This window comes from Tupaia chinensis, unplaced genomic scaffold, assembly GCF_000334495.1.
Source record: "Tupaia chinensis unplaced genomic scaffold, TupChi_1.0 Scaffold000458_2, whole genome shotgun sequence".
Lineage (NCBI taxonomy): Eukaryota > Metazoa > Chordata > Mammalia > Scandentia > Tupaiidae > Tupaia > Tupaia belangeri.
Window position 1 is genome coordinate 1,555,456 of NW_006159967.1, and position 53,074 is coordinate 1,608,529.

Consider the following 53,074-nt stretch of genomic DNA (forward strand, 5'->3'; position numbering starts at 1 on the left):
AAGAGAAAATGGAAAGGCCTAATGGGATCAAGATCATGGTTAGGGATCTGGTCTTGGTTCTGTACTCTGTACATCTCAGCTCACATTAATAGGCTCTCCGTTCCTTACTCAGACAGAGGGGCTTAGAGTAGATGGGCTGAAAGAATGGGGCAACCAAGAACCACTGTTTGGAATACTCCTGATGATACTCTATCATCCTCGGGAGGAAACCCTACCTCCCGACTGGAGGTAGGCTTTCTTTACCTTGTGATTTTTGTTTTTACTCTCTTCAAATGCTGTGGTCTGGCAATAATGAATGACTCGAAGCTCCCAGAACATGCTATATTCACTCTTATTCCTGGGACTTTGAAGACACTGCTCCTGTGTCTTCATCACTTTCCTGTCCTTTTTCCTGCCTTTCAGTCCCTTTGATTCTTCCTTACTTTGAGGGGCTCAGCTAAGACTTTGCTTCTTGAAGTAGCCCTTCATATCCCCACCCCTTAGATTTGGTTAGATTCTATTTTCTTGCAAGCCACTACAAGGCTGCCTTTAACTCCATGTTGACATGATTCTAATGCCCTGTTTACCTGTCTGAGTTCTCTTTACTCCTAATAGTCTAAGTTTTCTGAAGGCAAGACACCTGATTTATTTCTATAGAATCTTCATGCTTACAGCTTTACTGTCCAATAGTGAACTGTGGTCACCAGTAGCCACTACTGAACACTTGAAATGTGATTTTTCTGCATAGTGATATAAAACACACATTGGATTTCAAAGACTTTGTACAGAAAAAAATGTAAAATATGAATTCTCATTCTTTTTTTTATGTTGACTACTTATTGAAATGATGTTTTAGGATATATTGTGTTAAATAAAGCATATGATTTTTAATTTCATCTGTTTCTCTTTATTTTTCCCCAGGTTTTTCTACAGGGCATGTAAGCTTGCCAGAGAGAGAGAGAGAGAGAGAGAGAGAGAGAGAGAATGAGAATGAGAGAGAATGAGGGGATAAAGTGAAAAATCATGCCCCAAGGGTGGATGGCCATGCCACAATCCCTTCTCTTCCATTCTCCTCCTGGAATTTTGGGCATGCATGCACACTACCAGGTCCAGGACTCAAATCGTGGTTGGCCGAGTCCAGGACCATCATGCTGTCTGCTAACCTCCATCTTTTTCTCTTTTAATGTGGCTGCTGGAAAATTTAAAACCACTCACATAAAGTTTGTATTTGTGGCTCACATTACATTTCTATTGGGCTGTACTGGTCTAAATGTGTTGCCTGGCACATTTGTTGAACAAATGAATTGGTAGATGGACTCCTGTGAAAGGGTAGGTGACTGACCATCTTCCCACCTCAGCCTCACTTCATGTTGCTTTGCTGCAGGTGTGATTCCATAGCCCTGTTGTGCTCAGTGCTTGAGGTGGGCATCTCAGAGTCGTCTGTGGGCCTGGATCTTCTAGGGGTGGAGAAACCTGGAATGGAACAGGTAAGTGCATAGACTCTGTCTTGCAGGCACATTGTGGACTTCCCTATATTTCCAGGAATAAAACATGAACATGGTAGGCTGAATGGTACTTGAAACAGGCTTGTTTTGAATAATTGCAACAGCCCATTATACCATCAGGAGGGTTCATTCTTAATAGCAGTGGGTGAAGACATTTTCCTTATGGGAAATTCCTCATTCTGTAATATCTTGATACTGTAATCAAACAAGATGTACTGATTAGCTTGCGAGATTTCTAAGGACATATATGCAACCTTGAAGAACAAAGAACTCTTTTCTTTAAAAGTAACTGTAACTTTCCTTTGTGTATAGAAGTTTGACTTTTTCCTCTTCCTGTACTTTGGGGGCTGATTGCTAACCAGGTTGGGAGGAGTTTAGTAGATGGTGCTTATCAGTCTCAGGAGTCTTTGATCTCTGATTTCTTGAGGACTTAGTGGTTGCCTGGAATAGCATGGGTGTAGTGGGAACACATCTCCTGGAGATGCTATAGCTCTGACTGGGCACAAAAATTCTCAAGTCTGGTTGACATTGTGAAAGTCGTATTTTCAGTACAAGGTAGATCTCAGTTCTTACAGGCATACTCAATATTTACATAAAGCTTTTATAATTGTTAGAGTGTTTTCACACACACTATCTCATTTGGTCCTTGTCTTCAGTGCCCCTTTTGACAAAACTCTTCTCAGAGTTGCCTACATATGCTATCTTTAATTTCTTTCTCCTTGCTTTCTATGAAGCCCTCTCAGTTATGCTTCCAGGCCTACTACGCTGTTGACATTGCTGTCATAAAAGGTCACCATGACCGACACACAGCTCGATTTCTGTTGCCAGTTCTCAGTCTTCTCATCTCACTTGACCCATTTGAGTCATTTGACATAGTTGACTGCTCTCTCCTCCTTGAAATTCTCATTCATCTGGCTGCAAGGACGTCACACTTGCCTGGCTTTCCTCTGACCTCACAGGCAGCTCCACTTCATCGCCTTGCCTGTTAGCTCCACATGTCCCTGAGGCTTCATCTTGGAGCTTTCCTGATTTCAGATCTTAGATTTCTTTTCTTTTTTATTTGTACTCACTTTATTGGCTATTTTGCTGAGTTTCATGGTTTTACATATCACCCATACACTATCAATTCCAGTATTTATCATAAGCCTAGATCTTTCCTCTTAATTCCAGTCACCTACACACCTTCTCCATGTGGATGTCTAAAAAGCATCTCCGACCTTCCCTGCACTTCCGCTCTAAACACACTCCTTGCAGTCTACTGCATTTCAGATAATGCCAACTTTATCCTTTCATCTGCTAAGAGTAAAGACCTCAGAACCAGCCTGAGTCCTCTCCTTTCTTTCATAGCCCACTGCAGATGTTTTCATCTCTAATGTCAACTTTTATCCAGAGTGCAACCATATCTCACTGTTTCCGCTTCTGTCCCCCTGGTCTGAACCTTCCTCATCTCCTACCTGGGTTATCTCAGAAGTCTCTACATTGGTTTCCCATTCTCGGTTTGATCTCTATAGGGTTGTCAAAGTGATCCTGTTAAAATATAAATCAGATAATGTCACTCTTCTACAAATGGCTCCCACTTACCCAGGGTAAAAGCCAAAATCCTTCCAATGACCTTAAAGGGCTGGTGCAATATGGCACTCCCTTGATCTAGACTATTCTGCCTCATTCCATGCTTCCTTGTGGCATCATTCAGTTCTGGGCAACATACTGCCTTGAGGTTTTACATCTATTTTTCCCTGGAATGCTTTCATTCAGAGAGCCTCATGCCTTTCTCCTTACCTCCTTTTCACTCAATATCTCCTTCCCATTGGAGCTTTCCAGATTCCACTTAAACCTTCCATCCCTTTCCCCTCTTTTCCCTATTTCTTTTTTCTACTTTATTTTTTTCTCCATGGTACTTATATCAATAGCATTTTACTTATTTATGTTATCTATTGTCTGTCCTAATCAAACTATCAGATCCTTGAAGAAAGGAACTTTAGTTTCTATTGCTATCTTTTCCAGCTCCTAGAACAGTGCCTGAATTATAGGACACATTCATTAAATATTTGTAAATATGAGACAGCTCCATGGTCTGGTGGTTAAGACAGCTAGATCATGGCCAGCCTCATAGTTCAAGTCCAGAACCTGAAAGGTTGAGAAATATGCTAGGCTATCCCAAAAGGAAGGAGAAAAGGAGAAGGCATTGTGGCATGACCATTCTCCATGGGAGATGCTTTCTCTTCTCCCTCTCTGTTTTTCTCTGGTGAACATTTATGCCCTCTAGAAAACAATTTGTAAATAAATGAATGGACAGTGTTATCAAATAAGTAATATTTGATTTTTTTCTACATGCTATGACTGAAGAAACTGGGACTACAATAAGACCAAAAGCAAAACCGAACTTCCACACATTCACTAGACACACACACATACAAAACAAAACTGAACCAAACCAAGCACAGGTATAGCATAACTAAAGTGTTTGACCTGCAGAGGGGGTGATGGATGCTGGCTCAAGAGGGAATGCAGACAATCACTGATAATTGTTTTTCTGATCACCAGAGTCTTATAACTAAGTAATAAACTTTGAAAATCTAGGTTAATGTTTTACAAATGTACATACTTTAAAATAATCATGTAAAATTTTCATTAAATATTAATTTTCACAGTGACATCAAAGCAATAGTCACTCTTACTCTAAGTATGGAAGTAAGATTTACATACACTAAGGAAATTTGAAGCAGTATAATATCATTACATAGCAACAGAAGTGCAAAATTCTTAGAAGTGAGATTAAGTTACAGAAGCCTCTAGGAACCTCTCAACACACCATTTCTGGGTCCTTGATATTCTAGCAATTAGTTGCCAGTTATTGCTTGATAAGTACAGGTAACAGCTCAAAGAGGACCTCTTGTACTCTGATGTTGTAAAGTTTAGTTTTAGGGAGTACAGATTAGCATATACAGTTTTTATGTCTCATTTGAGATTCTTCTTCCTTGGAAGACTTTCTCAATCCTCCAGAATTGAGTAGATACTCCTTGCTATATTTAGGGCCTGCTCTGTGGGCATGCAACCTGTGAGCCACACAGGGACCTACATTTAGAAGGGCCTCACGCTTGGTTTAATTCTTTGCTTTCATTGTCTTAAAATTCTTAATCACTGTTGAACAAGAGCCTCATATTTTCATTTTTCTCTGTATACCAAGTCATATCAATAAGTCATAGCTGGGTGAGGTAAGTACATTGAGGACCAGGGTGGGCAAGCTAAGAGCCAGATTCAGTTATGTTTATGTGACCACAGTTGAAGTTGAGTTATTCAGTAGCTTTGTGAAATTTATAAGCATAAATATCCTGCACATGTTTGGTCATTGCTTCATTTAATGATTCATTAAATTTTGTTCCATTTAAGTAGCCATTTCAAAATTTGTTCCATTGTGTTCTGATTGTTTCCCAGAACTCATAAATCTAAGTTTAGTAACATAGCATGTTATCCTTGGTAATACATTATAACATTATGCTGCTCTTCTGATGAAATGAGGGAAAATGCAATATCCAAATTGCTACATTCTCTTTTTTTCTTAACAAAATTGGCTTCTGAAAAACAGATTTTTAGAATTTGAATTCTTCAGACAGTATGCATGCTAAAAGACTTAGAAAGGCTATATAACTCACCCACATAAAGGAAAGAGATTTGGTATGGCTGGTGGGAACTGTGGCCAACTGACGAGTAGATACCAGTTAAAGGGGCCTCTGTTCCCCAGCTCTAGCTCACTGAGATCTGGTATTGTGAAATCTTCCTTTCTCCTACCAAAGGAACCTCAAACATAGAAACTGATGTGAAATCTCTCTATTTTTAAAAATGTGGACTCAAATAAAACACCATGCTATCACTCTTGTAAAGGTAATTCTTGACATAATTCTTTCACTTTGTCCCAAATAGCAGTGACATATTTTTCATTTTTCTTATATAGTAAGCTTTTAAGATAAAAAATATCTCTGGCTTCATCTTGAGGTTCTTTAGAGAGAACTTCTGTAACATTTAACACTCGTGAAGAAATGTTAAGTTTGAAATCCAGTGACAGCAATCCACCAATTAGCTAACCTCCTCTGAGTGGGAAGAGACATTTGGTACAACTTCCGATGTTCTGGTAACCTCCAGAAGTTTTTCCATCACAGTTTATCATGCTGTGCAGGCACTCTACATAGTACTTTGTAATAGAAACATAATGTAAGCTATTATATAAATAAAATTTTCCTGGTAGCCACACTTAAAAAGAGACAAGTGAACTTAATTCTAATAAAATGTGTTATTTAACTCAATATATCTAATATATTACCATTCAATGTGTGATCAATATAAACATTACTGAGATATTTTACATTATTTTCTTTCATACTAAATATTTGAAATCCAGTGTATATTCTTTTTACTTATAACACATCTTAGATCAGTCTAGCCCTATTCCAAATGCTCAATAACCACATGTAGCTAATGCTACTATATTGTCAAGCTCAGGTCATGGTATGCTTTTGTACCCAAAGTCACTCAGCCAGGAAATTGGAAGATCTGATCATTTTGCTCAGTGTTTTGAACTCTCTGCCTTTCTCACTACCATGGCCTACCCCTAAGTATTAAGTGACGATTCTGACATCCAGCTTGGATTTAGCACTTGGATGGTGTCTTAGTTTGGGCTGCACTAACAAAGTGCTATTGACTGAGTGGCTTATTAACAACAGAAACTTATTTCTCACAGTTGTGGGTGCTAGAAATCTAAGATCAGAATGTCAAGATAGTCTGGTTCTAGTGAGGGCCCTTTTCCAGGCTACATACTCTCCATTTCTCTGTGTATCCTCACATGGTAGAAAGAAGGCAAGAAAGCTCTCTGGCGTCCTTTTTATAAGGGCACAAATCCCCTGAGGGCTCTACTCTTTTGACCTAATTACTCCTCAAGAGCCCCTTCTCCTACTGTCATCTCATTGGGGATTAGAGCTTCAGAATAGAATACATTTAGTCTATACCGTAAGGTTTGAGACTGCTTGGGTGGGAAAGCTAAGGTTTGAGACTGCTTGGGTGGGAAAGCGATGGAAATATAAAAGTAAAAGGCATGAGTAAATCTGAAAATGCTTCAGTAGTTCCAGTGGTCACACCTAGAATTTTCAGGTGACAATGTCCTGTAGATGTAGAATTAGCCTCTTTCTCACAGTGAGAGATGTAGGGTAGCTACATGTGGCTTCTCTTGCCACTCAGGAGATGGAAAGAGGAATTTAGGGGGTAGTCTTTGGTTCTAGGTCTTTGGGTAGATTCCATTTGGAGCATCCAGAGGTAAGCCAGAGGTCTTGTGTCTCCTGAATTCATCCACCCCAGTGATGGTAGTGAGGTGTGTGTTCAGAGGTTTTTGCCTTAGGACGCATGCACTCACTGGAGAGAGACAGAAACAGTGAGAAGGAAAGTGAGGAATCACTCCTCCATTGGGGGATGGCCACTCCACAATTCCTTCTCCTCCATTCTCCTCCCAGGAACCTGGGCACACACGCACATGTGCCCAGTGTGAATTTCAAACCATCAGGTCTGCTGGCCCCTTGAGATATATTTTAGACTGAGGGAAATACTTCTGAGCACTGTTTTGGCTCATTATTACAAACCTCCTCTGTGAAGCATGTAAAGTTTATCTTTTCCTAAAAAAATTGATATACGTCACCTTTCAACATTACTGGTATTATTATCTTTTAGCATTTTTCCAGAAGTTTGCACTGGCTTCAATTAGTTTTCTAGTTTACTATTAGGTTGTCAGGAAAGTCATTATGTGTTTTTCTATGCAAAAATGAGTCATGACTTTCACGACAACCCTAGTTTGGTTTTGCACTTTGTCTACATGGATGATTTTTGTGGCAAATTGAAAATTTAAGTATTTGTTTGCCAATTCTGTAATCTAAGGTTTGAATCTTTTAACCGATGACGGAGGAATAAATCTAGGTAGTTCCTAATGTAGGATATGCTTAGGGAATTAGAATACTGATTTGGATCAGGCTGAGGAGCAACCTTAGGCCTGCTGATTCAAAGAGGAGTTACTATGGGACCAGCAGTCGGCATAATTGCGATGTCGCTGGACTCGCATGTAGTCGACTGCAGTTCGAGTCCCGGACCTGGTGGCTTAAACTCATGCCCAGCACATGTGCATGCGTGCCCAAGATCCCAAGAGGAGAATGGAGGAGAAGGGATTGTGGCGTGGCCATCCTCCCCAGGGACTGCTTTTTCACTTTCTGTCTCTCTGTCTCTCTCTGTCTTGCTGGTGAGCACATGCACCCTACAGCAAAAACCTCTCCAAACAAACAAACAAGCAAACAAACAGACAAAAAACAAAGATGAGTTACTAGGGTTGGCTAGGCTGGCTACATGAAATTGTAGGGTCTGGGAATAATCATGACCCTGGGGAGAATTCAAGTTGGTGGAGTTCTTTTACTTGTGTAATTTGCCTTGCTTGGAACTCACTTCCTATTCCTTTTCCTCCAACATTTATTTTAAAATTTTGAATTTTCTCTAATAGTTATGTAAGATTTTACTTCACATTCTTATTAAATCAACCCATTCATTCATACATGCATACATTCATTCACTTCTTAAATATACTCCTCAGTGTGAAAACACTAATTTTTCAAAAACGAGGCTATAGTTACCATCCTCAACAATCTCACTGAGCAATTTCTTCATACTTAACTCTCCTGTTTGGGTCACTGTAGTCCATCCAGTCATGCTTCAGTATTCACGTAAGTGGTTTTGTGTTCTACGTATTCCCACTATAATCTCTGAAATGGCCTGCATTTCTGATGTGACTATACATACTCATTAGCAATATGCTTTCTTCTTTTTCTGACTTATCAGAGGGTCTGCTACTTTGCACAGAGTAGGCTCCTAGCATACACTGTTAACCGAGGAACTATTTTCAAAGTGAATGAATAGTGTCAGTTGATCATTATTTTTACGTGTGATTACTGATGGTGCTAATAGGGACATGAACGTTGTTGAGGACGTGGTCAACTGACATGAAAAGAGTCACTCCAATACAGCCTGTTGACAGTTTGCAGATGAAACACAGCCTGCAATCTCCTTGTATATACCAGGTACCTCCTAGAAAGTACTGCATTGGTTTGGTATTGGTTTTTGTTGACAGTATAATTAAATTAAGGCTCTATCTATATGGGTATCTTCGCTGTGTGTTGTACCTGTTCAAGAAGTACAGCTTTGCGGAGTTTCTCTAATGAAGTGCCTAAATGGTATTGTTCTTTCAAGCTGTCAGTGAGGCATGCACATTATTCAAGTGAATTTCAGTGACCTCCTCTACTCTAGAGGGAGCCCAGGGTCAGAACACATTTTTATAAATAATGCACTATTTGCTTTACAGCTCTGATCATCTTATCCTGTCTTTGAGGCTATCGAATAACAAGGAGGCTGTTGTTTGTTAGGACAAAGGTATTTGCAGGGGAACTGATCAAACTACTATTATTAATAATGTCCTTACTAAGGCATCACCAATGCTTTTGTGCATTTGAGACTACCAAATAGATTAAAGTTTTGTTCTGAAAACTACGGAGGCATACAGAACTAAAGCAGCTTATGAGCACAGTGGGGTGGTGGTTCTTTCCTAAGACACATTTGTGTCTGGGAGAATTGCTGTCCCAATTCAGCAGGAATGTAACCCCTTGGCAAGGGGTCTTCTAGAAGATTGGCCATAGAAGCCCTTAAAGGTAGTCATGACAACAGGCAACTGTTATCAATGAGTTATTTTATTTTTTTTCTCCTGACGAGGGCACTGGCATGCTCCTGGGAAAAAATGACAAGGAAGGCTCATTATAACCATAGTCAGAGGTTACTATTGGGTCGTTAGAAAATTCATGACGCATTTTTGCATAGAGAAACAGAAAAAATACATCGTGACTTTTCTAACAACCCAGTAGAAAATGAGAATAAATTTTACCCTTTACTACGGTGGGAGTCAGGAGGAAGAGCAGAATTGTGACGGATGGTAGAGACACACTCTCCTTAATTCATACCATTCAATTTCAGCATGATGGACTCAGTGTACCCGTTTTCATCTTCATATATGCCCCTTGCTTTCCCTGCACTAGCTGTACATCGGAGTGGCTAGAACACTTGGCCAGAGAGGTCAAGAATGAATTGCTTTTCAAGGGAACCCATGAACTTCACAGCTCACATTCTACTTCAATTGTAGGAATTGATAAAAATACAGGACATCTAGTTTAACCGGGATAGTAAATAAATGAAACATGATTACTTCAGTATAAGTATGCCCCAAATATGGCATACAGAAAATTCTAATACTAAACATTATTTGTTATTTATTTGAAATTCAAATTTCAAATATATGTCCTATATTTTTAGCTGCTAAATCTGGAAACCTTATGAGAGGTGGGGGATTCAAGATATACTTCTTACCCCCTAACAGCCAGCCATCGGCCACTGGTTGCTGAACAAAAGCAACTACAGATGGCCTTCAGAGCAGGTAATGTAGTTGGCACTGTTGTTTCCAGAAAGCTCTGAGGGAAATGCTCCTGTCCTGCCTGGTCATTCCTGACTGCCTTTAATCTTACTATTCACAGGAAATGGACATAATATTGGCTTGAGAAGATACATTTCTTGGGTGGTTTGATAGTTGTATTTCAATATGGAGGGTAGATGGAGGCAGATGAGCCCTAAAGATGGGGAGACGGGTCTAGCTGGGGTGTCTAATTAACCTTCTATTCCAGGGAGAGTGTGGACCCGGGATGTAGCCCCAGAGTGCCTTGGGTGCACTAAAAAGAGACAGACCTGCCCTTCTGTCCACCCTTTTCTTATTCTCTCTTCACTCTGTTTTCACTCCTTTCTATTTTTCCTACTCCCTTCACTGCCTGAGTATCTCTGAAGTGTGTACCATTCTGAGAGCTCGTGGAGACTGTGAGGTTAAAGTGTGAAGGAACCTTTTAAACCAAAGTTCTCCTGGTGTGGGATAGGGATTGAGCGAGGCATGGGCTTTCTTTCCCTGCTTTGAACTCAACAAGCTTACCTACTGATCCAGACTTTAAGAAATTAGCAAAATCTAAAAGACTGACATTTGTATAGCACTTCAAAACTTACGAACAATTTCTCATATGTTTAATTCTAACAATTTAGGAACTGTTGCAACCCTGGAGGAACTAAGTGACAAGCCCAAGTCCACTGACTAATGAACAAAAGAGCTGGGTTCAAATACTCAGGCCAACACCTTCTTCACTCCACAGGGAGGAAGGCAGGAGGTCCTAAAGGTGTGTGAAAACTTGGAGAGATGCAAATGGAGCTTGAAGTCCAGGGTCAGGAGAGCCAGGAGAGGGAAGGTGGCCTAAAGAATAAGCCTTGAGATCTTAAATGCCTGGCCCACTCACAAGAGGGTCAGGGGACCACAGAAGTTAGACAGTCGCTGGACAGGGAACCTGATCCCCAGGGTGAGGCGAGGGCTCCTATATCAGGTCTGAAGGAGGACTAGCCCAGGAGAGCAGGTGCTGGGTCACTTGGGCACCCCTTATGTGTTTGGTTCCTTCCCCCCTGTATCAAGCCCACAGTGGTGGATGCTTCATAATGCAGTCCCACCTGGATTTCCAGGGAACAAAGCATCCTGGGTCTCTCTTGAAGAGGTGGGGTTGTTGAAAGGACATTGTTTGGAAACAGACACTGCAAGGGATGGCTCAGGAACCTGTGCATAGGAACTGAATAGCGAAGCTTCAGACATCGCCGGAGATTCCGTCTTTAAAGCAAGTTCCCTAACTTTCTCTGGAAAGAGCATTCAGTAATACGGGGCTGAGGAGTGGTGAACAATAGGAAGTGGCTTCTAGGCAAGGCACTAGGATTTATTCTCTATTACTGAGGCCATAAGCTTTGTGTTATCCACAAAGACTACTTTTATCCCATTTCTTTCAAGGAAGTACTAAGTTGGAAACCAGATATAGGTACTGAAAAAAAGCACATTTGAGTTAATATTTGGCAGGAGATATCCAGATCTAAAGCAGCTTGCAGAGTGGGGCTCAACAGAGAGGTGTGGATGGTGACTCAAGTTCTTGGGTGTTCTGACCCTCCAGGGGTGGGTCATGAGCTCCTGGCAGCTTCCTCTTTCTCCGCAAACTGGCCATGGGGAAATCCCCCCTGGCCACTATAATAACCCCTGGGCTCTGGCAGAAGCCAGCAGCTCCAGTTAAGGAGAGAAGATGAGTCAGGGCCAACTTTCCCTGCTTCTCTTTCTTTTCCTCCTGAGCCCAGCTACAGGAGGCCTGGGGGATTTGGGTCCCCTGATCCCCAGCCCTACCTCCTTCCTAGGCTTAGATTCCAGCTCCAACTTCAGCTCTGGCTCTGTGGACAGCTCTGATGGCCACATCTCAGCAGGTGGTGCTTCCGTGTCTCAGGTGAGGAGGTCCCATAGTCTAAATTAACCACACTTGTTCCCTTCCTTTAGCTTTTTGGGGACCTGAATACAATTTCATGGATGACTAGACCTGGGCACTCTGAAAGATTTACAACTCCTTTTGTTAACTATCACTACCCTGGAAATGAATTAAAACCTACGTGAAATAATTAAATTGTTAGCAAGAGAGACACCATCTCCGTTCTCTGGGGTGGTGTGTGTGTGCGTGTGGGGGGAATGTAAGCTATAAAGGGCTTTTCAAACCTGCCTACACATTAGAATTGGTGGTGCGGGTGACTCTGAAAGTACAGATGCCTGGTTTCTATCCAGCACATATGTTTAAAACACAGATTTTTTTTTTTTTTAAAAAGCTTTTCCCAGGCGATTCTAATATGAAGTCCAGGATGGGAACTGTTAGGGAAGAGACCATGCTAGTAGGCTCCAATTGATTTGCTGCCCGGCAGGGACTCTGCAGCTCCCCCAAGGAATGAGAGCCACCATGATCTCCAGGTGGAGTCCCGGCAATTTCTCTGTACCTGGTTTGTTAAGGAGCTGAGTGACAGAAGTGACGGAGGAGTTATTGGTCTTTAGGAAAGGGCTACAGGGCATGGACGTTTCCACTGGGGGAGTGTTAATCCTATTCGATCTTCTTTATAGGGAATCTTTAAGGCCATTTCCAGACTCAAACAATAGCAGCAACAAACAAATAAAACAAAACCAAAATCTACACACTGCAAAGGGACTAATCCAGCTAGGCTAGGAGGGGTTTTCGGAAAGTTCATAAGGTGTTTTGCAAAAAAAGATCATGGACAACGAAGATTATATATTTAAAAACTATTCGTGGATTTTTATTTTTTTGCACCAAAATTAACTCATATTTTAATTTCATTTTCCCATGAACTTTTTGAAGTCCCTTTAGATATGGAATGCATAGTGAGCCCGATTCCTTGGGGGATGAATCCTGTTTGGATCTCTTTAAAGAAATGGGACTAGGCCTGATGGGAATGAGAAGCTGAGGGCCCAAAGCAGATACTCACTTCCTCTCTGGGCTATTCTTCAGGAGCCTGCTCTGCAAAACCTCCAGGCTATCCTTGCTAGGGTGTGATTTGGGGTGGGGCAGTCTATTTTTTTTTTTTTTTTTGGAGAAGTTTTTGCTATAGGGTGCGTGTGCTTGCTATAAAGACAGAGAGAGACAGAGACAGAAAGCGAGAAATCACCCCCCAGGGGGGATGGCCATGCCACAATCCCTTCTCCTCCATTCTCCTCTTGGGATCTTGAGCGTACATGCACACACACCCAGCGTGAGTTTAAGCCACCAGGTCTGGGACTCAAACCACAGTTGACTACATGGGAGTCCAGTGACATAGCCATTAAGCCAACTGCTGGTCCCGGAGTGGGGGAGTTTCTGCTGAACTGCTTCTGTATTTCTAGGATTTCTACTCAGAGGTCAGGTTGGTGCTTACAAGAGAATGTCTGAATGGAAGGGTAAATGAGAGAAGGCAAGGAAAGGGCTTTTGTTTGTTATTTTCAACATTTGGAAATATATAGGTAATGAAACTTTGGTAATTAAAAATAGTTTTGATAGTGCCCAGAGAGAAATAACAGCAACAATAGTCACTGTGTGCCTAATAAAAGCCAGAACTAGATTATATACATAGTATATGTTATCTTATCTAACTTTAGGAGGTAGGTAAAATTAATGGTCCTTTTTTTTTCCTTCTTCTTCTTTTTTTAACTTTAGGGTGCATGTCCTCACTGGGGAGAGAGAGATAGACATTGTGAGAGGGAATGCGATAAATCACCCCCAAAGGGGAATGGACACACCTCAATCCCTTCTCCTTCATTCTCTTATTGGGATCTTGGGCATGCATGTACACACGCCTGGCATGATTTTGAAGCCATCAGGTCCAGGACTTGAGCCTCAGTTGGCTATGTGAGAGTCCAGTAACAAAACCACTATGCTATCTTCTGATCCCAATGGTCCCATTTTTGAGATATGGAAACTGAGGCTTACTGAGGTAAGGCCATTGACTTTAAAGTCACTAACTCAGCAAGTCATATAGCTCGAAATTAGTATGCCCGTGCTTTTCTCTATTTCTCTATATTTAGATTTCTATATTTTCAGGGAGTGTAGAAGAAAATTACTTAGTTTTAAGAGAAGGTTTGGGGAATCATGACTGCACAAGGGTTCTTTGTAGCCAGAAATCAGGTATGTAATATCATTACATAACAATAAAATATTTCTCAGATAATTAAAATTAGTTAGCATTTTTTATGAGAGGTTTTTCACTATAGGGCGTGTGCGCTCGCCAGACAGACAGAGAGAGACAGAGAGACAGAAAGCGAGAAATCACCCCCCAGAGGGGATGGCCACACCGCAATCCCTTCTCCTCCATTCTCCTCTTGGGATCTTGGGCACGCACGCACATGCGCCCGGCGTGGGTTTTAAGCCACCGGGTCCAGGACGTGAACCGCGGTCGACTACGTGGGAGTCCAGCGACATAGCCATTACGCTAACTGCTGGTTCCCATTAGTTAGCATTTTTAAAAGTGAGGTAATAATAATATTTTATTAGGAAGCTTCATTACCAATCAGAAATCAGCATTTGAATATGATCATAAGCTAAAATAATAGAAAATATAATATAGGTTAAGAGAGAAATCTAAAATGTCTATTGTCTACTAAAGAGACACATATATAAAAGGAGATAAGAAATGGTAGTTAAATTGCACTTAGAGGTTTTAATTTCCTTCCTGGTTTACTTATCTCCCTCTGATGAGTCAGTATCACACTCCAACCTCTTTTTTTTATAGCGGACCAGGTGTCAGTTCTATTAGAAACCTAATATTCTGGAGCTGGCTGTCAGCTTGATGAGCTCTTTGGAAAGTGGTGGAAAACGTTTTTATAACTGTCATTGAGCAAGTTCCAAACATATCATTTTCTGTACTTTAAAAATGTTGAGTACCATTATTTTATGCCTTGAGTCTTTGTGGGCACTTAGACTTGGCTGCTAATTAGAGCCAATTGCAACCTTAAGTCACAAATGTGAGCTGCACCTTTTCTGTAGTGCTCAGAGCACTCTATAAACCTCAGATGTCAAGCCCCAATGAAGGGGCTGCTACAGGGTCTTTATCACAGAAAAGGACTAGGCTTAATGCTCTGTTCCACATAATGACTGTCATAGTCCGAACCACAATGAGTCATGTGCTTTTGTCATCAGGCTATGGGGCTGGTTAGGAAAAAAACAACAAAACAAAACACTAGGACTTTCATAATGATAGTGGGCCTGATTTCTGGGCAGGAATCAAGGCTTAATCATCTCCCTAGTGCCAATGCTTGGCATATTATAGACATCAGTAAATATTAATTCTACACATGCTGAGTGAGAACCTAGCAGAATTAGGTGACTTGTGGGGTATTCAGGTCCAATTTGCCCTCCACAAGGCCAAGGGGACAAGCACTTGCCTTTGTCTCCCATTCCCCATGTTACACTCATGTGGAGTTTAAGCATTCACCGCAGAGACAGACTCATCACCATTAGCTTCATTGTCTTTGAATGTGAGGAGCAGAAATATCTCTAATGGGAGACACTGATCAAACTTATGGACCATTTTGATGTCAGCTGAGCACACTGGGCTGATGATAAGCAGGATGGAAGATGGGAGTCCACAGCGCTGGGACAGAGATGTTCAATAGAAACTGGCAGAATGGCTGTCAGCAGAGCCCATAATTATTTGCCTGTCTTTCAGGTGAACTTCAGGACTAAAAGTTGTTAGCTGGTGGTTCCTAGTTGATTGTCTAGAAACTGCTTGATGATACCCACTGTTTCTTGAGTTGACAGAGCTCTTCAGAGAACTCTGTCTTGGTCCAACCTTGTCTTGTGCAGCTAATTAATCTCCCCTTGTCAAAACGCAATGCAAGAATTTTTTTTTTTTACTAGATAGTTATTATAATAAGCTGTTTCTTCAAAAGCCCATGATATGTCAGTCCTTCCTGTAAAAACCTTGGCATGCTTCAGCTGGAGTCATTTTTTTTTTTTTTTTGAGAGATTTTTGTTATAGGGTATGTGCACTCGCCAGAAAGACAGACAGAAAGTGAGAAATCATCCCCTGGGGGGATGGCCATGCCACAATCCCTTCTCCTCCATTCTCCTCTTGGGATCTTGGGCATGCATGCACATGCGCCTGGCGTGAGTTTAAGTGACCAGGTCCGGGACTAGAACTGCGGTTGACTACATGGGATTCAGCAATATAGCCATTATGCCAATTGCTGGTTCCCAGCTGGAGCCTTTCTGACTTTAGAGGTTTTGTAAAGCTGATTCCAAGAGAAGCTGGCTTTCAGACAGACTCCTAGTGTACCTTTTCCAGTCCTTACTCATGGCTAGCGAAGACTCTTCCCATCCACTACCATTCCCACTCTGCCCCATGGTCAGCATGAACCTGCTCATTCTGCCTCCTTCCTTCCCAGTTCCTGCAGGTGTGGAAATGTGACTGGAAATAAAAATTGAGGCCAATGTCAAGAATTGACCTGGCACAAAGAGTTTGAGTGCACACACATATATTTTATTTCTGTTCATCTTAAAGAAGCTTAGGTTAAATTAAACAACACCTTAGTTGTACAAGCTTTGTTTGGTCCCAAGGTCACTGATGGAATGGCTCCTGATTATACAAGGCCAGCTTGTGTAGGAGTCATGGAGGTTGGTAGACATGAATTACACAGAGCACACATTTGCAGCTGCAGCCAACTGACCTGAACTTTGAGATGCAGGGACTGAGCCCCTTCAACTCTGAACACCATCGCTCTCTCATTAGTGGTTTCATCAAGAGTCCCTTCAGGCTGGTATTCCACAGGTGAGCTTTGGACTGGCCTTCGGATGAGATCATTAAAAGGCACAGCTGGCTGCCAGGAGTTAACTCTGTAAGGCAATAGTAGTAATAAAAAAATGTTAATTGTGCTGGGATCCCCTTGGGGAAGTTCAAAGGGGACAAAAGAAAAACAGGATCTTTCAAACCTGTCATTTTAAAATATGCAGCGGCACCGAAGTGTGAGCCTGAATATCTTAAAGAAACATCAAATATTTTAAAATGACTTTTCTGCAAATGGTAAGCTGGAAAACTTTTATTTAAAAAATTTGTACAAAACCTTCAAACTCATACACGGTCCAGTTTTTAACGAACGGCTGGTTTTCTTCCATTTTAAAAGATGTTAATGATACAATTTCCCAGGTGAAGAAAAGATTTGAATTTGCTTTGCATATTTTCACTGTAGTCCACATCCTTGCTATCTTTCTCATTCTGATCAAGAGGAATTAGACTGGCATTGGGGTAAAGGTAAGGAAAAGAAAATGAGTAATAGAAGGAAAGAGAAAGTGATATTTACTGATTAACTACCAGGAGCCAAGGATTTGGCTTTCATTACTCAGTTAATCCTTAGAACAACCTGGTGAAGGTGGTTATCCCTGTTTCACAGACGAGAACTGGGACTTGAGGTTTCATAGCTAGTAATTGTTAGACTTGATATTCACACTTAAGACTCTCATCACTTCTTTAATCTCCTTTTTTTCTTTTTATTTATTTATTTATTTATTTATTTATTTATTTATTTATTTATTTAGCGTAGAGGCAGTCATCATTTCTTTAAGACTTTTCAAGAATGGAGAATTGCCCAAGATCCCAAGAGGAGAATGGAGGAGAAGGGATTGTGGTGTGACCATCCCCCCTGGGGGGTGATTTCTTGCTTTCTGTCTCTATGTCTCTCTCTGTCTGTCTGGCGAGCACATGCGCCCTATAGCAAAAAATAAAAAACCTCTCCAAAAAAAAAAAAAAGAATGGAGAATTGGTCCAGTCTAGATGACACAGTCCATAGGTTACTAAGACTGTAGTGCTGGGAATCACATGGCCAAGCTCAAGTATGGATCCTGGGTAGGACTAAAAATACATTGGGCACTCCTGGTGCCCCAGATCCTGAGGCACTGAGGGCTGTGGGAAGGGGATCACAATATGATGCAACCCTGTTGATGGTGTTTTCTCTTTGTCTCTCTCACTTGCTCTCGTACATATACATGTATACACTGACATTTAAAAAAAGAAAAAAGAGTGTAGAGTCTTCTTTTCAGTGAAGGCTGCTGACATAGTAGTTTAGTCCGACAGATGGAGATATGGTTAAATGCAATGTGTACTCACCACCTGTGAAAACATAGCGGTTTTCGCTTATTTCTAGAAGTCATTCATTTATGTATTGGATTCCACTTGCTTGCCTCTACGCATGCTTTTGACAAGCCAATTCCTGTCACTCCAGTTGCCCAAAAGCTCATTTTTCAGCTTAATACTGATTTTTTATTGCTGATTTTATTCAACTTATTTTTATTTACAGTCGTTTTCCAATTTTACCGGCTCCATGGATGACCGAGGAACCTGCCAGTGCTCTGTTTCCCTGCCAGACACCACCTTTCCTGTGGACAGAGTGGAACACCTGGAATTCACAGCTCAACTTCTCTCCAAGAAGTTTGAGAAAGAACTTTCTAAAGTAAGCATTTTCTTTTCAAACAAATATCTTGATGAGGACAAACAAACTGTTTTTAAATTATGGAATTTATAAGCAGTCATTCTTCATTGTGTCAAAGATAGTAGGTTTGTCTCATACAGGTGTTTTAGCAATTGTTTTACAGGATACCTAGAAAGTTCTTTATAACAGAGAAGCTGAGAACACAGAAAGAAATGGGATCAAAATTATTCAAACCATTGATGAACTCAGGGCAGTACTGTGGTACTCAGAGTCAGAAAGAAGCCTTCAGTTCTCACTGAGAACCCCCAACCTATATTTTTGTCTTGTTTTGTTGTTTTCTCCCTCTTGGTATTCTAGATCTTTCCCCCAGTTCTGCTTTCTTCTCTCCCATCCTCTTTTTTATTCTATCCTCCTTATTTTTTTCCTACTTCTGCTTCATTTCTGCTTTTCTTTATTCTTTTCCCTTTGCCTCAATCCTTTCACCTGTCCATTCCTTCTAATCTTTCTTTTATTTTGTTTCTTAATCCCTACCTTTGGAGGGGGAAGCAGTTTTTAGTCTTTTTTTTTTTTTTTTTACTTTTAGATGGTCTCTTTTCCTTACCCTTCTTTCATGTTTTCTTCTCCCCCATTCTTCCAAATCTGCTCCCTCTCCTCCTGCCATCCTTCCTTCTTCTCCTGCTGCCATCCTTCCTTCTTCTCCTCCTCTTTCAAAGGCTTTACAGTTTGCTCTCTCCTTGCTCTTTCCTGGTGGTTGTTTGCTATTGACTCAGCAGAAATATCGTATTTGTTACATCCAGCATTAAACCCAAACTGAAGAATTCCCTGGGAATTTGATCAAGACCAATAGGCCTCTCAGCCTTGGTAAAAACCTGACTCAAACCTCTGATTACCACTTTTTGATTACTAGCTGGAGGAAGTTATCATAAAGGGTTTGCCTTTCTCTGAGCTGGCTAGCACAATGGAACTTGGCATTCGAATTTTTTTTTTTTTTTGAGAGGTTTTTGCTATAGGGTGAGTGCACTCGCCAGAAAAACAGAGAGAGACAGAGAGACCGAAAGTGAGAAATCCCTTCTCCTCCATTCTCCTCTCAGGATCTTGGGCACACATGCACACGTGCCTGGGGTGAGTTTAAGCCACTGGGTGCAGGACTCAAACCATGGTTGACTACATAGGAGTTCAGTGACATGCCATTACTCCATCCTCTGGTCCCAGCACTCTAATTTTGAAGACTTTCACCTTTTTAGCCAAGTTAAAAATCAATTAGAAAATACACAGGTGAAGTCCAAGCTGGACTATAATCCCAGTATACGTTATTTAATGCAGCTTCATTAATTTACCAGAAACTGGGTTTACTGCAAGATGCAAAATAAGTTTTCCTGAGAAATTTAAGCTTAGCCACCTTAACATCCAACATAGTTATCCTTTCAGACAAAAATTATGGTGAGGCTGAGACCCTACTTTCAACCTGAATTGGTAGATAAATATTCTTTATTTAAATGAGTGTCCAGGAAAATGTGTTTGACTACTCGAGGAACCTAGCTTCTTAAGAAATAAAATGTCCTTGAATTAATCAGCAGAAAAGGCACAGCACTAAATTATAAATTCCAACCATTAATATTCATAGCCTTATTCCAGCATAATCAAGTACAGATAAGAAGTTATGCATAAAAACATAACAAGTAGAGGAAAATCCTAGGTAAAGATCTTTTCAGTTAGAATCATTTGCTTTGAAATAGTGGAAGCTACTGATTTGCATGTTGTCTTTGCTGGCAGGAGTGTGAAGGGCAGTTTGAAACCTCTTGCTGGTCTAAGGGAGAGTGTGTGACTTACTAGGTTATGAATATGGGACATTCAGTTCTGGAAAAGGGGAGGTGGCATCTGCTTTGCCAATAATTGGCAGGGAAGGAGTAACTGAGAAAACTTTATTTCTGAATGTAGTAGTAGCTGGTCCTCAAAAACACTGTGATTGAGGCTTCAGAAAGGAATGTACCTGCCAGCTGGAATTTGCATCAACAACTTGGTGTGACAGGTGACAATAACAACGATGAGATGATAGTTAGCCACTTCTGTCTGTGCTTTTCCAAGGGCTTCCAGTTCTCTTCTCTTCTCAACCAACTCCTTAAAGCACACAAGGCATGTGTTCCCACTCCCATTTTAGGAATGGAAAAATGTAGGTTCAGAAAGGGAAAGGGACTTGCTCACGGTCATTCTCTTGGCTGGGTAAGCAGGTCAGGAATTGGGGTCTTCGGAATCATCCCAACTCTCTTTCCCCTTGGCCATGCTGTTATCATCCTCCAGTGCAGAGCCAAGGAGGGCTGCAGTAGGTCAGTGATACCTTCAAATTCAAAGTTATCTCTTTAGCTGAGGGCTTTTGAATTTCCAGGTGAATTATTACAGCTGTCCCTAGGTTGCCTTGGAAATCACCATTTATCTAGGGGCCTGGGGAATGCCCATTTTGAACAGACCAGTAGAAATTGTTTCTGACTGCCTTACATTGATTCATTGTCTGCCAGTACACAGAGAAGATGGGGAGCTGCCTCTGCATAAAATGCTGAAAGCATTTGATACTTTTCTGTTGTTTACGAGATGTCCTCTTGTGACTAAGGAAGAGGATAGTGCAAAAGGCAGCTTAGGATTTTCTCTTTTTCTGGAGGCTTATGGTCTTTGGGGCAAGTTATTTAATATGACACATTTGCTAATAGATCCTCATGCATGAGAAGGTTGAGGCAGCCTGGGAGACATTTAGGCAACCCATAAACAAACAACATTGATTGAGCAATGCTTTGTGCAGTGAAATATAATAAATTAAAAGGTCAGATTGAAAAACACAGACATCCCTGTTTCTCTATTAAATTTTGTAATTTATAGGCCCTCTATTTGCTAGGCACTTAATGTATATTATCTATAATCTTTACAAAAATCTTGTAAACTCAATATCATTACTCCTAATTTATAGGAAGCTAAGGGTTAGAGAAATTAAGTGATTTGCCCTCTAAGAACTGAAATAAGATTTGAACCCATGTAGGTCTAGCTCAAAAATGCTTTATATACCTTATTGTTACTTCAGGTTCAATGAACCCTGCTAGATTTATTTCTAAAAATATATTGAAAATAACAGTAGGTTGCAAGTTAATTTACTTATTTCAAATAATCTGGCCACAGTTATGACCACAGATTTTAAGGACTGACAGAAATACGAACCAGATTAATTCCTGAGACAATAGCAGATGTACTATATCCTTACTTATTATAGGACATTTATTATAAGGAAACGTAACAATCTCCCAAAACAAACCCCCAAACAAACTTTTATTTTTTATCAACGATTTAGAAAGTGTATAATAAACAAAATAAAATGGTAAATCTGAATGTTATATCAGTGATTTAAAGTCAAACATAGGTAAGTCTTCTGATGTGCAAACTTGTAGTGATGAGGACCTTCAAGCTAAAGATGTCTGTTCAGAGATACAACCCTTGGGACTAGACCCATATTCTTGCTGGAGTGTTTAGCAGTGTTCCTGCCTCTAAATGCCAGTAACACCTACCCACTTCTTAGTTGTGATAACCGAAAATGTCTCCAGACTTTGCTGAATGCTCCCTGGGGACAAAATTACTACCATCACCACCTTCCCTCAATTTAGAACGACTGCTCTAAATGTTAAGTATTTTCCAGAAGAGGGAAAAATGCACTAAAAGCACAAAATGATGGGGAAGTGGGGGTAGACACCGCTCCAGGGAGCTGGGCTGCCTATACTGAGACTGTACCTTGCAGGAAGAGCTGGACTGTTCTTAGAATTGTCCATGCTCTCTCAACACTACAGATCCACATACATGAAAGGCTTATACTAATAATTTGCTTTAATTAGTAAAATTCACACTATGAGGTCTTTCTGGTCCATTCTCAAATTCTCTTTTACCTTTTGTGACTTCATGGGTGATCTCAGTTTACCTGCACACCACTGAGCTTTCCTTTAAATGTCAGCTAAAAGAACAGTCTATTTTTTTCCCCAAAAAATAGACCTTTAGAGACCTTTTGTTTTGTGACTGAAGTAGAGTAGTCACACCACATATTCTTACAGGTGGCAAACTCCTGGCTTCGCTTTGGTTTTCTCTGAGAATCTGGGAGAGCCACGTTTTATTTAGCAGAGATGACAGTTGAATCATTCATTTTTGTAAGAACAACAGCTGCGATGTGCCACCAAAATGTTCCAGAAAAGCTGAGGGTGTTTCATTTGTTCCAAGAGTTGGCAAGGCCAAATGCTAACAAGCATGTTCATATCTCAAACTTGCATTTCTTCAGTAAATTACCACTTTATTTATTTTTTATCATAGGCAAGATTTTATGCTCAATGTTTTAGAGATATTGAAACCTGGCCACCTTATGTCTGTGTGTGTACTTTTGAGGAAGACTTGTTTTATATATCTATAGCTATAGCTATACATACATACATACATACATACATACACATACACATTATAGATACAGATATCGCTATAGCTATAGACATATAAAACACTCTAGATATAGCTATAGCGATATCTGTATCTATAACATGTGTGTATATGTATGTATGTATGTATATGCATAGTATTAATCTCTGTATCCACCAAAATGTCACCAACCTTATCAACCTCCAAGTGACGGTACATCTGATGGCACTATCAGTTGCCCGAGGAGATACACTAGCAGTGCCAAGGGCTGCATTTTCAACTTTCATTAAAATCCTCTTTGCCTGAAGCCCTAGCCTTTTTAGGTCTGTGGCCTATGAGTCTACTGTAATTTGCACAGTGGGGTTAAGTAGGAGGGCTAAAATGACAGAAGTTAGGGCTGCCTTTGGTATTAGGAAGATTAAAGGCCAACATCTGGCTTTGAATTTATCCAGGCACTGTGGAATCAGCTACTTGACATTAGTGCAGTTTGGGGGAAAGTATCAGTTATGCTCATATGTGTAAAAAGAAGGTAAAACCACTAACTTTTAATGAGCAGATCCTTAAAAAAGCAATGGCATTTCTTTTAGAGATCAGATACAGAAAGAACCACCAACTGTGTTTATTGAAATATCCATTTGGAGATTCCAATTATATACTAAACCACCCAGGGAATTTTTGGAAGTATTTTAACTTAATGATCAGACATTCAAATGTATGCAACAAATGTGTAATTTAAAGGTCTGATTGCAATAATCAGTTCTTGGAATAAATGTCGGCGCACTTAATGAAATGTGCACTTTACAGTCGCATATACACTCACACATTGTATATTAAGTTGGATCTTTATGCTACTTTGTAAAAGACAGAGGGGCGCGAAAGTCATCGCATTAATGATCAAAGGAGGAATTCTAGGACTGCCCTTTGCCTAGTGATTAAGGGAGCCAGAATCCACATGACTGACCTTGGTTTGACTTCTAGTCCTGGTAGCATGAAACTCATACATGACACTTGTGTGTGTGTGCCCCAAATCCAGAAGGGGTGGAGAAATGAAGAAGAAATTGCAGCATGACCACTTCTCATTGGCAGGTGGTTTCTCCCTCTCTTTCTGTCTCTCTTTGGTGAGTGCACACACCTTCTGTCAATTAAAAAAATATATATATTTTTTGTATATTTGCCCCTTCTCTACAAAATGGTTCTAAATAACCACACTCTTGTGGGTGGGTGGTGGTTGTGATTTTAGTACTGAAGGAACACTTCACAATGTCTGGTGACACTTTGGTTGTCACAACTGGGAAGATGGGTGAATGCTACTGGCATCTAAAGGTCAGCAATACTGCTGAACACCCTATAATAGATAATATAGCCCCCCCCCAAAAAAGAATGATTCAATCCCAAATACCAGTAATACTGAGGCTGAAACCTTGTTTTAGAGTACATGCATTGAGGAAAAGAGGGTTGGCAAGAATCTCTGATTCAGACCAGGTTAGTTTGCGTGGGGCGGGGGAGGTGGTTAATGTCTTCCAACAGTAAAATGATGATTCAAATATACAACTTATTTTTAGTCATGTAAGTGAAAAATCCACCCCCACTCCCCAAAACATAGTAATAAGTTCTTTTAAGTTTGTGTTTGGATAGATTTTAAAAAGCTGTTTAAATATATATATTTTTTTTTTTGAGAGTTTTTTTTTTCGCTATAGGGCATGTGCGCTCGCTAGACAGACAGAGAGAGACATAGAGACAGAAAGCGAGAAATCACCCCCCAGGGGGGATGGTCACACCGCAATCCCTTCTCCTCCATTCTCCTCTCGGGATCTTGGGCACGCACGCACACGCACCTGGCGTGAGTTTTAAGCCACCGGGTCCGGGACGCGAACCGTGGTTGACTACATGGGAGTCCAGCGACATAGCCATTACACTAACTGCTGGTTCCCAAAAGCTGTTTAAATATATTTTTGATCAATTTTTGTACAAAAACAATGATTAGCAGGGATCAAATAGTCCTCAAGGGCTTGGTAGTGGAGAATTGTGTAACATTACTCTGGGGTTTGATTAGAGCTTTTTGATTCTTATTCAGGTGCAGGAATATGTCCAATTAATCAGTGTGTATGAAAAGAAACTCTCAAACCTAACTGTCCGAGTAGAGATCATGGAAAAGGATACCATTTCTTACACCGAACTGGACTTTGAGCTGATCAAGATAGAAGTGAAAGAGATGGAGAAACTGGTCATACAGCTGAAGGAGAGTTTTGTTGGAAGCACAGAGATTGTCGACCAACTGGAGGTGGAGGTAAGAACTGGCTTCTCAGTATGGAAGAGCCAGTAAGCAAGTGCTAGGACTAAGATATGAATCTCACTTCCAACTCTAATTCTATGCTCTCTCATGACAACAGGCATATCTCATGCTCTGTTTTGGATGGACACCTGACCTTAGCTAATAAGATAAGCACATTGGGAACATGTTGCCTGAGGGACAGGTAGCAAGTGTCATCTAATGGTCAGAGTCCTGTACTGGCCTTTCAACTTCTCTGACAAGGAGGTACCATAAATTTGAACAGTTGTTAATGGCCAATCAGGTCAGGTATTGCCTCTACTCTGAATTCATCGTCATGGCACTAAAAATTCACAGTTTACCTGATTGTAAACTTGTTAGATCTGTTTCTCCTCCTGAATGACCATTGAATCCTTAACCTCTCTTGAATCCTTGTTCATGTACTGGCAGCCTCCCGTAAGAAATGTCTAGTGATTATGCTCCAGTGAAGGCTTTTCAGATCTGTGGACAATGACCATCACATTAATGTTGTGGTTGGGTAATTTATATCGATGAGAATTTAGTAGCACAGCCATGACATGGGCTATAATTGAGAATCCTAGTTACATATTTTAGGATTTAAGTTTTCTCTGGCCCTCAACATTCATTAGAAACTTAATTATAATACAACATGAGTAAACACGAGTTTATAGGGGAAGGCTATTAGAAATGAACTTTAATGGACATTTGTGGATGCTTAGAATGAGCCTGTGCTCTATTATTAAGGCTGTTAAAATCTTTGCCATTTTCGTCTTGTCACACACATCTGCCTGAGATCTGACAGGCGTTCACGCTAAACCATAAAATGTATTCTTCCAAATGAAACCATTCAGGAAAGTCTCTGGTGTATTCTCTAGCAATGTTTCACTAAATGACAAATTCAGCCCTGGAATGTTTATGAAAGAAATTGCACAATAACATAAAGTCACTCTGAATTTTTATTTCCTTAGATAAGGAATATGACTCTCTTGGTAGAGAAGCTCGAGACACTAGACAAAAACAACGTCCTTGCCATTCGTCGGGAAATTGTGGCTCTGAAGAACAAGCTTAAGAAATGTGAGGCCTCTAAAGGTGAACACGTTCCTGTCGGCCCCCCTCCTCCCTCTCCAGGTAAGCAACAGGAGTTTCCACCATTGAGCCATGTCTCTTGAGTAGCTGTGAGTTGGGTGGGAAAGGGGTTTGAGATGGCAATAGTAAAGAAAGGATGGGATTTCTGTTTTTCTGAGTTTACTCCTTTTATGCTTTTTATCACCTCCCTTCTAAGCAGTTCTATGTACTGACATATTCTGGAGCTCACAGAGGAAGAACACAAACCACAAGCTGATTTAAAACAAAATCCACAAGTTACATGTATTCTTTTTGCATTTGCTAGCAGGAAGAACATCTCTATGGTGATAGAGGAGTTGATTTAAAACAGAAATCCACAAATTACATGTATTCTTTTTGCATTTGCTAGCAGGAAAAACATCTCTATGGTGATGGGCAGCTCTCAGGGGTTCCATGGGAAAGAAAAATCTCTAGAGTCTAAGTGTGGCATTCACTTCCCTGTGGATTGTAGGGGTCGAGTGCCTTATTTATCTGATGAGCTGGGTTTATGTCTTGAATCCTATTGCCCTTTATCTCTCCTTTCCTCTCTCTTCTGTCTCTTTAATTTTTCCTTTCTTGTTCCTTTAAATGCATGTTGAGCATCTGTTACTTGTGAGCCTTGAGATCAGTGAGATTAAAGGGCTGGCCTTGTAGATCATGGCACTTGGGGGTGTGTCACCACCCCTCCTAGGTTATAAGTTCGTTGATATCAGAGATGGATCTCAGTTTCTAATGAATCATCCTTGGGTTAAAGTACAGCATAGAGGTGGGTACTCTGTCAGTATTAGGTCATCGGGAAAGTCATGATGCAATTTTGCATAGAAAATTACATCATGACTTTCCCGATGACCCAGTACATCCATGAATGGAGGCAGTGGAGTATAGGACTCCAGAACATAGGTTTGAAATCTGAAAGACCCGAATTCTCCAGCTATGGGTCTGGAGAATTATAAACTCCTTATTTGTAAAATAGAAGATTACAAGGAGTCTTCAAAAAGTTTGTGGAAAATGGCTATAATGAAAAACTACATGGATTTTAATTTTTTTTTTTTTGCCCTCAAATAAACTCATACTTTACTTTCATTTTCCCATAAACTGTTTAAGTCCTTTCAATGTACATATTTTACATAGTTGCTGTAGGGACAAATAAAGCAATACTAGGGAGGTCAGAGTTCTGTGATCAGCACTTGTAGTCTGGCCCTGGGTACTATTAGTAATGACGATCATTAGAGTAGAAACCTTGCTGTGAACAACGCCATGTTAAATGCTTGTGTGTTGAAGTGCATCTGTCGGGGAGAACTAAAGGCAGCCTTTCAGCCACCATATTCATCCCTATTCTTTTTTTTTTTTTTTGGAGAGATTTTCACTGTAGGGCGCGTGTGCTCGCCAGACAGACAGAGAGAGACATAGAGACAGAAAGTGAGAAATCATCCCCCAGGGGGGATGGTCACGCCGCAATCCCTTCTCCTCCATTCTCCTCTCGGGATCTTGGGCACGCACGCACACACGCCCGGCGTGAGTTTTAAGCCACCGGGTCCAAGACGTGAACCGTGGTCGACTACGTGGGAGTCCAGCGACATAGCCATTACGCTAACTGCTGGTTCCCTCATCCCTATTCTTTAGACACATTGTTGTCACAGGGACTTCTCTCTTTAGGTTGTAAGCATTTCAGCATGAATGGGAACCGTATCTTTTCATCACACACTATAGCTTTTATCTTATTTCTTCATTGCTTTTAATTGCCAGAGGGTAGATGTACTCATGAGGGAGAGACGGAGACAGAGGCAGAGAGACAGAGAAAGAGAGAAAACACCCACCAATGGCTTGTAACCATACTACAATCCATTTTCCTCCATTTCTCCATCCTGTCAGGACTTTGGGCAGGCATACACATGCACTCAATGTGTTTTTCAAGGCTCTGGGACCAGGACTCGAAATGCATTCAGTCATATGTGCTCCAGCTCCCTTTAACAGGGACTAACTGCTACACAGTGATGTCAGCACAGCCTTTGTTATTTTTCTTAATTGCAATCTTTGCAACCTGTTTCCTTTTAGACCAATGCATTTCTAGACCCCTGTTCATGTAGAACTTCAATTAGGTAGAACTATAGGTATAAGTGTCTTGTTCTTGTTTAGGGGAATCTTTCCTCCCTCTATGGAAATCTGTCCTAGTATAACATACAGAGAGGTTTAGGACAAAGACCATGGTCTGTCTTTTGTGACAAAGGCTGAATTTTGTTTGGGATCAGTGTGTGAACGTGCGCTGGAAAGGAGAGTGGGTTCTGCTGGACCATGGAGGCTTCATCAGATAGGGGTTGGAACAATGACATCCTAATGATTTTCTGAGCAAGTGTCCTTCCTCCTCTCTAGCAAGCCTTTCTCATGGGATAGATTGTTTTTCTGGCACAATGCTTATGCATCCCTCAGAATGAGGACATTTTAGAGCAGGAAGGAACACTCAGGACCATCTAACTTAAGTCTCATAGAGAAAGGGACTTGGGTAGTGAAGATGCTGTCGACTCTAAGGCCATGCAGGTAGTTAATGACAGAGCAAAGGCTGAAATGCAAAGGTCTTCACTCCCTGGTCATCCCAGGACCTAGCGTGTCAGTCCTCAATAACACAAGGGTGATGGTGCTGGAGAGAATTCATTGCTTATTACCAAGGGAGAAAAACCAATGAATCTGTTGGATTACTTTTTTCCAGTATTTTTCCCTCAAGAACTTTCCCCTAGACCCTCACACTTAGATATTGTGCACCATCCCAGACCAGCTGTGCTGTTTGAGCAAATTGGACCCAGATTCCCACTCACTTTCCCGCAACCTTGGCTCTACCTGAATCGCTGCCAAGCCACTTGGCCCTGCTCCAGCTTTGTTCATATTATATTTATGATGTTTATATTAAACTGACTTTTTGTCATGTTTTTAAATCAATTTCTTTCACTGCTCTCTTTCTGTTTGGATTGGTTGATAATGCAGAATTGGAAAATCCCCAGGCACCACAAAGCTGTGAGCCTGTGGAGACTTTAATTAAAGTTTCTCACTATTATGGGACTTTAAAATCTGGCCTGTCTGCTTTTTCCACAAGTCTCAGCTATAAAGTAATTCTATGCTCTGGGCCCCTCCCTTGCATCTGTAGTTTGTAAACCCTGTGGTCAGCTTGAACTTAAAACTATTAGGTTGTCGGGAAAGTCAGGATGTAGTCTTCTATGTTTTTTCTATGCAAAAATTACTCATGGCTTTCCTTCCCAATGACCCAATATTACGGGGATTTGGGGTTCAATAAAATATACCTTCTATTTTTTTTTGTTTGTTTTTGCAGCAAATAATATCCCTTTCTGCTTCATTTTACAGAACTTTCTAATCTAAAATAATTGGTCTTCTACTCGTTAGCTTTTTCCTTGATACAAGGGACTCCAGCCACTCTCTGTTTGCTCTGAATCAAAACGACTGCATATGGGCAAAATGTGATGGGAATACTCAGGAGTTGATACCACTTGCTTGAGGATGCTAGGCTCTATGCTGTTTCATAGTAGGTGTGGAGCGAATGGTTAGTGGAGTGTAAAAGACATGGGTCAGGACCAGCAGTTGATGTCATTGCTATGTCACTGGACTCCCATGTAGTTGACCGCAGTTCGAGTCTTGGACCCGCTGACTCATGCCAGTTTTAAGTGTGTGCATGCCCAAGATCCTAAGAAGAGAATGGAAGAGAAGGGATTGTGGCATGGCTATCCCCCCTCCCCCGGGGGATCATTTCTCACTTTCTATCTCTCTGTTTCTCTCTGTCTTTCTGGTGAGCACCTGCACTCTATAGCAAAAAACCTCTCTTAAAAAACAAAAAAAAAGAGAGACATAGGTGACCTGACCTACTAAAATCTCAAGCTTAGAGAAGAGCTGAGTAGCATATATCCAATAATTCAGAGTCAATTTAGTCTTAATCATTTTATGATTATGATCATTTTAATGCCTAAGTCTTACAAGTCAATCATATTCTCCTCTTGGCTCAAAGTTCAGTTGCCCATGTGAGAGAGTACATGGATTGAGCCAAAATTAAGTTTTCTCTGTAGACATATAATTTTTGGCTTAAAAAAAAATACTCTACTATGATCATTTTAAAAAGCCAAATGGGGCCAGCAGTTAGCGTAATGGCTATGTCACTGGACTCCCATGTAGTCGACCATGGTTTATGTCCTGAACCCAGTGACTTAAAACTCACGCTGGGTGCATGTGCGTGCATGCCCGAGATCCTGAGAGGAGAATGGAGGAGAAGGGATTGTGGTGTGGCCATCCCCCCGGGGGGTGATTTCTCACCTTCTGTCTTTCTGTCTCTGTCTGTCTATCTGGTGAGCACTCGCATCCTATAGCAAAAACCTCTCCAAAAACAAACAAACAAACAAACAAACAAAAAACAAACAAAAAAACAAACAAAGAAAAACAAAAAAGCCAAGTTAAGGGCCAGCTAGGTGCTGTAGTAGTAGAGCCCACATGGCTGACTGCATGGTTTGAGTCCTGGACCTGGTGACTTGAAAACCACACTGAGCATGTGTGTATGTGTGCCCAAAATCCTCCAAGGAGAATGAAAGGGAAGGGATTGCAGTATAGTCATCCCCCCTTGGGGGTGGATTGCAAGTGCTTTCTCTCTCTCTCTTTCTCTCTCATCTCTGATAAATGTGTGTGTCTTATTGCAAACTAAAAACAAACCAAAAAAGAGCCAACTTAGAATATTTTAGTGTCATGATTATGGCTTCCCTAGATGTAATCAGAATACCGTGTCCATATTAATGAAATGCACAACGAAGTTTGCCAACCAAGGCTGTAGTTGTGCAGTGCGTTCCTTGCATTATGCTCTGTGGAGTAAACACCAGGATCTTTGAAAAATAATTCCTGGATTAAACTTTGTCTTGCTGTTATTACTCTTTAAAAAAGAAAGGAAAGGAAAAAAAAACAGATAAGTAGCAGGGTAGAGGTATAGCAATGTTTCATAAATAATGGTAAGCTAGGTTTAGTGATTTGTTTAGCCTTTCATTCCTTTATTCCACAAACATAATTTGGAGGGACTGTGTGGTTGACAATGTTCTGGGACTGGTGTTACCAGTATGGGTACAGAAACCTCCTGAAACCACTGTTTGTGAAGAAAGACTGTCATGTAATCCTCCAATTATAACACAATGTGATTGTAATGATGACAGTTACTATTTATTGAGTTACATTTACATACATTCTTTCTTTTCTTTCTAATCGTCCTGCAGAGTAGTTATTATTATTTTTCTTTTAACATGACGAAACTGAGGCTCATAAGGTTAATCACATTGTCAAGGATACACAGCTAATAAGTATTAGAGTGAGGATTTGAACTTGAACTTGCCTGGTAATACTTTCACCTGACCAGGGTGCCTTGCATAGATATTCTAACAGAGAAGTACACCATGATTCCTAGAGTAACAAGCAAATTCCAACGACTCACCTACCTGATATTTAGAGTACAAGGGGTAGGGGACAGTGATACTGATGAGGCAGTGGGCACCAAGCTGAATGTCAGTTTCAATATTGTTTCCAAGACATTTTACTGCTGGGAGTTAGGAAGTCTGCCATAGCCGGTGGCTGTGGTATATGGACATTGGTCTGTCACTGTCCTGGTCACATTTATAGCACTCGCAACAAGATTTAGTTCTTATCCCTATTTCCACTTCTTCGTATTTTTAATTTTTATTTCTTTCTTCCATGAGCAAGAGAGACATAAAGAAAGAGACTGAGAGAAGGGAGAGTGAGAGAGTGAAACAGCAACTCTGATGGTGTCATAACACCACAGTCCACTCGAGACCCAGACAGCTGCATATTAAGGACATGTACACACCCAATACATTCAGGGAGGTCTCTGGATGTGAACCTGGAACCCTCCCATGTGGGTCAGCCTCACGAGCCCTGCATTATTTCTCTACCACTGTCCAACTCTTCTTCCACTTCCTTTTGACCATAGCCAGGATCTGAAAAGTTGCCCAAAGGAGATAGAGAACATAGAGAGATAACAAAATGGGTAAGCATGGGGAAAAAAATGAGAAACTACGTGAGATAATGGATATGTTCATATGTTCCATAATAGTAACCATTTTGCTACATATATATGTATCATATAACATCATTACTTTAAGTATGCACAACTAAATTTATTTTAAAAACTCAGAATATACAGGGGAGTGTTTACAAATGGTTGGAACATGAGGAAAAGTCTTTGAGTTTCAAGTCCAGCTAAAGCGGTGCAGGTGGTAGGGCACCGCTGCACGATGCTAGAGTTATATAGGAGGCCTTGGGTTTAGATTCTGGATTAAGCTGAACATACTGAGCTCAACTGCAGGCCTGTGGTCCTGGCTGGGGGGGCATATGGGAGGACCAAAGTGTGGTGAGCCCTTGTCAAGGGTACCTCTCTTTATCACCCTCTTATAAAAGAAAGAAAAAATAAATTAAAAACGTATGAATTTCATATCATTTTAATGTATATGTTGAGTAAAATTATAATTTTGTGGTCAACTTGTGAAATTGTAAACCATTATTAGTAGTGTAGTAATGGCAGTAGTAGTATTAATACTATTACTATAACTAGTAATACTATTATACTACTACTAATATTATTAATATAATGGTAGTAGTAGTAACAGTAATTTTTGTGAAATTATTTTTGTTCCTTCATGTCTGAAGAGTTTCACATCTGGGTAGAGTCATTTATTATCTTTAGACCCATGTTAATGCTTGAATAAGTTCTACGCATCATAAATTTTCCTTAAATGTTTTGTTGCAGTTGGTTTGGGATATTTCCTTTCCAAGAAGGCAAGATTCAATGAAGCAAACAATTCTTCTAACCTATAACAAAAAAAGAAACTTTCTTTATTTCCTCAGAGTGAAATGCAGTTGAATAAATAAGTTCTCAGGAAGATACTTTAACCAGAAAATCCAGTTTGTAGCATATGGAAACTTGAACAGTTTTTGTTATCATTAAACTGAACACACCGCTAACTTTATTTTAATAATTCATGCATTGTTTCATAAACAAAAGCAAACAAGCATTCATCTGAGAGATCACTTTTAGGAGAAGAAATAATAATTTATAATTTTATTTATTATTTCTTTAGTGGAGAGCAGTCTCTTGGCTGAACACACGTTGCTTTTTTATTTATGAAATGGCGCATGCATTATTAAAATAAACCCGCGACTGTGTTCTGCTTAATGATATGCAAAATTATTTGAGGTTGGGTACAGAGTGGTTTCATTTCTCTACCTGTTGTATGGTTGGCTGGCTTTCCCACCAACTGCGGATTTATGAAAGCATTTAAGGAGCACGTATTTAATTCTGGGACCAAAAAGCCCCAGCAGATTGGAAAAATAAAAGCAGGATTTCTAGTAATGGTTTTACCTCTGAGCACTCCTTGAGTGAGAAGGTAGAGGGGAAGCCTGTAGCAGGAAAAGAAATGGGTCTTTCCATATCAGACAGAGGCAGAGATTCAGAGACTCAGAGACAGAAGCGTTGCTCCCCCTGCAGTGCCAATCTCAGGCAATTCGTTGGAGCTCTGCTTACTTCTTGTGCTCCCTGGATCTATGGCTCTGTGGTTCCATGGCTCCATGGCCTCCTGACTCCTTTAAGCATTGAAAGCTAGACCCAGTGATTCAGGTTCTACTCCTTCCTTTCTTCACCTACTTTGCTCTGGGTAGCAGGACAAGGAAAAATGACCTCAAATGTACTTGAAGTTGGATTTTCTTCGTTATCTTATAAACCTTATAAACTAACTCACTACTTTTTTTTTTTTAAGAGAGTATTTATTAAGATCCTAGAAAATGTGTGTTCAACTCATTGGATAGTTATTATAGAAAATACTGGAGAAATTTTATTTTATTTTTTTATAGCTTGTAAATGCTTTGGGTTGGCAGGCATTTCAGAGGGAGAGCAATGTGAAGGGCCAGCCTGTGAATTGCCTAGCCTGAGTCATTACCCAAGTGTTACAGGGAATGTAGACTCAGTGAACCAGTGAATCTGGTCCCACTTGATTGTACACATTGTCGCAATGATGGTGTCAGAATGGGAAGGATGAAATACTTCCCTGTCATTCTAAGGCACAGTATAGTGTATGGGTTGTCAACAGCAGAACTCACCTCAGAACTCTGTAGCAAGATGGTCTCCAAGTAATGAAATCCTGCCACTGTGGGACCTTCTTTCTGGATCTATACCATACTATATTTAAAATTTCCTTTTTTAAGATTAGCTTGGATCAAGTTTGGTACATAGCCTGAATAGACACTCAAGTCCCAGGGAAGGACAGAGGCTAAAAGGTATGGAGACCCGTTCAGGATAATTTCTTCCTCCACAATCCTCTCGGGCCGCCCCTAGTGAATAGCATCTTCTGGATTTATAGAATAGGATAGAATTTTGGGATGCTCTTGCTTTCTTGGTTTCTCTTTGAGAAAAATAAAATAACAGTGCAAAGTGCTTTCTGATAGAAGAAAGTTTCCTCTCTTTAAGTCCTCAATCCTTTTAAATATACTTCTTAGCAATTTCATTCTTTTTTTTTTTCCTATAAGGCATGTGTGCCAGCAAGAGTGAAAGAGAATAGTGAGAAATCACCCTCAGTGGGGATGGCCATGCCATAGTCCCTTTTCCTACATTCCCCTTCTTGGGAGTTTAGACATGCATACTTATGTGCCTGGTGCATTTTTCAAGTCATCAGGTTCAGGATTTAAACTACGTGGTCAACAATGTGGGATCCAGCAGCCCCAACCACCATGTCACCATCTGGTCCTTGGCAATTGTATTATCCACATTTTTCAGCTTGAAAACCTATCCATGGAAACAGAGGGTAACAACGAATTACCCTTTAGAATACCTTCTAGAGCTAACAACAAGTTTGCTTTAAGACTGAAACCAAGAGGAGATTTTTGTCTCTTCTCCATCAGAACTACTATTGTCATCAGACCTTGAAAGGAAAAATATTTATGGATATTTTTGGTCTTAAGATATGAAATTAGGGGCCAGCAGGTGGCATGGTGGTTGAGGCACTGGACTCTCACATGGCCGACTGCAGTTTGAGTCCCAGATCTGGCAGCTTGAAACTCACGTTGGGCATATGTGCATGCATACCCAAAATTCTGAGAAGAGAATGGAGGAGAAGGGATTATAGTGTGGCCATTCCCTCTGAGGGATGATTTCTCTCTCTTTTTTTTTTTTTTCTATCTCTCTAGCAAGCACACATACCCTAGAGCAAAAAAACTCTCTCTCTAAAAAAAATGATATGATATATTGTCATTCATTTTCTCTAAGAATGTCTTGTTATTTTCTCATTTGTATAGGGTCCTGTGGTCATGGTGGTGTGGTGAACATCAGCAAGCCATCTGTGGTTCAGCTCAACTGGAGGGGATTTTCCTATAAATATGGTGCCTGGGGCCGAGATTACTCTCCCCAGCATCCAGAAAATGGGCTGTATTGGGTGGCACCATTGAATACAGATGGGAGACTGTTGGAATATTACAGACTCTACAACACATTGGATGACTTGTTATTGTACATAAATGCTCGAGAATATCGAATTACATATGGCCAAGGTAGTGGTACAACAGTTTACAAAAACAATATGTATGTCAACTGGTACAATACCCGGAACATTGCCAAAGTTGACCTGACCACCAACAAAGTTGTTGTAACTCAGACTCTCCCTAATGCGGCCTATAATAACCGTTTTTCATATGCTAATGTTTTTTGGCAAGATATTGACTTGGCTGTGGATGAGACTGGATTTTGGGCGGTTTATTCCACTGAAGCTAGCACTGGTAACATAGTGATTAGTAAACTCAATGATACCACACTTCAGGTGCTGAACACTTGGTATACCAAGCAGTATAAACCATCTGTTTCTAATGCCTTCATGGTATGTGGAGTTCTGTATGCTACCCGTACTCTGAACACCAGAACAGAAGAGATATTTTATTACTATGACACAAATACAGGGAAAGAGGGAAACCTTGACATTGTAATGCATAAGATGCAGGAAAACTTGCAGAGCATTAATTATCATCCTTTTGACCAGAAACTTTATGTCTATAATGATGGTTATCTTCTGAATTATGATCTTGTCTTCCAGCAGAAATCCCAGAAAGCTGATTAGGTATTATGGTGGGAAATAAATAAAAGGTTAAAAAAGGAGTCTTTTCCACTCATTTAGAAATCTGTAGGGGATCTAGAAATGTGTTTATTTAGTAGTAATATTTAGGTGCATAATTCTATCACACTAGAGACCTATGTTATTTGTCCTGATTTGTTGAGTTCTCTTGGGAGCCACTTGCCTCCTAGGATACACTTCCCAACTGAAATAAGGTCCTTCTGAAGTAGAATTGTCAGAGTTCTACAGAAGCCTACAATGAGGTATCATTTGGAAATTAAGGAACTTGAAGAAAATTTGGTATGGCTTTTGGGGATTCTTTGAATGGAAGAAGTTTCTCAGTGACCAGTCCTGGTCCATGTAGGCCTGCTAATTCTTTCACACCTGAAAGGAACTTGGGGCTTAATTAGGCAGATTAATATCTGAAGTTCCTTGAGGGACTAAATCTCCAACTTTGTTTTTCCTACTAGCACTTGGAATGATGTTTTGTATGTCACAGATAAGAAAATTTGGCATGCTTATATCTGTAAAGTGCTCTGAGTTTTCTAGAAAGAGGCCCTTTTATGCATTAAATTATACCCTGCAAATAAATCCCAAAAAGATCTGCTGATGAGGCACTTGATTTTTCTTTTTTTTTTTCCCCATTGTCCATTTACATAAGAGTCAATAGAACACTCTACCTCATAACTTCATTCCAAAGGCAGCTCAGAAGGTCAAAACCAGACTTACCAACCAATTCACAGCAACCCCTCTTTACTGCTGGCTTTAAAACAATAACAATAAACAAATGAATAAACAACAACAACAACAACAAACCAGTTTTCTATGGAATGGATATAAAATAAAAGTAATTTTCTTCTGTCTCATCATGAACTTTTACAAACATGATTCTAAAACTGTAAGAAAATCAGATGACAACAGTAAAATGAACATTTCTGGTTATATAATAAAGACCTTGGCATAGATAGGAGATTAGTATTAAGTCAGATCAATTATTTAATTTAATCGTTGTCTTTGTTTATACCTTGGACTTGTAAGAAAATCAAACATTTAATATTTTTCTAGGAAGAAATGTAGAAAAACCATTGGAAGATCTAGTAAATCAGTATAGTAGTTAAAAACTTTGCAGGTGTGTGTGCTTCTGTGCTTTTGGATGGCTTTGGCATCTCGTCTTGGTCTTTTTTCCTTTGATGTTTAAATCCTAGTCTAAGTATTGTCTCCTTCAATACTTTACTTCTCCCCTTTTAATAAAAGATTAAATTGTTCTTTGAAAAAAACATGGTCTTTTGTTTTATTTATTGTTTTAGTAAAAGAATAAAAATGTAACAACCAATTAACAGAGTAGCCCAATCTTGCTGTGAGGTACAGAGAATGGCTACATTCACAAAACTAGTGGCCAGAAGATCACACACCTAACAGTGAACAATACCAAAACTTTTAAAAAAGGACAAAGTTGGGCTGGCTCTTCATTTTCACTTCCCTTTAATGTCTATTCTTTCCAGCAGCTTCTGTTGTATGAGACTGCTCTATTATCTTTTGAGGTATGACCTTATGTACTTATTAATTTGCATGAATGATCTCATTATTTCCAATGCTAGACTATATTTGTGGGGCTTATGTTCCTTTTCCAATCAAGCTATTAACATGGATCAGAAGCTTCTGGATCTTCTCCAAACAGGCAGTAGCAGGAAGAGAATTATCTTTATCAAAGAACATGTGTAGTATAGGTGACCTAGAGTTGGAAGGACAGGTAGACTACCTAATGTAGTTAGCCTTACTGAGATCTTATTTTTTAATCCATGCCAAGCTTTTTGAGGCAGATGGCAGCTACAATATTTAATATTTTTAGCAAACTTTTTCCTTATCTTTTCAGGGCTGAGCACAGAGACAGGTATGACCTTTAAAATGCAACAAGATATGAAGATAAAGACATGTACATCATGTGAGATATAGGTCAAAAACAGTGATGTTCTATTTAATCTGGCTCTTGGCAATTTTCCAGATGAATATTTCTACTTATGTACATAGTATGACCTCTGAAGATTCTGGAGAGGAGGCAGGAAGCCAAAGGTAACTAGCAATCAGCTTATTTGAACTGCTACAGAGGCATTCATCTGAAAATTCACTTCAGAACCTCCTTCCTACTAGACGTGGGGTATCAGACTGTACTGGATGTTTGCAAGAAATCTCCCTGCTGGGAAGGTTGAATGTCTGAAGGATTCAGTCTTGTGGGCTTACACAACAGTTTTACTTCAAGATTCATCATCCAGCATCTTTTGAAATTTATATACATACATGTTTAAATAAGCTTTACAGAGGTTTAATTCACCTGTTGTAACATTCACCAATTTAAAAATATAATTCAATGAGTTTTGACAACTGCATAGTTATGTAGGGACTACTACAATAAGGAAATAAAACATGTCTATCATCTCTAAACAGTTATCTTTGGCCCTTTTGCAATCTACTTCTAACTCTACCTTCTAGCCTTTGGCAACCACCAATCTGTTTCCTATACTGACAGTTTTGCTTTTTCCAGAATGTCATGGACCTGGAATCATACATACGGTATATAGCATTTCAAGTCTGGCCTCCTCAAAAAGAGAACTACCAATAGTAGTTTCGAATTATCACAGAGGTAACTGGGTGCTACCAATGACTGGGTTTGGTGCAGTTTTAATTATTATCATTATTATTTTTTGATTAGATAGGAGACTGTGAAGAGCTGTGGTTACCTATTGCTCTTAAAAATGTTCTCTGGTGGCCTGGAGTTGTCAGAGGAGGGTGTCTAACTCTGGGCTTCACTCAAACTACCTGAAAGCACTCTCAAAGTTTGAAAATGTTCTTTCTTCAGCCTTGTTCAAGTTTTGCTCTCTAATCTCTACCCTGTGCCTCACATGTCCCTGCTCAGGTGAGTCCTGATATTACTTAGTGATGTATAGAATGGTCATGATGAAGGATTTAGTCACAAAACTGTATTTGACTTTTGGTTCTACAGCCTACAGGTGATATGTCTTTGGACAGTTGTCTTAACGCAATGTATTATAGGTATAGAATAAAACCTCAACATCATTTTTTGTAAGATGATATAAAACCGCCTACCTCTGAGACTTGTTGAGTAAATTCAATGATAATAAAGTATCCAGAAAAGTCCTTGGCAAATATTCTACCCTTAACAAAAGGTTATTACCCTGTTTCTCATTTAAACTTTAGGTTCAGAGTGATCATTAGGTTGACAAGGTATAAAACTAATTGGAATTAGAATCTTTATTTTCTCCCTATAACATTTGTTGCAACTAGTGACTCTTTCTTTCTTTCTTTCTTTTCTTGGAGAGGTTTTTGCTACAGAGCGTGTGCGCCCGCTCGCCAGAAAGACAGAGAGAGACAGAGAGACAGAAAGTGAGAAATCACCCCCCAGGAGGGATGACCACGCCACAATCCCTTCTCCTCCTTTCTGCTTTCGGGATCTTGGGCACACATGCATACGTGCCTGGCGTGCGTTTAAGCCACCGGGTCCGGGACTCAAACCGTGGTAGGCTACATGGGAGTCCAGCAACATAGCCATTATGCTAAGTGCTGGTCCCAGCAACTAGTGACTCTTTGAAGCAGGTGGCATGAAAGAGTTCCAAAGGCTGGAACATCTGATCTTTGTCTTCAATTCCATGATTGATCTTCACAGCTAACTCTGATCTTCACAGTCTAAGCTTTGACTCCAAAAGACAGACCATGAGCAGTAGAAACTGAGCCTGATGCTGTTTTCCCTTGGGCCACTGACAACCTAAATGAAGGCTGGCTTCCATCAAGTCATATGGATAAGACTAAAACCAATGTGTGTGTTTTCCTACTTACTTTGCTGTAGTCAACAAGACCTATTAATCTTTTTAGAATGAGAATAGGCACTTATTTTGTACTCTATTTTTAGTAATTATATTTGCCTTTCGGGATTTGTTTACATTACTAACCTTAAGAACATGTTTTCTTCTTTTCTTGCATCATGAATCACTGAAAGGGAAAGTCTGGCTAAAGGGGGTCCAAGAGTGACTGTGGCCACCGTCAGAATGATGTAGGGAGATTCTAGGCCTGAATCTTTGGTCATCTCAAACAGATGTCATGCCACAAAGGATGATTAGCCTCCTGTGCTTCAGAATGTTCCTGAACAACAAAAGGGGGAATTGCAACGCATCAGAAAATAACAGGCAGGCATGTTTCTAGGGCACATTCCCAGCCAGTCAAACAGACCAGCTGGCCTGGCTCATGGGTGAGAGATGCTATTTGAGTTGTCAGTTTGGTTGCCAGGCCCCACATCTGTAGCTCAGGATGTACCCACTTGTCTCTGAGATCTGCATCTGTTCCTGGAACTCATTCAGAGAAACGACCCTTGGAGTCAAGGCTCATTGTGGAGAAAGATGGCCTTCAAGCTGTCCAAAGAGAAGACCTTTGTTTAGGTGCTGTCATTGGACCTCTTAGAGCCTGGAGTTTCACTGTGAGGATGGATTACTAGACCTTGCTTCTTATGAGAACTACTAAAGGATCTATGGTGTGCCCAAAGACTTCCAAGTCATTTTCTAGGTGCTCAGTGTGTGTGTGTGTGTGTGTGTGTGTGTGTAGATGGCAGAAGATGAGGATGAAATGGTGGTCTGGGACTGGGGTTTATATACCATCAAAGGATTCGGTTCCTGTACTTCTGCCCAAGAAATTTATCATGACTCCAGGTCTTTCAAATTTCCTCTCTCTATTTTTAATGATAGAAAGCATATACGCACGACACAGAGAGAGAAACAGAGAGAGAGAGAGAGAGAGAGAGGGAAAAAGAGAGAGAAAAGCATCCTCAACAAGGTCTCATCACACCATAATGCCCTTTCTCCAGCTCTCTAGCTCATCAAGTCCAAGACACACAAGTGTGTCCAGGATGTTTTCAGGCTGACCCAGGTATCTGAGCCTACAGTTGGCCTTTTGACTTCCAGAACTTCAGTCCAGTGTGTTACAGGCCTCTCTTTCTTGCTCTCTCTCTCTCTTCGGCTTTATTGAGGTATAACTGACACATAAAAATTATATATATCCAAATTATACAACATCAAGCTTTAATGGACATGTATGCTGTGAAATGATTGTCAGAATTGAGTTAATTAACACACCCATTGCCTCACTTAGTTACCAAATCGGCCGTTAGTTGGATTTTGCCAACTTGTGTTCTTTTTGGTTGTGACAATAATGTTTCGCATCAGTAATGCTGGTGACTTATTCTAACTTTTGTCTTGGTCACTGTTATCAGTCAGGTCTGGTGAAAGAACAGAAACAACTTTTTACAGGGGTACTGCTAACTACTATATTAGATAAACTTCCCACGTCTCAGTGGCTTAGAACAACAGCAGGTTCTTTCCCACCCCTTGCTTCTGTGATCATTGCTTTCACCATTTTGTCCTTGACCATTGTTTCTTAATATTATCTCCATCATTCCTAATGCCTGTTATCCCCTCATCTCAGCTGTGGTTTTGTCTGGTGCCTTGAAAATGAGAGATTTTCTCTTCCAAGCAGTGACAGAAGAACTAAGTCCTTTTCCAGCTTATGTCTCTACCACTTCTATATACAACTTGCAAGGTCAGTGTTGCTCATCCACCTCAAGCCCACACAAGGGGAAAGAACATGGAGGACCTTACGTGGGAGGTTGTTCTGGCTCTGGTCTGAAGTTGGTGTCCAACAAATTCCTGCTCACAATCCATTAGCATAGGATCCCACCTATCTACAAGGGAGGTTGGGAAACATGCAGTCTGTTGGATGCATGGGAGGAAAGAAGATGGGTTGGAAAGAAGCTAGCTAGTCTACCTCACCACAAAATCATTAGAAAGGTTGGAGGTGCAGTAGCCAGAGGTTGCCATTTAGCTTTTGGCTTTGAGGTCGCACTACTACCTACAACCCAAAGATCAAGAAATTGCATCAGCCACTACCATTGGTGTCATGTCCACCTTTCTCAAACTGGTACCAGATGATGGAACATAATGAGCATCTGCTGCAAACCCTGACCTCTGGTGGTACCTACTTACCTCTCTGAACCTCCAGAAAGCCTTCCACCTTCCAAATCTAACACAAGTGGTTCTTGCTGATGGAATCTAAATGCACCCAGATCTGTATCTACGGAAACTGAGAAATGGAGTTTCAGTCTTCCTTCCCCTGTGGAACAGTGAAGAGACAGAGAGGTTGGAAATTGATACTAATGACCATAGACAACACGTTGCACAACCACTTTATTCAGTGACCACTGTTCCATCATTACTGCTGCTCCCATGTTTTCTTTGGTTGGTGACTGATTCTTTTTTTAAAAGATTTATTTATTTATACATTTATTCATTTCAATTTGACCAGAGAGAGACACAGAGAGAGAGAGAGAGAGAGAGGAAAGTGAGAAAGCAAGCCACCAGGTCCAGGACTTGAACCGTGGTTGGCCATGTGGGAGTGTCCAGTGCCTTAACCACCACACCACCTGCTGGTCCCTAGTGACTAATTCTTTTAGTACCTCTCTGTTCCCTGGTCATTTATCACTTTTTTTTTTTAAAGTGTCCGCACCTGAGTGCAAGCTTTACACGATGCTGTCATTATGGGAATTTTTCCTCCCATAGTGATCATTCTGAATGGCCTTTCAAAGCAGGGATGACTTTAACAATGTTAGAGCCTCTCTGTCAGACTCCATCAGAGACAAATGGTACTGCATGGCGATCACACTCAGGTGACCCACCGGCATCCAAGGAGAGGCTCCAACTTCTAGATTCTTTTTTCCTCTAGGTAATAATATCTTCTTGTGAAACTACCCAGAGACTTCCAGAATTTGAGGTATCTCTAGTCCTCTATCTTCCCTCTGTTCATCCCTGAAATACTGGCTGAACTTTTCCCATGGTAGAACCAGTGAAGCCACCTGGGCCTTCACCTCCAGCTGAAGAGACTTCTGATCAATCACAATGGCTTTGTGTTTCTCTCAGAAAATAGCACACAGTTTATCAGTTTTCTCAGAACCATCCCAGGTGGGGCTGCATCACAATGAGTTAGTTCCACAGCCCCACTGAGACTATCTGCCACTCGGGGGATCCTGGATGGCAGATTTCCTAGCAGAATCTGAGAAGTCAATGAGTGGAGGCAGCACTGCCCTGGAGAGGAGGAATTTTGGCAGCATAAGCTCAGGGAATTAGTTTGGGAAAGAAAGTTTATAATAACAGTGCTCTAGTAAAATCATTTGGAGAGCTTTTCTTTTCCCAGCAGAAAAATAAAATACTCTGGTGGCAATAGGATGGTTGTTCTTTATAAATGTTATTTTTAATAAAATCAGATGACTGCAGTCATCTGACCCTGACACTGCTCTTTTTGTGATCCTGTGCTGGGTGGGTATCCTGGGTGTGAGTGGGACACAATGTGCCTGGGGCTGTACCGTGGTTCTCTCATTTAAGCAGATGGGGAAATAGTCATTTGAACGAATGGGGCATGAGCCCAGAGAAGGTACAACCAGCTGCAAACAGACCAGTAAATATGGTTGTTACACATCTGGTAGGTAGTTCTACAGCGAAGCAGCTAATGGTGCTGGTAGTTAAGTGGCCATTAGTAGACAGGATTCCATGCACCCAATTAAGAAGTACCCTGGAAGCTCTCTCCTGCTGCTTCTCTGCTGTCATTTGGCTGCAGACCCAGCCAGTGGCAGACCTCTGGCTTGCGTGGCTGCTATCATTGCCTGCAGGGAGAGAAATTTTGCTCTTGTCAACAGGAGATAGGGGATTTTGGAGCAGGCTCCCATGTCTATGGGCCATCATGGCAGTATACATCCCCTTGGCCCTTTCCTGCATAGGTGAAGATGCCAGCTGGGCATGTCATGCATTTCAGTGTTTGTTTCTCATTAACCCTCTATCAACAAAACCTAGAGCCAGTTAATCCTTAGGATTTAATATGCGTGTGTGCCTGGTTATTTCCTTTAAACCCTTTGGTCAAGTTAAAAAGAGAGGTGCTCTCTCATTATGAAGGGACCTCAAAAGAGAACTGAGTTGGCTTCTGCCTACCTGGTATGCCATTCTGAGGCTGCGAAGAGCCACTCCTCTGCCTTAGGTTTTGGTTAAAATTAAAAATGAAAATAAGTTTGCTAGATAATTTATTCAGATTTTTTTAACTCTAACTTAAATGTTTGAATAATAAACATAAAGACTTTGAGGATGGTGGAGCTAAGTGTCGATGAGTGATATCCAGATAGTTCGAAGGATATAAAAAGAACTAAAAACAGAAAAGATACTTTTCTTTCTATTTTTTTTTTTTTTTTTTTGGGGGGGTTTTTGTCAGGAGGGGTGTGCGCTCGCCAGACAGAGAGAGACAGAGAGCAGATATAGAGAACGCAAGGAATCACCCCCTGGGGGGATGGCCAGGCCGTAATTCCTTCTCCTCCATTCTCCTCTTGGGATCTTGGGCACTCACGCACATGTGCCCAGCATGAGTTTTAAGCCACCGGGTCGGGGATGCGAACTGCAGTCGACCACATTGGGAGTCCAACAACATGGCCATTACGCTAACTGCTGGTCCCCAAGATACCTTTCTTTATACCCTGCATCAGCAGTGAGGTCCACCCTGCTTGCTGAGACTTATATTCTTCCAAGGAGGAGAGGCTTCTCGGCTTGCCTGGAACAGTCCAATTTATGCTCATTCTCATGATATGATTATTAATAGTGTGCACTTTTCATTCTCAGAAGGGTTCTTGTTTGAACAATAAATCATATAGTAACCCTACACAGGCATCTTATGGGGTCATTTGTTTTGTCTCTTTTGTTAATCTCGTTATCTTATTTTCTTTAAAAAAAATTGTCTTGTTTTGGAGAAGCTACAGGAGGTACATGGTTCTACTTTCACACAGCAATTTAGTGACAAGCAGAAACATGAGTCCATTGTGTGTGTGTGTGGGGGGGGTGGCAGGAAAGCAAGGCCAAAAGAAATGGAGCTGCACTACAAATGCATGTTGAAATGGAACGCATGGTTCCTGTGTTTCCGATTTCTCCTCAGGCCCCTGATTCTGGCTGTGGTCAGCACACAGCATTAAAGCTCTAGTGCATGGGCAGCAGGGGCATGGTATGGTGGGCTCATCTATTCATAACCCAAAGGCCCGGATGGGACTTTTCTGGGTGCAATATGCTGACGATGCTGCTATAGTATCATGTGACAGACCTACTCAAAGTGGGGGTGGGGTGTGGGGGGGAGACACATTTATATTTGCTCCCAGCTCCAGCAAAATGAAGGCTACTCATCCTGGCTGTTACTCAGAGAGGGGCTACCAGAAGTACAGAAAGGTGGATAGAGCATGTGTGTATGTGGAGTTTGTTCTGCTGAGCTGACCTGTGCTCAGTCCCAGGGTCGTTGGAGATAGGCACACACACTGACATCCACACACACACGAAACAATAGGCATTTGACATATGGGTGGGAAGTGATAGTGGGGTATAATGTCATAGAAACAGATCTGGTCTTAGGAGTAATCAAATCTGTGTTCAAATCCTTCTAGCTCCACAGTTGGCTAGCTGTGTTATCTTGGTCAGATTTCTTCACCTTTGTGAGTCTCAGACTAACTGATAAAATGTGTTTCAGTTTTTAGCATCATGCCTGACTTATAGAATTGATCCATAAATGTTAGTTACTGGTTTCTCTTTATCCTGTCTTCAAATGCTAGTGTTCAAAAACTTTAAGTGGAAGGGGGGGTGGGGGGTGGGGTGTGGTGGTGGTGGTGGTGCTTGTGAAAGAGAAATATGTACTCTCTCTGTCCATGGGAGCTTGTCCGTAGTTAATCTTTTATTTAGTGTCAGTTTTTATAATCCCACAAGCAGCCTACAGGTCTGAGCCAACCTTGTATACTCCAGAGGGTGTAGCACGTGCCTGGTCTGACACATTAAATGTGTAATTGTAACTGCTGCTGAATGAAACGACAAAGTGGGTAAGAAAGGAAGAACTAGGGAGAGTGTTTAGATTTCTAGGGGTCATCAGCTTAGAGTTATGCTTTGGTTCTTTGAAGTTCCTGTAGGCAGATCCTCTGATGTTTTAACATGGATATTTGTCTTTCAAAGACACTGCAGAGAGTTTGCTCTTCTTTCTGTTTCTTGCTATTCCAAAACAATAAGAGGGTAACAGGATCCGTCCTCCAGAAAACGGCCAGCTTTTGGCCTGTTTCTATTGTGCATCATCTGTGTTTGGCCTTGACTCTCCTGTGTGCTCTGCTGTGAGCAGAATATCAATTGGAGTGGAGAAGAGGCAAGCCAGGCACTGCGAGCCCAGTGCCTGCATTGTCAGAGGGGAAATCATGCTACATGCACAGAAAATAGCTTTCTTTTCTCATTTTCTAAATTAGTTTAGCCATCTCTGGGATTACGAACCCTTGGTCCCATACATAGTGCTTTAAAGGGGGGTGGGAATCAGAATGCAATGTTCCTACCATTTCCAAAAAAAAAGAAGCATGGTGAGGAATTCATCTGGCAACCTTTAAAACATACTATTCTCTACCGTCCCTGACCCCACTTTTTTTCAGCATCACTCTTGTAAAGACTGCTTTATTACAGAACGCTTTGGCTAAGGTCTGTGATCTCACTGGGGCTTCCAGGCTGGGGAGAAGGGCAGAGATTCTGTGTTTTAGAGAGCGGCTTTGCAAAATGTTGGATTTCTGTGCTTGGAGTCTACTAGACTTTACAGATATGGTTTTTTCCTCCATACTCATTTGGTCATAGAAGCAATAATAATCAGAAAGATCTGACCCCTTTGTCTACAGATAGGAAGGCAACACTCAGGAAAGGTGACTTAACCAAGATCCCCATGCAGTGGGTAAGAGGCTGGGCTGGGCTGGATGTAGTCCAGTATCACTGAGTATCACTGAGCTTCTTCACTTTTCTGCCCATCCAAGAAACAGACTTAGGATTCCCAGGGGGAACATGGACAGCTCTTCCTCATTTCATTTTATTCCAAAGTTTAAAAAACACATTCTTATTTGTTTTTAAGCTACTTGTAAACTCTAATGATGAGTTCTGGTATTAGCTGCTTAACATAGCTTAATTTACTTAATTAACTAATTGCTAACAATGAAAAGTAGTTTTCTTTGACCTTTTATAATCCATGTTCCTCCTACCATAGGAAGTTCCTTTTGTTGATGTGGTGGTGACATGAGCATAAAGGGTGAATTATGTGGAAGAAAACCAAAATTTAGTTCTTGAAGATCATATTTTCCTCTACTAGACACTGTATACTCCTTCATAAAGGAAGATGTAGAGGAATAAATAGGGCATTGTTCTAGTTTGTTCTGCTGCTAATAACAGAAACATCTGAGTCTGGGTAATTTAGGAAAATGGAAGGTTGTTTCACCCACAATTTTGAGATTCAGAAGTCCAAGAATGTGGCTCTGGCATCTGGTAAGGGTCTTCTTACTGAATCACGAAAGGTGGAGGGTAGGGGACCAGCAGTTAGTGTAATGGCTATGTTGCTGGACTCCCACGTAGTCGACCATGGTTCGAGTCCCAGACCCGGTGGCTTAAACTCATGCAGGGCGCGTGTGCGTGCGTGCCCAAGATCCCGAGAGGAGAACGGAGGAGAAGGGATTGCGGCCTGGCCATCCCCCCGGGGGGTGATTTCTCGCTTTCTATCTTTCTGTCTCTCTCTGTCTGTCTGGTGAACTCACGCGCCCTATAGTGAAAACCTCTCCAAAAAAAAGAAAAAAAAAAAGAAAAAAAAGTGGAGGGTAGGAGCTTGTGCAGAGCAGGGCATGTCTCTGTCTCATTCCTCTCCTTATAAACCCAACATGTCTCAGTCCAGTCATGCCCCACCCATGCCTAATCAATCAAAGGCTCCACCTTTCAAACCATATCAGATTAATTCTCCATCTTCCTAACACCATTATATTGGCTTGCCCCATTTTAATATGTGAATTTGGGGGATGCACATTCAAACCATAGCAGACTGTTTTGAATTAAAGACACTATGCACATATATATTTACTGATCATAGGGGAGAGTAATTAAGTGTAGAGAGATTGGGGCCACTGGGGTCTGACTTGAGCAAATAAATTCTCTAACCTTCTGTTTTTTTAGCTGTAGAATGTGTGTAATAATAGTGCATATTTTATAGTTATTATGAAGATTAAGTGGGGTGATAAATACATAAAGTTCTTATCTTCTTGGGCACATAGTAAGTCTTTGGTAAATGTTTATAATTATGATTATTTCTAACATATACTTACCAAAATATTGAAATTTGTAAAATATATGAAGAAGGAAATGAAATCTGCCTCAATTTCATCCCTCAGAGACTGCTACCCTTCCCATTGTGGAAAGACTGACAGAAGCTATATTCTATATTCACATATTCTATCTGTACATATATTCAATCATGGTATCCTCATGTATGTACAATCTAGTAAGCTGCTTTCTTTTCATTTTCTTTTCATGTGTTTCTTTTGTCAACAACTTCTCTTGTTTTTCAAAAACACGATGTTCATGGGTGGGTTGTTCTTGAGCAACTTCATTGAGGTCATAGCTAACAAATACAATGGCCTCAAACTTTTTTATCTCATTAAGATAATCTTGTGTGTACATACAAAATATTCCATAGATATATTGTTATTTATTTGATAATTTTCCTATTGTCGCCATTTAGTTTGTTTTCTCTATTTTTCTTTTTACTGCCTTTCTAAACTTCCAGCATATAAATTCTTACCTGCACTTTTGATCATTTTCTTGGGATAGATTCTGAGGAGTAAATTATTGGGTCAAACATAAATATCTATCAGAATTTCAGTCTGTACTATCAAGTTGCTTTGCAAAAAGAAGCATTGCTTAGGACCAGCAGATGGCATGGTGATTAAGGGCGCCGAACCACGGTTTGGGTCCTGGATCTGGCGGCTTGCTTTTTCACTTTCCCTTTCTCTCTCTCTCGCTCTGTCTCTCTCACTCTGTCTCTCTCTGGTCAAATTAAAATAAATAAATAATTAAATAAAGTTAAATATAATAATTCTTAAAAAAAAAAAAAAAAAGAAGCAGTGCTTTACGTCATAAAGCTCATTCTCCAAATTTAAAGGATTTGGATTGTTTGGATTGTTTTTATGAAAAGAGCAGTCAAATTTCTAATTAATATCCTTGGTCAATCAAGAGGGAATTTCTTCTTCCTTCTCTTGGGCTGCATATAAGACAGTTGGAAAAGTCCCTGATTTGAGGAACCTTTGAAAACTCCTTGTGAGGACTCCTATATGTACTAGTTTGGAGATATACCCATAATTGACTTCCAAACCTCAACGAATCTAATCCAGAGTCTTCTGGGCAGTTTAATGGCATCCTCCAATGGGCCCATCTTTGAAATCTCTCAAAATAGTCTAGCCCTTGGGTTAGTCTATTATTATATGACCAATATTCCTGCTTTCCTAGAAAGGTACTGCTCATGTACCCTCACATCCTTGACTAGTTTTGTTTTGGTGAGCAGAGCTCTCCAGATGTATATCTTCCCTCTGCAGTGTGTGGGCAGTGACCACATTGCTTTGCTGGGCTGCTTTGCTGATGAAGTTCCTGAGTCCTGTTCAGGGAATGCTTGCTACACAGCTTGGGTATCGTTAAGTTTTTTTTCTCAAGCTTCTCCTCCTTGTATCTACAATCTTTACCTTTCCTGTACTATTCTTTCTCTTCTTATGGCTGCTCTTCTGAGTTTAGGGCTTTCATTTTTCATGCCTTAAATGTTGCCTACTTATCTAATTGGTCTCTCTGTTGCCAGTCTTTTCTTCCTCCAACCCATTGTACACTACACACAGTTGTCAGATTAATCTTTCTTAAGCATCATCCTGAGGCTGCCATTGCCATTATATTGGCTTGCCCCATTTTAATATGTGAATTTGGGGGATGCACATTCAAACCATAGCAGACTGTTTTGAATTAAAGACACTATGCACATATATATTTACTGATCATAGGGGAGAGTAATTAAGTGTAGAGAGATTGGGGCCACTGGGGTCTGACTTGAGCAAATAAATTCTCTAACCTTCTGTTTTTTTAGCTGTAGAATGTGTGTAATAATAGTGCATATTTTATAGTTATTATGAAGATTAAGTGGGGTGATAAATACATAAAGTTCTTATCTTCTTGGGCACATAGTAAGTCTTTGGTAAATGTTTATAATTATGATTATTTCTAACATATACTTACCAAAATATTGAAATTTGTAAAATATATGAAGAAGGAAATGAAATCTGCCTCAATTTCATCCCTCAGAGACTGCTACCCTTCCCATTGTGGAAAGACTGACAGAAGCTATATTCTATATTCACATATTCTATCTGTACATATATTCAATCATGGTATCCTCATGTATGTACAATCTAGTAAGCTGCTTTCTTTTCATTTTCTTTTCATGTGTTTCTTTTGTCAACAACTTCTCTTGTTTTTCAAAAACACGATGTTCATGGGTGGGTTGTTCTTGAGCAACTTCATTGAGGTCATAGCTAACAAATACAATGGCCTCAAACTTTTTTATCTCATTAAGATAATCTTGTGTGTACATACAAAATATTCCATAGATATATTGTTATTTATTTGATAATTTTCCTATTGTCGCCATTTAGTTTGTTTTCTCTATTTTTCTTTTTACTGCCTTTCTAAACTTCCAGCATATAAATTCTTACCTGCACTTTTGATCATTTTCTTGGGATAGATTCTGAGGAGTAAATTATTGGGTCAAACATAAATATCTATCAGAATTTCAGTCTGTACTATCAAGTTGCTTTGCAAAAAGAAGCATTGCTTAGGACCAGCAGATGGCATGGTGATTAAGGGCGCCGAACCACGGTTTGGGTCCTGGATCTGGCGGCTTGCTTTTTCACTTTCCCTTTCTCTCTCTCTCGCTCTGTCTCTCTCACTCTGTCTCTCTCTGGTCAAATTAAAATAAATAAATAATTAAATAAAGTTAAATATAAAAATTCTTAAAAAAAAAAAAAAAGAAGCAGTGCTTTACGTCATAAAGCTCATTCTCCAAATTTAAAGGATTTGGATTGTTTGGATTGTTTTTATGAAAAGAGCAGTCAAATTTCTAATTAATATCCTTGGTCAATCAAGAGGGAATTTCTTCTTCCTTCTCTTGGGCTGCATATAAGACAGTTGGAAAAGTCCCTGATTTGAGGAACCTTTGAAAACTCCTTGTGAGGACTCCTATATGTACTAGTTTGGAGATATACCCATAATTGACTTCCAAACCTCAACGAATCTAATCCAGAGTCTTCTGGGCAGTTTAATGGCATCCTCCAATGGGCCCATCTTTGAAATCTCTCAAAATAGTCTAGCCCTTGGGTTAGTCTATTATTATATGACCAATATTCCTGCTTTCCTAGAAAGGTACTGCTCATGTACCCTCACATCCTTGACTAGTTTTGTTTTGGTGAGCAGAGCTCTCCAGATGTATATCTTCCCTCTGCAGTGTGTGGGCAGTGACCACATTGCTTTGCTGGGCTGCTTTGCTGATGAAGTTCCTGAGTCCTGTTCAGGGAATGCTTGCTACACAGCTTGGGTATCGTTAAGTTTTTTTTCTCAAGCTTCTCCTCCTTGTATCTACAATCTTTACCTTTCCTGTACTATTCTTTCTCTTCTTATGGCTGCTCTTCTGAGTTTAGGGCTTTCATTTTTCATGCCTTAAATGTTGCCTACTTATCTAATTGGTCTCTCTGTTGCCAGTCTTTTCTTCCTCCAACCCATTGTACACTACACACAGTTGTCAGATTAATCTTTCTTAAGCATCATCCTGAGGCTGCCATTCTTCATTGATGACCAGATTAAGCATGCTCTCAAGACCATCCATTGTATAGATGCTGTTTCCTAGTTGTCACATTACACTTGCCAGCCAAACTGCACTACTCCATTACTCACTGGTGTCTGATGGACCCAATCTTTATCAGACTCATTACTTTCCCTTTGCCTTAATTGCCCTCCCTTTCCCCATTTCCTTTTATTTAAATTTCATCTAAAGATCAGTGCTCATCCCAAATATCCCTGTGTAAAACCAGTCTTAAACTCCTTTGCCAGAAAGAAAGCTCATTCATCATGAATACCTACTGCATATTCCCCCCCTTCTCAGTTTGTCTCTTATTAGAATAATTTATTTGGGATCTAATCTCCTCTTTGTCTCAATTTTGGTAGGTAACAAACTCTTGGGGGTGGGGGGGAGGACGGTACCTGCTTCATCTCTGTATCTCTTATATCCCCGGGAGAGTGCTCTGTGCATGGTGGACATGCACATGTTCTGAACAGAAGTCCTCCGACACAGGCCTCCTCTGGTGCTGCCAAAGAGTGGGAGCAGCACAGCTGCCTGGATTTATTGCTTTCCCAGGAGAGGCAATTATAACACTTTATCTTCCCCCTTTGGCTCTCAGCCAGTGGCTCTGCACCTAATCTCTAATTTTCTTTTTGTTTAAAAGGATGTTCTATCTACCCAACCAAAGAAAAATGATGATGGTAATAATACAAATTGCTGTTGTTTATTGAAAGCCTACTGTGTGCTAGATGTTATGCTTTATATATGGGATATAATTTATTAATCTCCTCACAAAGTTTATAAGTGAGGTATTATTACCTAAAGTATGAATGAGAAAATAGAAGCTCAGAGAGGTTAAAAACCCTGCACCAAAATCACTGACATAGTACATTAGAGTGGAGTTGAGATTTGAACATGGGTCTATTGGCAGGGGGCCTTTTCACTCTTTTCCCTTAGA

At 40.5% G+C, this 53,074-nt stretch overlaps 1 protein-coding gene across 1 annotated transcript; it reads left to right on the plus strand.

The window, feature by feature from the left end:
• The first annotated feature begins 11,695 nt into the window (after positions 1-11,695).
• Positions 11,696-37,585, plus strand: OLFM4 (olfactomedin 4). The gene is made up of 5 exons (XM_014590530.2): positions 11,696-11,890; positions 18,262-18,414; positions 24,899-25,111; positions 26,083-26,242; positions 35,546-37,585. Exons 1-5 carry the CDS (start codon positions 11,696-11,698, stop codon positions 36,355-36,357), a joined length of 1,533 nt encoding a protein of 510 aa, XP_014446016.1. The 3' UTR covers positions 36,358-37,585.
• Positions 37,586-53,074: the final 15,489 nt, after the last annotated feature.

What these genes read in the sequence shown, in the direction of transcription:
- OLFM4 (XM_014590530.2), top strand. Translation starts at nt 11,696, where the DNA reads ATGAGTCAGGGCCAACTTTCCCTGCTTCTCTTTCTTTTCCTCCTGAGC. An exon ending in TTGAGAAAGAACTTTCTAAA is followed by an intron (nt 18,415 to 24,898) that starts GTAAGCATTTTC and finishes ATTCTTATTCAG; the next exon opens with GTGCAGGAATATGTCCAATT. An exon ending in TCGACCAACTGGAGGTGGAG is followed by an intron (nt 25,112 to 26,082) that starts GTAAGAACTGGC and finishes TTATTTCCTTAG; the next exon opens with ATAAGGAATATGACTCTCTT.